Source organism: Triticum aestivum, chromosome 7A (assembly GCF_018294505.1).
Source record: "Triticum aestivum cultivar Chinese Spring chromosome 7A, IWGSC CS RefSeq v2.1, whole genome shotgun sequence".
Taxonomy (NCBI): Eukaryota; Viridiplantae; Streptophyta; class Magnoliopsida; order Poales; family Poaceae; genus Triticum; species Triticum aestivum.
Window position 1 is genome coordinate 200,203,788 of NC_057812.1, and position 72,089 is coordinate 200,275,876.

At 44.5% G+C, this 72,089-nt stretch overlaps 2 protein-coding genes and 1 long non-coding RNA gene across 3 annotated transcripts; 2 read left to right on the forward strand and 1 right to left on the reverse strand.

The window, feature by feature from the left end:
• Positions 1–26,509: 26,509 nt before the first annotated feature.
• Positions 26,510–28,505, forward strand: LOC123151347 (uncharacterized). Its single transcript, XR_006475623.1, has 4 exons — positions 26,510–26,936; positions 27,367–27,438; positions 27,714–28,226; positions 28,314–28,505. It is a non-coding gene; the product is annotated as an uncharacterized lncRNA (long non-coding RNA).
• An 857-nt stretch (positions 28,506–29,362) lies between these two features.
• Positions 29,363–31,983, forward strand: LOC123153259 (uncharacterized). Its single transcript, XM_044572463.1, has 3 exons — positions 29,363–29,674; positions 31,173–31,848; positions 31,937–31,983. Exons 1-3 carry the CDS (start codon positions 29,363–29,365, stop codon positions 31,981–31,983), a joined length of 1,035 nt encoding a protein of 344 aa, XP_044428398.1.
• A 5,930-nt stretch (positions 31,984–37,913) lies between these two features.
• LOC123151350 (uncharacterized) lies at positions 37,914–39,249 on the reverse strand. The gene is made up of 2 exons (XM_044571073.1): positions 38,933–39,249; positions 37,914–38,787 (listed from the first exon to the last, which is right to left on the reverse strand). Exons 1-2 carry the CDS (start codon positions 39,069–39,071, stop codon positions 38,129–38,131), a joined length of 798 nt encoding a protein of 265 aa, XP_044427008.1. The 5' UTR covers positions 39,072–39,249; the 3' UTR covers positions 37,914–38,128.
• Positions 39,250–72,089: the final 32,840 nt, after the last annotated feature.

The window sequence follows — 72,089 nt, forward strand, 5'->3', positions numbered from 1 at the left end:
AAGTGATGTTTATAAAATTTTCAAGGGGTAAACCGGAGGCCGCTTTAAGACAGAACAACTCCGTGTAACCACGCATGATGTGAAAAGAACAGAGACCCCGCTTTATGAAGCAGAAGCCCCCATGTGATCAATAATATGTCAGGCCAATAAGGCGGGATACACATGTTTGAACCGCGCATCATGGCAGCAGGTCCTCTTCGGCAATTTTTAACTTTTTGCAAGAGATAAATTCTTCTTGAACCGAGATTTTGAACCGGATATTGAGAGCTTCAAAGCTTTATGGGAGACAGCTTTCCCTTGAACCGGATTTTAAACCGGAATCTTCATTTTTAACCGGAAATTTTCTAACGGCCTTTAAACTCGAACTTGCGAGAAGTTAATTCCTTTTTGAACCGGAAATTCTTAAACCGGATTTGAGAGCTTCAGAGCTTTGTTGGAGAACAGATTTCCCTTGAACCGGATTGTAAACCGGAATCGTTTTCTGATGACCCGAAACTTCTTCATTGAGCCGGGATCTTGTAACTGTCATATACTTTCTAAGCCGGAAATCTTCTGACAGCACGACGTGAATCCGGGACCGGGTTATCTTTCCCTCCAACATATTGGGGTTCTTGACTTCACTGAAAAACCGGCAACATTTGCTAAGTCATATCACTGTAGCCCCCAAGTCTCAAGGTGACTCGAGGAGTTGGCTTGAGATTCTCCATATTTGACCGTGATATAAACCGGCATAACTTGTATATCATTGGTGTTGATAGCACGATGTGAATCCACAGAAGGTTGAGGTGATTGCGGCGGGTTATAAATGATCCTGTATGAGCCGTGTCAGCAACTCGGCCAATGGTTCCTTCCAACTGGCGATTTAAAGTTAACCAAACTGTAGTGGCGGCGACTTGTGTGCCTGCCCATTGAGCCATCCAATGCAGACGGCGGTTGATGATAATTTGCCTCCAATTTGAAAGAAAACCAGGCTACCCAAGCTGTGACTTGCTCATACTCAATAAACAGCTCATGCAGACAGGTGCAGCCCGATATGTTGATGTAGACCAGGCCTCGGGGGCGGCGATTTACGCACGTCCATTGACAATGAGCATACATGATCCCAGCAAGCCGATGCGGACCGGACCACCAGGGCAGCAGCTTGTGTGCGTCCATTCATCATGTGACATGATCCGGTTTATCACCACGCGGGATATTATCAACCCGTGCTCCAAATCCGTAGTATAAACCACATTTGTAATGAATAATGGTCCTGTATATAAGAAAGATACAAACCAACGTAATTGTTCTTTGACAAAAACAATATGTGTCCAAACTAGATTTAGATGGATTTCACCTGATATGTTAGGCCGAAAATTATCCGTCACGGACTTAATGATCACCGGATGAAGCTGAAATCAATCATGGGTTAACCGGCCGCAGTATGGTAAGCCAGTGCGGACGGGTGAACCGGTCGTGACGCTTGTAAGCCGGCGCGGACAACGAGTCAGCCGCATGCACGCACGGATGTAAACTGAACAGCGGGGCAGTGATTTGCACATGTATCCGTCGAGCAGCATGGCCCGAAGGAACACCAGTGCAAAATTATGCTGGCACGCGCTCTATGTCCGCGGTATAACAATACCCTTGTCAAAAATAATTATCCTGCATAAAAACATTGCAGACGACGGCAAAGATAAATTGCTCTTTGACAAAAAACAATATATGCTAAATAAACAAACTTAGATGGATGTCACCTGATTTGCTTGGACGACTGATGATCATACTGCACACATCGCCAGACTTGTCAGGTCATAATACCTTCTTGGTAGACCAACTTTGATGTAATAGTTGGCATAGGAATTTGTGCACTTGAACAGTTTGATTCCTCTCACGAATTAATGACACATCATCATGCTTTGGCTAATCTGGCTATCGTCGAAGCTTGTTGTGTATCTGGCCTCAGCCAATATTATGCTGATCTTGGACTGTCTTGCTTGATGGGAGTACAAGTACACACGGAACGACGACAGCACCTGGATATTTCGTCAGAGCACTTGTGGAGACTTAATGGACTGCGCGATCACAAGCAGCAGGTTTTTTTATCGCAGATCAAAGGAGACTGTAGTTACGCGGCAAAGGCAGCAGCAAGGCGCAGCAGAGGCGCACAGACGGCGCGACTTCTGACGACGATGGCTTGAAATGGCGGAAACCGGCCCGGCGCGACAGAGTGTGACTCGTAGCAGAAGACGAAGCGGCAGTGTTGGCACGGGCGCGGTCGCGGCGGCTCAACGGGGTCCATCAGAAACGGACACGGCGACTCACCCGGGGCGGCCCAAGGTGGACAGCTCGACGGCGGGTCAGAGGCGCAGTAGGAGCCGTGGCCGTGCGACAATTGGAGGCGCAGCGATTTGACCCGGCGGCGGCTGTGAATGTAGATGAGCCAGCTTGAGGCAGTTTGCCGTAGAAACGGAGGTGGCCTGCCACGACGGAATGGCAAGAGACGCGCGTACCTTTATTACAGCAGCAGCTAGGTACTGCGGCGGCGATGATAGGCCAGGTCAACTCGTGACGGCAGGTTGAAGCGCAGTGCAGGCGTGGGGCCGCAGAGCCCAACTGTGTCAGAGGCGGGTGGCGGCGACGGCATCTCCGGAGCAGCGTTCACACAGCGGGCTTGGCGCAAGGTGATGGCGGAGTCCGCGCCCTTCCCTGGGTCTCGGCCAGCTTGACGGCACCTTGCACGCCGCGGGCGACTCGGCAACGGAGCAGAATCCAGGTCGTGGTCTTGCTGTACAGAACACCCCTTCCAAAAACTGAGTTACGAACAGCAGCAGAGTAGTACTATAGCAGTATTGCCTTTATGAGAATAGTAGCATAATTATCCATTGGAAATAGTACTTCTCCGGACTCCTTGGGGCTTAACCCATGCCCACACGCACGTGTTGATGTAGATTGATCTGACGCGGTGTACGACAGCTGGAACACAATTCCTGTCGGCCTCGGCGATATGCGACTCTCGTGTGGTGTGGAACGGCAGTACTGGCGGCCGATCTCATCAGCCTGTGGCCCATAAAAAATTATGTCTCTGTCTCGGACTCGGCGGATTATCCGCCGCCTGCAGAACACATGGTCAATCTTGACAGATGAATTTATTGTTGATGTGAATTTTCCACGCCAGCTCTCGTCGAACCGGAAAATTGCAAACTTTTTGATCCCTGTGAAAAATCCCTTCAAGAACTCAACACCACCGTGCGCAGGCCCCATGGTGGGCGCCAACTGTCGTGGATTTGTCACGGCAGATGTCCTTAGTGTCAGGACTTAGTCGTCAGGCCAACGCATCTATGTGGTAGCTTGAAAGGGGTTGAGTGGGACAAGAGACGCAGGGCGGATCAACACACAAGACAAGGATTTAGACAGCTTCGGGCCCCGGGAAACATCATCCGGAATAGCCCTACATGCTGTTTGTGGCTAGGTCTCATTATCATCACGAGGGAGTCGCTGTAAACCGACTATCCTCTTTGTGTCTAGCCCTAAGATTGTTTCTCTTGCTTGTCGCTTGTCCCTCTTTGGGAGCCCTGCCCCTCCTTATATATGTTGAAGGGGTGGGTTACATGTGGAGTCCTATTAGGATTAGAACTAGTCTATCTCTAATACATACCGGATACAAGTCCTGGTCTTAACTCTTTGTAAGGTAAATATTCCTCATGCCTTTCCTCTTAAACTGGCCCACCATAGTATGAACCGGCCTTCTGGGCCATGGGCCTCGTCATCCATCTGACCCGCCTGCCGGGTTACTAATGAACCACCAAGACCGGGCGGGTAGCCGGTGAACCGCCAAGCTTCGGGCGGGTTACCAGTGAGTCATCCAGTCCGGCCCGTTTATACTTCCGGCCGGTTTACGCCACGCGGTATATCCCCGACAACTATGGTAATGAACGTGTCCTTTCCGGACTATCCCCTCTGGTTTATATAGACACTGGGGGGGTCTATGGTTTACATAGAGTCGGTTACATAAGAAGGAATCTTCATAGTCGGTCGCCAAGCTTGCCTTTCACGCCAAGAAGAGTCCAATCCGGACTCAGGTATAGTCTTCGGCCTTCATGTCTTCACAGCCCATCAGTCCGACCCATGGATAACAGGCCGGACGCCCGAGGACCCCTTAGTCCAGGACTCCCTCAACAATCTATAAACGTAGCTCCCTGAAATCTTCTGCTAACTCCTTTGGCAATCCTCCTGTTACTAAGGTATTGGCATAACTCTTTCGGCTCAAAGCGTCTGCTATGACATTGGCCTTTCCCGGATGATAGTGCAACTTCATATCATAATCCTTTATAAGCTCCAACTATCTCCTTTGCCTGAGGTTCAACTCCTTCTGTGTAAAGATGTACTACAAACTATTATGATCCGTGTACACATCACAATGGTTTTCAATAAGAAAGTGTCTCCAGGTCTTGAGTGCATGTACAACGGCTGCCAACTCTAAGTCATGTGTGGCATAATTCAACTCATGCAGTCGAAGTTGTTGTGAGGCATATGAAACAACTCTTCCATCTTGCATAAGTACTTCTCCAAGTCCTAGGCGAGAGGCGTCGCAATACACTTGGAAATCCTTGCGTATATCCGGCAGGATCAACACTGGGGCTGTAGTCAAACGTTTCTTAAACTCCTGGAAACTTGCTTCCAATGGAACTTGGTGTTCTTCTTCAACAATGTCGTCATAGGATTCGCAATCTTAGAGAAATTTTCAATGAATCTCCGATAGTATCCCACGAGTCCAAGGAAACTGCGGATCTCTCCAACTGAGGTGGGTGCCAACCACTCAGTGACTAACTGAAGTTTGGTGGGGTCTACTGCCATACCTTCCCCTGATATAACATGTCCAAGAAATCCAACTTCCTTCAACCAAAACTCACATTTGCTGAACTTGGCATACAACTGGTGCTCCCTAAGTTTCTCGAGAACTAAGCGCAAATGCTCCTTGTAGCTGGTCAAACATATCATTGATCATCAGCAGTGGATACTTGTTCTTGATTGTCACTTCATTCAACGCCCGATAATCAACAACCATCCTTAGAGATTTATCCTTCTTCTCAACCAATAGCACTGGGGCTCCCCATGGTGATGAACTCCGTCGGATGTAACCTTTCTCCAATAACTCCTTAATCTGTTTCTTGATCTCCTCCAGATCATTCGCGGGCATCCGGTATGGTCTCTTTGATATTAGCCCAGTGCCTGGCAACAGCTCTATCAAAAACTCTATGTCACGATCTGGTGGCATGCCTGGTAACTCCTTTGGAAATACATCTGGGTAATCCTTCACAACAGGCACTTCCTCCTGAACAACTCCCGTGAGAGAATGTACTTGGGTTCTCCTTGGCGCATGCCTGGATACATGCTTGATCCTTTTTCCCTCTGGGGTAGTAAGCAGAATTGACTTACTGGCGCAATCGATGTTTCCTCCATACATCAACAGCCAATCCATTCCTAGTATCACATCCAATCCTTGCGACTCCAGAATTATCAAGTCAGTGGGGAAAACATGACTACATATGGTTAATGGCAACTGAAAACATCCACTGCTTGCCATATACTCGAATCCGGGTGAGGTTACTAGCATATGTGTCTTAAGAACTCTAGTGGGCAACTTATACTTATCCACAAATCCCCTTGATATGTATGAATGCGATGCACCAGTATCAAAAAGAACGATTGCAGTAAATGACTTAACTAAAAACTTACTGATAACTGCACCCGGTTGCTCTTCAACCTCCTGCACGTTCACGTGGTTCACTTGTCCTTTGTTAAATGGATTGGGCTTCTTCCCAGAGCTCCCATTACCATTTCCGTTCTTCGTTTCAGGGCACTCCATGGCATAATGTCTAGTTTTCCCGCACTTGAAACAAGTAACGTGGCCTAGGTCCCTCTTGGCGGGTGTGGCTGGATTGGAACTGTTCTGATTGCTGCTTGCTCCATTCCCATTCCCATCCCTTGGGACAGTATGATTATGGGTACTTCCTCCATTGTGAGTGTGGCCTCCATGGTTATGGGTAAGCCCTCCCGAGTTCGGGGTAAAGCGAGGCTTCTGCTGAGCTCCTGAATTGTACTTCCCTTGTTCATATTTCCTCTTGCGGCTCTCTATCTGCTGATGCTTCCCTTCTATCATGAGAGCTTTATCTACCAACTCCTGGTAGTTGTTAAATGTTGCCACCATTAACTGCATACTCATCTCATCATTCAGCCCTTCCATAAACTTCTCCTGCTTCACGGCATCTGTGGCCACATCATCTGGAGCATAGAGGGATAACTTACTAAACTCCTCCATGTACTGGCCTACAGTACGGTTCCCTTGGCGTAAGTTGCGAAACTCACGCTTCTTCATGCTCATAGCTCCAGTGGATACGTGGGCTGTGCGGAATGCTTGCTGAAACTGCTCCCATGTGACATTGGCTATGTAATTCTCCCACTATGCGGCTGCTGGTCCATCCAATTGGTGTGCGATAAAATGCACCTTCTCAGCATCTATGCAACCTGCGGTGGTCAACTCCCTTCCAATCCTACGCCGCCAATCATCAACATCTATTGGCTCGATGCTACTAGAAAACACCAGCAGCTGTAGCCTCAGAAAACGAGCTAAGTTGTCAACTGGTGGTGGTGGCGGTGGGTTGTTGTTGTTGTTGTTGTTGTTGTTGTTGCCACAACTGCATCAAGGCATTCTGATGCTGGATCAACTGAGTGAGCTCCGGTGGGAAAGCAAAACCGGGGTCACGTCTCAGAGGCATCTGATGGGTTTAGAGGGAAGAGATTAGAATGGAATGAGGTCTAATGAGAAAGCACTACCCATATGCACATGAGACAAACACAATCATATCATATCACTCAATCAATCAAGCAAGGGCATACAATTGGTCTAACTATCGTTACAGTGCTCGGACTACTAATATTTACACGGGGTACTACTAATAGTATTGGTGGTCTACTAGAAATTTTGATCGGTGGAAGACTCCATGATATCCGCTCCAGCTTTGTCTTCATAGTCATCATCACTACTATCCGGGTCGGAGTCAGTGTCGTCTATGATGATGTAGTCTTCAGAACGAATCTCCTTAGGTGCGTTGTCTTCTCCTCCTGGCGCGAGGTCTCCCATAAAAACTCCTAGCTTCCTTGTCATGTCGTCATTATTCTCCACAAGTATCATCATTTCCTCCTTATATTCATCGCGTGTAGCCTTAAGCTCTTCTTCTAGCTCCATGGTCCTGATCATCGCCTTCTTCAAATCTATCATGCTTGCACACATTTGGTTCTCCTGGCGGCGAATGTGGTGGTTTAATTCCTGGATGAATGCTGCAATGGACCGGTCTTTCCTGGTGTTGATCATCTCCCATTGCTCATCCCGGCGCCCACATATCTGGTAGATAGTGTCCTACAGCTCCTGTTTGTAGACTTCTCCAATATGTCCTATAGCAATGTGGGCTGCCATACTCTTGCCTAGACTCCGGGTGGGTGCATCAAAGGAAAACTCTATGGGTTTAGTGACTGGCGTGAACGTCCTTCCTGGAACTTGAACTCGAATCATCCATCGCTCCTCTTCTGGTAAAGTGGCAGTATAGGTCCCGGTGAAGCTTGGTATTCCAATGTTCAGGTACTTAGTGACTTCCTTCAAGTGTCGTCCAAAAGGTGTGTCTTCATCCGGTTGTGCAAACTTGTTCCTCGTATCCGCCATCCTAAAGAGTAGAAAATGGAGAGGAGTCAGAAATAAGTGGAGAAGAGTGGCCTATGGCTTTTCTTAGTGGTCGTGTCCTACATTCAGCGTGTGCTCTAATACCATCTTGTAGCGACCCGACCTCAAACGGTCAAGTCTCTATGCTTCAGTGTCATCCCTAGGTCGGTAATGCTGACCCACACTGTACTCGAAGGATTTATAACAGAGTGGCAGTCACACACTTATTACATCAAATGTCTCAAGAGAGAACTTATTACGATAAATATGGCTTAAGGCCATCTAATACGATAACAACGGAAGGCTTGGAAGATAAAGTGAGTCCATCAATTCCTACGGCATAGCTGTGCGCATGACAAACGACCTATCGCACCTTATTCCTCGTCTGAAAAGTCTGCAACATGATACGTTGCAGCCCGAAAATGGGTCAGCATATAGAATATGCTGGCAATGTAACACAGGAGAGTAATGAACAGATAAATACTATCACTACATGCATATATGGTTGGTGGAGCCTGTATGGTTAATATGTTTTGCGAAAAGCCAATGTTTCCCTACAACAAAGGAATATATTTTATTTAACTATCATGGTAGTTGAACAATATTTAGAAGGTTCCTCCAACTCAATCCCAATTAAAAGTAATTATCAACCCAACAAATTAATTTTAGAATGATGAGATCCATATGATAATCCAAGAGCCAGATACTCAAGATGTCCATAACCGGGGACACGGCTAACCATGATTAGTTTATACACTCTACAGAGGTTTGCGCACTTTTCCCCACAAGACTCGATCTCCTCCGTTGTATTTCTCGCACTGCATTGTGTTTGAGAAATGGATGACCGCGACACAGTCTTTCAGAAGCATTTGCTCTCTACTCCGGGCGGAGCGGTACACCTACAATCCCCTACATATGCTAGTCCACCTCTTCAAGAGCTCACGCAATCTACTCAACTATGCCAGAGCCCATAATGGCTTGTGGTTGCACACGGAAGTTTCTAGCATGAATAGTCTTATGATCCCTTTGAGCGTGGGTGGCGGACCGTAGGATGATCACACAGGTACTCCAGAATATCCTAGGATAACACTGGATTCTCCAGGTGCCCACAAGCAGTACACACAGATGTGTATTAAAGTTGCCACCATAAGTTGAACCATTAATTAACAACTCACATATGTTGTGGATAAACTCAAACCCAATCCACGTCTACGGGCATAGCATGGAAATATAAGCATAACGTAGAAGTAACTCCCAAGGGTTTGATAATAAAACAGGTAATGGGTTCTACCTTATTATCTACTTCCCAGACCCACATGTTAAGAGATCTTACTCATGCAATGTGTGAAGGTTGAAACTAATGCATAAAAACTGGGTGATAAAAGGGTATGATCAAAGTGTTACTTGCCTTGCTGACGATCTGCAAATCCTAAAGACTCGTAGTAGCACGCTTCGCACTCCGGGTGTTCTGTCATAAACAAACAATAGCATACATAAGAAATCAATCAAAGATGCACGGGTAAATCTTGAATAAGAAGATCTAACCAGAAAGTTCAACTGAAGAACTCCGGTTTGCAAAAAGAATCAAACCAAACGGAGCAACGAAACTCAAACTGCGAAAGAAATAAGATCCGATTACAATTCTCGACTAAATTCAAATTTTACAGTACCAAAATCTTGTTCAAGTTGATTAAATAGAAAGAGGGATTCGAGACGAAGATCTAAGTGCTTGAATCGCATGATTCTGATAAACGATCGAAAAAATAAACAAATGAAAAATAGGGCACAAATCGCGATCGAAAATAATCGCGGGAAAACCCTGGAAAAAGAAAACTGACGAATAGGGTAACGAACAAACGTTCGCTATCCGCGGTTAACGGGTGAAAACCGTTCGTTAAAACTAACGTACGAACGGGCGTTCGCTAAATAACTAAACTGAAAAAAACACCGATCTAAAAAAATAACCGCGAGTTCTAAAAAAACAACCGTACAGTTTTTCGGCAAAAACCGGTTGCGGCGGCGGCTACCTCGGGACGGGACGGCGGCGGCGAGCAACTTCGGCGGGCGGCAAAATCGGTGGCGAGGCGGCGGCGACGGTGTTCGGCGGCAGGGCGGTGGGCGGCACGGACGGTGGCGAAGCCCGGCGGCGGCAGCGTCCGGCAGCACTGGCGGCGACGGCGGGTTAGGGTTAGGGTTTCGGCGGCAGGATGGGCTGGTGGGCTGCGGGGGGCGGGGGGGGGGGGGGGTCGGGGCGCTGTTTATAAAGGCCGGCCAGGCGAGTTCTAGTCGGGCACGGCCCGGCTAGGTCGGTTGACTTTTTTTAAAAAAAATAATTCCGCGCAGAAAAATGAAGAAAGAAATACTAAACGGACTCCAAAAATCCTGAAATAAATTTTCCCCATCCTCTAAAAATCTACCAAACAAGGTGAACATTTATTTAGGACTCTAGTGCAATCTTGAAAAATGCATATTTTTCCTAATTCAAATAAAATAGCGATAAAACCCCAAATAAAAATTCGAATTGATTTTAATATTTTTCCTCCAACATTTCATTTATTTTGGAGAAGTCATATTATCTCCTCTCATATATTTTGATGTGAAATATTTTCGAAGAGAAAAATAATTAAAAACCCAAAGTGATCCTTGTTTCAATATTTGATAAAACTCAAATATGAGAACGAGGGAAAATCCCCAACTCTCTCCGAGGGTCCTTGAGTTGCTTAGGATTTTGAGGATCACAAAACAAAATGCAATTAAAATATGATATGCATGAATGACCTATGTATAACATTCCAAATTGAAAATTTGGGATGTTACAATAGTTATTAGCTTGATGGCTTCTTCTCTCTCTTTGGATCTCAATACAAAGTTTTCCTTGATCTTCTTGGAGATCTATTCGATGTAATCTTCTTTTGCGGTGTGTTTATCGAGATCCGATGAATTGTGGGTTTATGATCAAGTTTATCTATGAACAATATTTGAATCTCCTTTGAATTCTTTTATGTATGATTGGTTTATCTTTACAAGTCTCTTCGAATTATCATTTTGGTTTGGCCTACTAGATTGATCTTTCTTGCAATGGGAGAAGTGCTTAGCTTTGGGTTCAATCTTGCGGTGCTCGATCCCAGTGACAGAAAGGGAAACGACACGTATTGTATTGTTGCCATCGAGGATAAAAAGATGGGGTTTATATCATATTGCATGAGTTTATCCCTCTACATCATGTCTTCTTACTTAAAGCATTAGTTTGTTCTTATGAACTTAATACTCTAGATGCATGCTGGATAGCGGTCGATGTGTGGAGTAATATTAGTAGATGCAGAATCATTTCGGTCAACTTGTCGCGGACGTAATGCCTATATACATGATCATACCTAGATATTCTCATAACTATGCTCAATTCTATCAATTGTTTGACAGTAATTCGTTTACCCACCGTAATACTTATGCTCTTGAGAGAAGCCACTAGTGAAACCTATGGCCCCTGGGTCTATCTTCCATCATATTAATCTTCCAACACTTAGTTATTTCTATTGATGTTTATTTTACTTTGCATCTTTATTTCTCTTTATCATAAAAATACCAAAAATATTATCTTATCATATCTATCAGATCTCACTCTCGTAAGTGACCGTGAAGGGATTGACAACCCCTTTATCGCTTTGGTTGCGAGATTATTATTTGTTTATGTAGGTGCGTGGGACTCAAGCGTGATCTCCTACTGGATTGATACCTTGGTTCTCAAAAACTGAGGGAAATACTTACGCTACTTTACTTCATCACCCTTTCCTTTTTAAGGGAAAACCAACGCAGTGCTCAAGAGGTAGCAGGGGGCGCCGCCCCTCCCCCTAGTCCAATTCGGACTAGGCCTTGGGCGGTGCACAGCCTCCCCTCTCTCTTTCCCCTAAAGCCCAATAAGGCCCATATACTCCCCGGCGAATTCCCGTAACTCTCTGGTACTTCGATAAATACCCGAACCACTCAGAACCTTTTCGATGTCCGAATATAGCCTTCCAATATATCGATCTTTACATCTCGAACATTTCGAGACTCCTCGCCATGTCCCTGATCTCATCCGGGACTCCGAACAACCTTCGGCACATCAAAACACATAAACTCATAATACCGATCGCCGCCGAACATTAAGCGTGCGTACCCTACGGGTTCGAGAACTATGTAGACATGACCGAGACTCATCTCCGGTCAATAACCAATAGCGGAACCTGGATGCTCATATTGGCTCCTACATATTCTATAAAGATCTTTATCGGTCAAACCGCATAACGGTATACGTTGTTCCCTTTGTCATCGGTATGTTACTTGCCCGAGATTCGATCGTTGGTATCTCAATACCTGGTTCAATCTCATTACCGGCAAGTCTCTTTACTCGTTCCGTAATGCATCATCCCGCAACTAACTCATTAGTCACATTGCTTGCAAGGCTTATAGTTACGTGCATTACCGAGAGGGCCCAGAGGTACCTCTTCGACAATCGGAGTGACAAAATCCTAATCTCGATCTATGCCAACTCAACAAGTACCATCAAAGACACCTGTAGAGCACCTTTATAATCACCCAGTTACGTTGTAACGTTTGGTAGCACACAAAGTGTTCCTCTGGTATTTGGGAGTTGCATAATCTCATAGTCAGAGGAACATGTATAAGTCATGAAGAAAGCAGTAGCAACAAAGTAAACGATCATCGTGCTAAGCTAATAGAATGGGTCAAGTCAATCACATCATTCTATGTGATCCCGTTAATCAAATGACAACTCATGTCTATGGCTTGGAAACTTAAACATCTTTGATTCAACGAGCTAGTCAAGTAGAGGCATACTAGTGACACTCTGTTTGTCTATGTATTCACACATGTACTAAGTTTCCGGTTAATACAATTCTAGCATGAATAATTGCTAGTGATTGACTAGAGGGGGGTGAATAGGAGATTTTTACAAAAGTCTTCAAAACTTGGAAGTTTCGAAGACAAACAATAGAGATAAACATATTACCATGCAGCGGAAGGTAGACTACACTAAGCAAGCCATAGTCAAGTATTCAGAGAAATGAAAGCACAAAGACTAATAGCAGCTAGGCAGTATATATCAGGATGGAAGATAGTATGAAGCTAATCAGAACAACAGTCACACAGTGAAGACAAATAGATAATTCAAACAAGCAATGACTTCACAAGGACCAATCTGCAAGTAAAGAGAAGGGAAGGATGGAACCAGTGGCTCGTTGAAGACAATGATTTGTTGGACCAGTTCCAGTTGCTGTGACAACTGTACGTTGGGTTAGGGAGGCTGAGATTCAACTCAGAAGACCGCGTCTTCACCTTATTCCCCTTGAGCTAAGGACACCCAGTCCTTGCCCAATCACTCTGGTAAGTCTTCAAGGTAGACTTCCAAACCTTCACAGACTTCGTTCACCGGCGATCCACAATGACTCTTGGATGCTCAGAACGCGATGCCTAACCGGCTGGAGGATACACAGTCCTCAAGTGTAATAAGTATTCAGATCACACAGACAGGAAGACTTCAGTGATGCCTAACTCTCTTTGGCTCTGGCTGTTTAGGGCTTTGTCCTCGCAAGGAATTCTTTCTCAAAGGCTTCAAGGTGGGTTGCTCTTAAACGATAAAAGCCGTACACTAACTCTGAGCAGCCAACCGTTTATGGTTGTAGGGGGTGGGCTATTTATAGCTACTAGACAACCTGACCTGATTTGTCCGAAATGACCCTGGGTCACTAAGGAACTGACACGTATTCCAACGGTCATATTTAAAACACACACGGCAACTTTATTTGAGCTACAACCAAAGCTGACTTGTCCAGCTCTGGATAAGATTTGCTCTCATTGTCTTCGCTCGAAGACATAGGATTTTGGTTAAGCATCACTTCAGTCATTCTGACTGGTTCACTTGGACCCATTTAACAGTACGGTGGTTCCTATGACTCAACAAAGTAGAAAAAGAACGACGAAACAACTAAGTCTTCGCGCTCCATAGTCTTCACGCGATGTCTTCTCTTGTCATAGTCTTCAATGTGAATGTATTCACATACCACCTTTGACTTCAATGTCTTCATTCATTTTTAGGGGTCATCTTTGGTAGGAAAACTGAATCAATGAGGGACTTCTACCTGTGTTATCCTGGAATTCTCACAAGCACATTAGTCCCTCAACCAGGTTTGTCGTCAATACTCCAAAACCAACTAGGGGTGGCACTAGATGCACTAAATAAACATTTATCATGATATAAGGAAATAAATAATAACTTTCTTATTGCCTCTAGGGAATATTTCCTTCAGGAGTCCACACGCAAGTCCCTCGTACCTACACAAACAAATAAGAACCTCGCAACCAACGCGATAAAGTGGTTGTCAAGCCCTTCACGGTCACTTACGAGAGTGAGATCTGATAGAGATAATAATAATAAGATAAATATTTTTGGTATTTTTATGATATAGATTGAAATTAAAGATTGCAAAATAAAATAGATTGGAAAGTTATATGATGGAAAATAGACCTGGGGGCCATAGGTTTCACTAGTGGCTTCTCTCAAGATAGCATAAGTATTACGGTGGGTGAACAAATTATTGTCAAGCAATTGATAGAAAAGTGAATAATTATGAGAATGTCTAGGCATGATCATATATATAGGCATCACGTCCGTGACAAGTAGACCGACTCCTGCCTGCGTCTACTACTATTACTCCACACATCAACCGCTATCCAGCATGCATCTAGAGTATTAAGTTCATAAGAACAGAGTAACTCATTAGGTAAGATGACATGATGTAGAGGGATAAACTCAAGCAATATGATATAAACCCCATCTTTTTATCCTCGATGACAACAATACAATATGTGTCATTTCCCTTTCTGTCACTGGGATCGAGCACCGCAAGATTGAACCCAAAGCTAAGCACTTCTCCCATTGCAAGAAAGATCAATCTAGTAGGCCAAACTAAACTGATGATTCGAAGAGGCTTGCAAAGATAACCAATCATGCATAAAAGATTTCAGAGAAGAATCAAATATTGTTCATAGATAGACTTGATCATAAACCCACAATTCATCAGATCTCGACAAACACACCGCAAAAAGAGTTACATCTAATAGATCTCCAAGAAGATCGAGGAGAACTTTCTATTGAGATTCAAAGATAGATAAGAAGCCATCTAGCTAATAACTATGGACCCGAAGGTCTGAAGTAAACTACTCACACATCATCGGAGGGGCCATGGAGTTGATGTAGAGGCCCTCCGTGATCGTTGCCCCCTCCGGTGGAGCTCCGGAAAAGGCCCCAAGATGGGATCTCTTGGGTACAGAAGGTTGCGGTGGTGGAAATAGGGTTTCGTGGTGCTCCTGGATGTTTCAGGGTATATGAGTATATATAGGAGGAAAAAGTAGGTCGGTTGACCACGTGGGGCCCATGAGGGGGAGGGCGCGCCCCCTGCCTCGTGGACTCCTCGTCCGTTTCTTGATGTCCACTCCAAGTCCTCTGGATCACGTTTGTTCCAAAAATCACGTTCCCGAAGGTTTCATTCCGTTTGGATTCTGTTTGATATTCCTTTTCTGCGAAACACTGAAATATGCAAAAAAACAGCAATTTGCACCGGGCATTGGGTTAATAGGTTAGTCCCAAAAATAATATAAAAGTATAAAATAAAGCCCATTAACATCCAAAACAGATAATATAATAGCATGGAACAATAAAAAATTATAGATACGTTGGAGACGTATCAGTATGGCACAAGATGATTCGTGCCCCTCAGAGTTTCAATAAAAGACAATTTTCTTTCTCGCGGTTCTTTTCTAGTGGACTTCAGTCATAGGGCAAATCGTACTATCAAGAGGGGGTCTACGTCGAAAAGGTTTGGGTGGAATCAACACATACACACTCATATAGCACCCATCAACCACTTCCGTTTCATTGGAGTTGTCCTCCGTTTGCATCAAAGGAGGGGAGAAGAGCCACAAGTGGTAGTACCACTGGCCGCAGCGGTAGTACCCCTGTGACCACCGCCCTTGGCTGCGCCCTCAATTTTTCGTGTCGGGATCTACAAAGGTTCCTTCGGGCTACCACCGTGCTTCTCATTTGTCCCCATAAAATGGGCGGATGTAGCAGCGGTAGTTTGGGCGGTAGTACCACCCCTACTACCACGACTACCACCGCCCGGCCCTCTGCTTTTCCCCTGTTCTTCGTTCTCCCGCACATCCTGTAATGTGTGGTAGTACCACTCGTAGAACGGTAGTACCGCTCCTGGAGCGGTAGTACCGCTCGTCTGCGGGCTGTGAGATGCAAATAGTTGGATTTGTCCCCCCACTATAAAAGGGGGTCTTCTTCCCCAAGAAGACTCACCTCTTCCCCCCCCCCAAACTCCATTGTTGCTCCAAAGCTCATTTGCGCCCGATCTCTCTCCCTAGCCAATCAAAACTTGTTGATTTTCTAGGGATTGGTTGAGAAGGCCTGGATCTACACCTCCACCAAAGAGAAATTTGATTCCTGATGTCGCTTGAAGTTATGTTGGTATTTCGCCAAAGAAGAAGGGATGATGCAGCATAGAGGCGGTAGGTATTTCCCTCAGATATGAAACCAAGGTTTGAACCAGTAGGATAACCAAGCAATACAACGTAAACAACACCTGCACACAAATAACAAATACTTGCAACCCGACATGTAAAAGGGGTTGTCAATCCCTTTCGGGTAATGGCGCCATAAATTGGCAAACGGATGTGAGAGAATTGTAAATATTGATAGATCAAACGCCAAATAAAATAAATTGCAGCAAGGTATTTTTGTATTTTTGGTTTAATAGATCTGAAAATAAAAGCAAAGGAAAAGTAGATCGCAAAGGCAAATAATGTGAGAAAAAGACCCGGGGGCCGTTGGTTTCACTAGTGGCTTCTCTCGAGAAAAATAGCAAATGGTGGGTAAACAAATTACTGTTGGGAAATTGATAGAACTTCAAATAATCATGATGATATCCAGACAATGATCATTATATAGGCATCACATCCAAGATTAGTAGACCGACTCCTGCCTACATCTACTACTATTACTCCACACATCGACCGCTATCCAGCATGCATTTAGTGTATTAAGTTCATGGGGAAACGGAGTAATGGAATAAGAACGATGATATGATGTAGACAAGATCTATCTATGTATAGATAGACCCCCATCATTTTATCCTTATGTAGGATCGAAAGTATGTCTAGATGTGGGGTGATTAGACTACTTGACCAAATAAAAATCTAGCATTTTCCCAATTTTAAGTCTTGGCAGATTTTAGCAAATTATCACAAGTCAAGCAATCAACCTACACATGCAATTCTGAGAGTATAGCAACGGAATGTAAATAATTGCATATGAAGGTAAAGGGGAGGAGTTTGGAGGGAGCAAATGCAATATAGACACGGAGATTTTTGGCGTGGTTCCGATAGGTGGTGCTATCGTACATCCACGTTGATGGAGACTTCAACCCACGAAGGGTAACGGCTGCGCGAGTCCACGGAGCGCTCCACCCATGAAGGTTCCACGAAGAAACAACCTTGTCTATCCCACCATGGCCATCGCCCACGAAGGACTTGCCTCACTTGGGTAGATCTTCATGAAGTAGGCGATTTCCTTTCCCTTACAAACTCCTTGGTTCAACTCCACAATCTTGACGGAGGCTCCCAAGTGACTCCTAACCAATCTAGGAGACACCACTCTCCAAAAGGTAATAGATGGTGTGTTGATGATAAACTCGTTTCTCTTGTGCTTCAAATGATAGTCTCCCCAACACTCAACTCTCTCACACAGATTTGGATATGGTGGAAAAATGATTTGAGTGGAAAGCAACTTGGGGGAAGGCTAGAGATCAAGATTCTTGTGGTTGGATTGGAATATCTTGGTCTCAACACATGAGTAGGTGGTTCTCTATCAGAAAATGAATGCTGGAAGTGTAGGCATGTTCTGATGGCTCTCTCCACAAATGGAGGATGGGTGGAGGGGTATATATAGCCTCCATACAAAATCTAACCATTACACACAATTTACCAAACTCGGTGGGACCGAATACTGAAACTCGATCAGACCAATTTAGTTCAAAATGTGAACGTTAGGCTTTTTGGTGGGACCGACATGTCAACTCGGTGGGACCAATTGTGTTAGGGTTACGGCATAACGTAATCTCGGTGAGACCGATCACATGAACTCGGTGAGACCGATTTTTGTAATAGGCAAACAGAGAGTTGGTCAGGCAAACTCGATGGGACCGATCGCTCATTTTCGGTGAGACCAAAACGTTACGAAAAGGAAACAGAGAGTTTGCATTGCAAACTCGGTGGGACCGATCGCCCATCTCGGTTAGACCTAAACGTTACGAAGGGAAACAGAGAGTTTGCAATCCCGTCTCGGTGAGACCAAACTGATTAGGGTTTTTGGCTATGGCTATGTCAAATGAACTCGGTGGCGCCGGATAGATCAAATCGGTGGGGCCGAGTTTGACTTTTGGATTGGGACATATATGGATATGAGAAAGTGGTTGAGGGATTTTGGATCATATCACTAAGCATTTTGAGCAAGCAAGTCATTAAGCAACACCTCATCCCCTTTTAATAGTATTGGCTTTTCCTATGGAATCAACGTGATCTTGGATCACTAAAATGAAAATTTAGAGTCTTGAGGTTGAGCCAATATGTGCGCTTAGTATTTTGAGGGGTCCACATCTCTAGTCCATGCCATGCCAGTCATTGAACTTTCTGAAATGATTATCTTTAAAAAAAATATTAGTTCATTGAGCTATATGTTGTTAAAAATTACCAAAACCACCCAGGGATTAGTTGCACTTTCAATCTCCCCTTTTTTGGTAATTGATGACAACATATAGATCAAAGCTTCGACAAGTGATAATAAGAATGAAATACATCGTCGCTTTGAGAAGTATGTGATAAGCAAGAGCTCTCCCAAAATTTGTGCATTATTTAAAAATTGTTTTTGAATTCAAATGCACAATCAATTAGAATCATGGGTTACTCTTCCATGCCACATACATCTTGGTGGAGCGCTCAAAATGATAGAATATGAAATATGCACTCATCCCAAGGTAAGATGTGAATGATCATACATGAGAGATAGATAATATCATCATCCAAGCACAAGCATTAACGTATGATATGATCAAACACATGAACATACAAGTATCTCACACACACATAGAGTATCATCCAAGCAAGCAAACAAATAAGTAGCAAACAAGTAGCAGCAAAAGAAGCAAAGCTCTCTCTCTCTCTCTCGAAGCCTATGATCTATTCACTTCCCCCCCTTTGGCAACAAGTTACCAAAAAGTCGAAAATGCATAGTGTTATGCGTCTCTCTAAGCTTGATCTTCGGGAGGTGGCGTGGAGAGGACTCCCGCGACAAATGCATCTGTTGGGGTTGTAGGAGCTGGTGGAGTTGCAACCGAAGGGGTAATTGAAGTTGTGGCTGCAGGTGATACGTCTCCAACGTATCTATAATTTTTGATTGTTTCATGCTATTATATTATCTGTTTTGGATGTTTAATGGGATTTAATAAACATTTTTGTATTATTTTTGGGACTAACCTACTAACCAAAGGCCCAGTGCAAATTGCTATTTTTTTGCCTATTTCAGTGTTTCGCAGAAAAGGAATATCAAACGGAATCCAAACGGAATGAAACCTTTGGGAGAGTTATTTTTGGAACAAACGAGATCCAGGAGACTTGGAGTGGAAGTCAAGAAAGAAGCGAGGAGGCCACGAGGCAGGAGGGCGTGCGCAGGGGGGCCAGGCGCCCCCCCCACCCTCGTGGGCCCCTCGCAGCTCCACCGACCTACTTCTTCCTCCTATATACCCATATACCCTGAAAACATCCAGGAGCACCATGAAACCCTATTTCCACCGCCGCAACCTTTTGTACCCATGAGATCCCATCTTGGGGCCTTTTCCGGCGCTCCCCGGAGGGGCAATCGATCATGGAGGGCTTCTACATCAACACCATAGCCTCTCTGATGATGTGTGAGTAGTTTACCACAGACCTTCGGGTCCATAGTTATTAGCTAGATGGCTTCTTCTCTCTCTTTGGATCTCAATACAAAGTTCTCCTCGATTCTCTTGGAGATCTATTTGATGTAATTCTTTTTGCGGTGTGTTTGTCGAGATCCGATGAATTGTGGGTTTATGATCCAGATTATCTATGAACAATATTTGATTCTTCTCTGAATTCTTTTATGCATGATCTAATATCTTTGTAAGTCTCTTCGAATTATCAGTTTGGTTTGGCCTACTAGATTGATCTTTCTTGAAATGGGAGAAGTGCTTAGCTTTGGGTTCAATCTTGCGGTGTCCTTTCCCAGTGACAACAGGGGCAACAAGGCACGTATTGCATTGTTGCCATCGAGGATAAAAAGATGGGGTTTATATCATATTGCTTGAGTTTATCCCTCTACATCATGTCATCTTGCCTAATGCGTTACTCTGTTCTTATGAACTTAATACTCTAGATGCATGCTGGATAGCGGTCGATGTGTGGAGTAATAGTAGTAGATGCAGAATCGTTTCGGTCTACTTCTCGCGGACGTGATGCCTATATACATGATCATGCCTAGATATTCTCATAACTATGCAATTTTCAATCAATTGCTCGACAGTAATTTGTTCACCCATCATAGAATTTGATATCTTGAGAGAAGCCACTAGTGAAACCTATGGCCCCCGGGTCTATTCTCCATTATATTATTCTCCCGTCAACAAGCTATTTCTGTCGCCGTTTATTTTGCAATCTTTATTTTCCAATCTATACAACAAAAATACCAAAAATATTTATCTTATTATCTCTATCAGATCTCACTTTCGTAAGTGACCATGAAGGGATTGACAACCCCTTTATCGCGTTGGTTGCGAGGTTCTTGTTTGTTTGTGTAGGTACGAGGGACTTGCGTGTAATCTCCTACTAGATTGATACCTTGGTTCTCAAAACTGAGGGAAATACTTATGCTACTTTGCTGCATCACCCTTTCCTCTTCAAGGGAAACCAATGCATGCTCAAGAGGTAGCAAGAAGGATTTCTGGCGCTGTTGCCGAGGAGATCTATGCACAAGTCAAGACATACCAAGTACCCATCACAAACTCTTATCCCTCGCATTACATTATTTGCCATTTGCCTCTCGTTTTCCTCTCCCCCACTTCACCCTCGCCGTTTTATTCGCCCTCTTTTCTGTTCGTCTCTTTTTGCTTGCTTCTTGTGTGCTTGTGTGTTGGATTGTTTGTCACGATGGCTCAAGACAATACTAAATTGTGTGACTTTTCCAATACCAACAATAATGATTTTATTAGCACTCCGATTGCTCCTCTTACTGATGCTGAATCTTGTGAAATTAATACTGGTTTGCTGAACCTTGTTATGAAATATCCATTTTCTAGCCTTCCTAGTGAAGATGCCGCTACCCATCTAAACAGTTTTGTTGATTTGTGTGATATGCAAAAGAAGAAAGATGTGGATAATGATATTGTTAAATTGAAGCTATTTTCGTTTTCACTTAGAGATTGTGCTAAAACTTGGTTTTCCTCTTTGCCTAAAAATAGTATTGATTCATGGAATAAGTGCAAAGATGCTTTTATCTCTAAGTATTTTCCTCCCGCTAAGATCATCTCTCTTAGAAACGATATTATGAATTTTAGGCAACTTGATCATGAGCATGTTGCACAATCTTGGGAGAGGATGAAAGTAATGGTACGTAATTGCCCTACTCATGGATTAAACTTATGGATGATCATACAATTTTTTTATCTTGGATTGAATTTTGCTTCTAGGAATCTTTTAGATTCGGCCGCGGGAGGCACTTTTATGGAAATCACTTTAGGAGAAGCTACTAAACTCCTAGATAATATTATGGTTAATTATTCTCAATGGCACACCGAAAGATCTACTAGTAAAAAGGTTCATGCAATAGAAGAGATTAATGTTTTGAGTGGAAAGATGGATGAACTTAGGAAATTGTTTGCTAATAAGAGTGTTTCTCTTGATCCTAATGATATGCCTTTGTCTACTTTGATTGAGAATAATAATGAATCTATGGATGTGAATTTTGTTGGTAGGAACAATGTTGGTAACAACACGTACAGAGGAAACTTTAATCCTAGGCCGTTTCCTAGTAATTCCTCTAATAATTATGGTAATTCCTACAACAACTCTTACGAGAATTTTAATAGGATGCCCTCTGATTTTGAGACTAGTGTTAAAGAATTTATGATTTCGCAAAAGAATTTCAATGCTTTGCTTGAAGAAAAATTGCCTAAGATTTATGAGTTGGCTAGGAACGTGGATGGAATTTCTCTTGATGTTGATTCTTTGAAACTTAGATCTATTCCACCTAAGCATGATATCAATGAGTCTCTCAAATCTATGAGGATTTCCATTAACGAGTGCAAAGAAAGAACAGCTAATAACATGCCCATCAACATTATCGACCACGAGATCTTTAACCATAGCAACATTAGGTTCAACTTTAATTTGTTCAGAGGGTCTAGGTGTTCTAATATTACTTTTGTTAACCACGGTTGAAACCTTAGCATGTTCCTTTATCCTAACAGGGAAAGGTGGTTTCTCAATTTAAGCAGTAGGAACAACTGAATCAAAATTGTAAATGATAGTTTCATCTTTAACTACAATGGGTTCCTCAATCTTTTCTTTAATAGGGGGGGTGATATTTAAACCACTTCTCCTTAGGGAGATCAACATGAGAAGCAAATGATTCACAAAAGGAAGTTACTATCTCAGAGTCAAGTGCATATTTAGTGCTAAACTTATGAAAAGCATCGGTATTCATAAAAGATTTAACACAATCAAACTTAAGCATTATACCTGACTCTTTACCTTTGTCGAGTTCCCAATCTTCAGAGTTGCATTTAATTCTTTCTAGAAGATTCCACTTTAATTCAATAGTTTTCTTCATAAAGGAACCAATTGAAGAAGAATCGAGCATGGTTCGATCATCATGAGAAAGCCGAGCATAAAAAGTTTGTAAGATGATTTATTTTGAGAGGTCATGATTGGGGCATGTGTACATCATGTGCTTAAGCCTCTCCAATTTTGAGCGATACTTTCTCCTTCACGAGGCCAAAAATTATATATATAATTTTGATCACGATGAACCAGATGCATAGGTTAAAACTTTTGATGAAATTCCAATCTCAATCGATTTCAATCCCAAGTTTGAATATCATCACATAGCCTATACCATGTAAATGCTTTTCCCCTCAAAGATAAAGGGAAAACCTTCTTCTTAACTTCATCTCCAGGTATACCTGCATCTTAAATAATCCACAAACTTCATCCACATAGATTATGTGCATATCAGGATGTGTTGTTCCATCTCCCACATAATGATTTGCTAGTAGTTTCTCTATCATACCCTAAGAAATCTCATAATAAATATTTTCAGTAGGTGCAGTAGGTTGAGGAGCAACTCTTTGTGCTTCCGGTCGAGGTGAAGATACCCCGAACAAACCCCTCAAAGTATTCTTTTCCATAGTAACAAGTGACAGTAAATTTTAGCATGCAATATAAATGTTTCCTTACCAAATTCCACTCACCGAAGGTGCTTCACTCCCCGGCAACAGCGCCAGAAAATATTCTTGATGACCCACAAGTATAGGGGACCAATCGTAGTCCTTCCTATAAGTAAGAGTGTCGAACCCAACGAAGAGCAGAAGGAAATGATAAGCGGTTTCAGCAAGGTATTTTCTGCAGGCACTGAAATTGTCGGTAATAGATAGTTTGATTACAAGGCAACTTGTAACAAGCAAATAATAGTAACAGTAACTAAGGTGCATCAAGGTAGACCAATCCTTTTTGTAGCAAAGGACATGCCGGAAAGGTCTCTTATACTAGTAAGAAAAGCGTTCTTGAGGACACACAAGAATTTCATCTAGTCATTTTCATCATGTTTGTTTGGTTCGCATTTGTTACTGTGATAATTTGGTATGTGGGTGGACCGGTGCTTGGGTAATGTTCTTACTTGAAAAAGCCTCTCACTTATGATTCCCCCTCCCGCAAGCATCTGCAACTACGAAAGAAGAATTAAGATAAATCTAACCATAGCATGAAACATATGGATCCAGATCAGTCCCTTAGAGAATAGCGCATGAACTAGGGTTTAAGCTTCTGTCACTCTAGCAACCCATCATCTAATAACTACTCCATAATACTTTCCCTTAGGCCCAAAGATGGTGAAGTTTCATGTAGTCGACGTTCACATAACACCACTAAGGGAAACGATGACATACATATCATCAAAATACCGAACGAATACCAAATTCACATGATTACTTATGACAAGACATCTCCCATGCCCTCAAGAATAAATGTAACTACTAACAAAACACATTCATGCTCAAGATCAGAGGGGTATTGAATAGCATAATGGATCTGAACATATGATCTTCCACCAAATAAACCAACAACATCAACTACAAGATGTAATCAACACTACTAGCAACCCACATGTACCATTATGAGGTTTTGAGACAAAGATTGAATACAAGAGATGAACTAGGGTTTGAGATGAGATGGTGCTGGTGAAGATGTTGATAAAGATTGGTCCTCCCACAATGAGAGGATCATTGGTGATGACGATGGCTTTGATTTCCCCCTCCCAGAGTGAAGTTTCCCCGGCAGAATCTCCTCATCGAGAGCAAAAGTGCTCCTGCCCAGGTTCCGCCTCGAGGGGGATCTCTCCGCCGGCGCAACCTATTAATGCTGGATCTAGTTTTAAATATCTCAAGGGGAGATAACCAATCGTGAAAATGGTCCGGGATTTGGGCTCATGGTTTAAGAGATAAAACGTTTCAAATAGATGAATCTACGAAAAAAAGAAAACTCGCAGGTTCCGCCAAGTGGCCCACATGTAGTGCGCCACATGTCGCGAATAGGGAAGGTTGAAGTGATCTTTGGAAAGGGTACTCCTTAACTACTAATTTTGAATGTCTCGCTTGTTGTGAGACGTACGACAGCCTCGCCTCTGCACAAGTGACATTGGGCCGGCCCAGTGCACAACAGGCCACATGCCACATGCAACCGCTTCGTTCTTTCTGTTTCTTTTGAGTTTTTTTTGTTTTTGATTTGTTTTTTACCTTTGTTTATATTTACAGATATTCCAACTATATATAATATATTACAAAAAAGTTATATAAAACATTTGAAAAATATTAAATGTGTATAGAAAAGTATTTCTCGTGTATAGAAAAAATGTATACGAAAAATATACAATGTTTAAGGAAAAAATTGTTCATGTATTTAAAAAATGTTAATCAAACTTTTGAAAAAAAATTAGTGAAGCTTATGAAAAATGTTAATCAAGCATTTGGGAATTGCTAAATGTGTGTAAAAATGTTTTGATGTATACGAAAAATGTACAAATGTGTATGAAATTATAGGCATCAAAACATATATAATAAAAAATGTTAATCATACATTTATAAACATGTATAAAAAGTGTTCTTAATGTATAAAAAATCTACAAAGTTTATGAAAAAATAGACATCAAAACATGTGTATGAATTTTTAATCATGTATTTAAAAATGGTTAAACTTGTGTAGGAAAATGTTCCTTTGTATTAAAAAGGTAAAATGTATGTATAAAAAATGTATAATATGTATAAAAATGTAGAAATTAAGAAGTGTATTTGAAAAAATGTTAATACTATACTTACAAAATGTTAAAGTGTATAAATAAATGATTATGATGTATATAAAAAATTGTACAATCTGTATGAAAAAAAGTAGACATCAAAAAATATATCTAAAAAATATTAATTATATATTTGAAAAAATGTTAAAGATGTATAAAAAAATCTTTATTGAGTATAGGAAAAATGTACTATCTGTATGAAAAAAGTGGACATAAAATGGATACTGAAACATATATTGTTAAGTATTTCTAAAATGTTAAATGAGCAGAGAAAATGTTTCTACTGTATCAAAAATGTATAATCTATATGAAAAAGTAGACTTTAAAAAATATATATTTCGAATAAAAAATTATCATGTATTTTGAAAATGATAAGCATGTATTAAAAAATGTTTCAAGTTGTATACGAAATTTTTCAATTTGCAAGAAAAAGGTTAAATAACCAACAAAACCAGTAAGAAATAAAGAAGATAATAAAAGGAAAACAGACAAAACTGATCCAAACAGTGCACCATAGTGAAAAATGAAAAACCTGAAGAAAACCAAGAAAGAAGCAAATAAAACCAAAGGAAAAAAGATAAAGAAAAATAAAAACCAGAGAACCAATGCAAAACAGTGAAAAATGTGAAAACAGATTAAAACAAAAGAAAACCAATGGAAAAAATAAAGGAAAAGAAAAACAGGAGAACCCCCCCCCCCCCCCCCCCCCCCAAAAAAAGAAGCAAAACAGTGAACACAGTGAAAGAATGGTGTACAGCACTGAGCGGGCTCAGCACTGTAGCGGCCAGAAAGTGCTTCAAGCGAGAGAAGCATATATGTCGCTAAAAGCGAGATATAGGTCTCAGGCATGCTGTAGTTCCCTGTTGATAGTTCTAGTTTGGTGCTCTGTTTCCCTCGAAAAATAAATATGCTTGATGCTCTGTTGATAACCATTCATGTGCTGGTTGATCCGGTTTAGTTGGCACTTTGGCCAGGGGATTGTGCCCTTTTGGTTGTTATACGTTCCTTTCTTTCAGTTTGTTTTTTGGACTTTTTTCAGCGAAGAAATAGTTAGGCCCCGCTTGGTTCTTCGTTTTAGGGCCCAATACACCTGTAAAATATACCCCTGTAAAATAAAAACGGATGGACCTGTCGTTGGTGCTTGGCATGTCGTTTTTGGGCTGTAAGTTTTACACTGGTTTTCTCGTTTACACCCGTATCAGGCCGGTATCCGATACAGACCAGAGGCCGTCGTTTTTCCCCACCTCGCCTCTCGCTCGAGACCTAGATCGAGTTGCGCCGCCGGGAGGCGCCGGCGCTGGTGTCCACGAGGTGGTCAAGCAACGGCATTCGCGACGGCGACGTGGTGAGGCGCAGAAGACGGTGGCCACGACGGGGGTTAGGCGCGCCGACGACGGCGACTCGTTCCTGGCCGCGACGGTGACGGCGACTCGCTCCTGGCCGCAACATTGACGGCGACTCGCTCCTGGCCGCGACGGCGACATTGGCCGGCAGCCGTGACCTGACCGTGACGGCGAATCGCTCATCCTCCTCTGCTCCACCAAGGTATCCTCCCTCCTCCTCCTCCTCCTCCTCCTCTGCCATCCCTCCCCGCCCCTTCCCCGTTCAACCGGCGGCGGAGTACTCCTTGGCGACGTGGCCGTCCTGCTTGGTCATGATTAGCCCGAACCCTCCTGCCAGTTAACAGTTGCTGCCAAAGTTTCACAAGAATTCAGTTCGTTAGCTGCTGTCGAAGTTCAAATTGATGTAAACCTAGAAATACTGATAAACAAACAGATGAACAATGGTCCAATGATTTGTTTATGAACAGGGTCCAATAAACTTCCATGGGTTTATGAATAGTTCATCTGTTTTCTTTGTCCAGTTGTGCAAATAGAATGCTAACTAAGCTGGGCCTATTTGATAAGTTATATAACTGCAACACCTATTATTGCTACTGATATCATTGGCTCATTGCTGCCTTTGTGCAATGCAGAACTGTTAAGAGTGATTTGGAGGATTCAAGATTCTGTGAAGCTCTTTTGACATTTAAAGCTCAGAACTGAAGGTACTTAATAAACTCAAAAGCATCCAGTCCAGCTTGTGTGTGTGCCACTGATTTATTCTTCATTGTTTTGCGCATGTGCTTGTCTATATACATCTATACTCAACTGTTACATCAATCAATAAAAGCATGGTAATATCTTTCCATGTTACACTAATCTCGTTATCTTGATGTGCTAGTGCTCCTTTTATTCCAATGTCATAACATAGATTATATATACTACTGTGTTTACTTTGAAGGAGAGTTGCGGTATTTATTTTGTAATCTCTTCTCGCTAGATAATGGATACGAGTAACCATGATGATGGATATGAGTCATGTACTGATTCTGAGGAGGAGGAGGAGGAGGAGATGATGTTTCTTGTCTTCCCGACAATATATTGTATATCTTCTAGGAGGGAAAAGATTCCAGTGAACACATCCATTCTTACGGTAGCTAAGTATATCCGAGAAATATTGGATGGCCACCCTCAACGGTGCCTTGATATTCTTAGGATGGAATCCCATATCTTCCAACTTCTATGTGACCATCTTAGATCCAAAAATCTTCTAAAAAAATCAAAAGGAGTCAGTGTTGAAGAGCAACTAGGGATGTTTATGTACATGCTATCCAAGAATGCGAGTTATCGTACGTTGACTGATAGGTTTCAGCACAGTCCTGAAACGGTGCATAGGCATATCAATGGATGCTTCAACGCTATGAGATCATTGGCATTTGACCTTATCAAGCATAGTTCGCTAGATACTCATTGGAAAATATCAACAAATCCCCAGTTTTGGCCTTTCTTTGAGGTACACGCCATCCCTTGCTATGTACTTTAGGAATTTATATCCTCCCTTAGTAGAACACATATAGTAACCATAGCTTGTTTAATGCAGAACTGCCTAGGGGCAATAGATGGGACTCATGTTCCCATGACCATTACATCCAACGAGGCTGCTCCATACAGGAATAGAAAGGGGACCCTCTCCCAAAATGTGATGGTCGCCTGCGACTTCGATCTCAACTTTGTTTATGTGTCAGCTGGTTGGGAGGGGTCTGCCTCAGATGCCGGAGTATTGAAATCTGCTATTCAATCGGGCTTCCATGTACCTCCGGGCAAGTATTATTTGGTTGACGGAGGCTATGCAAACACACCACAGTTTCTAGCTCCGTACCGTGGAGTTCGTCACCATCTAAAAGATTTCGGTAGAGGTGGCCCTCGTCCAAAGAACCCCAAAGAACTATTCAATCTAAGGCATGTCCGTCTACGGAACCATATAGAGCGTACAATTGGTGTATGGAAAATGCGATTTCGTATTTTAAAAGTTGGCACACATTACCCAATTGACACTCAAGTCAAAATTCCTATGGCGGCAGCTGTATTTCACAATATAATCCGGAGTCACAGAGGTGATGAACAATGGCTAGATACGCAACAAATGCAAATTGACCCTCTTCTATTTGTCACTCTTCCTGATGGAGATGACAGACCTCGACATGTTCCTACATCCTCAAGCAATCAAAGGGACCTTGGTAATTCTATGAGAGATGAAATTGCCAACAGGATGTGGGCGGACTATCAAAGAATTCAAAGTGAAAGATCTTCACAGAGATCTACTAGCTAATAATTTAAGTTTTTATTCTGTCAAAGTAATTTATTGTAATGATGTGGAATTTGAGATATAAAGATGACATTTGAGTTATGTTACTGTTTCATATGAGTTATGTAAGGATGACATTTGAGTTATGTTATTAGGATCGATCCTATATATTAGCAACATTTGAGTTATGTTAATGTTTCATTTCATATTACTTGATGTGATTTTGCATTTTCAGATTCTTATATTTCTTAATGTGATGTTGGATTTTCATATTCTTATGTTGCTTAACGTGATAAGATTCTTGTATTGATTTATTGCTAAGGTTACATTGTCATAGGTTCAATATGACGCAAAATAGGGCTGAGTGGACAACAAGGTATGAGAAAGGTCTCGTGGAGGTACTTACAGAGTACAATCTAAATCATTACCGTGGCCAAAATGGGTGGACTACCGAAGGATGGAATCAAGTTGTCAAGGAACTGAACAATTTATATCCAGAGGCAAGGTTTACCAAGGATCAGGTTCAAGATAAGGAAGCTCAGTTGAAAAAGCACTATAAAAATATCAAGTTGATAGTCAACCGCTCTGGAATATCATGGAATGATATTGCATGTGTGATCAACACCACGCCTGAAAAATGGGAAGAGATCATTGCAGTAAGTTTTTATTCCTTCTAACTTTTGATTTCCTGACAGTACACTGACACACACAACTCTCTCCCCCCCCCCCCGCGTCGCCCTCCCCACGGGCGACTCGGGAGGCGACGCAGCCCTCAAGCGCTCCCTCCCCTCCTCCTCCCCCTCCCCCTGCCGCCGCCGGTGCTCCCCGCCGGGCAAAGCCCTGGTGGATCCGGCGGCGGCGGGACTTTGCTCCCAGGCGGCCTCCCCCCTCGAGCGTGGGGCTTGACGAGGCTGACGGAGCTGCGCTTCTCCGAACCTAGGGTTTCGCAACGGCGGCCCCAGATCCAGAGGGTCGGGCCTCTGGACTGGCGTGGCGAGCACGCGGGCGGCGCGGCGCGACCCTTTGGGGGCGCGGCTGCGGCTGCTTGGCTGTGCCCCGGCGGATCCGGGTGGCGGAGGCTGCGGGCCGGCGCGGCAGCGGCCATGGTCGGCGGCGGCAAGGTGCAGGTGGCTGGTCTCCGCGACGGCGCCACTAGCCCTGCTCGACGCGTCCCGTGCGATGGCTGGCCTTGTCTGGCAGCCATCCAGCAGCTGCTGCACTGCGCTGGCCGGTGCTTCCCTACATCGAAGTGACAATACGTGGTTTCCCTCTCGGTGCTGGTGGTCCTCTCTGGCGATCTGCTTCCCCATCTCCTGTTTGCTCTGCTTCGGCGGTTTTAGGGTTCTGGTCTTGGGCCGGGCGAAATCCCTGCGCGGTGTTGGCCTGCGCTGACAACGGCGACACCTGAGGGTGCCGTTACCTCCATGGAGGCGCTGTCATGGCCCAGACTGGACCCTCTCCTCGGGCACCGGGGGAAACCCTTGGTCCAGTTCCCTGGACAAGGCAGCGACGGCGTCTCAGCGCCGTTCCTTTCTTGAAAGCGCTGCTTGGGTCGCACTTGGAGTCCCCTATGCGTCAGCTGGAGATGGTGGCCTCCCCGGTCTTTCCGGCGAGGTTTGCTGGTAATGCGATGCTGTGATGAGGGCTGCAGCATGGAGCGTGGGCGTCCGGGGCGCAATGTACGCCGGCGCCGGCACGTCCAAGACGATGGCTTCGCTAGTTCTGGCTGGGTCCTGCCATCCACCTGCCGTCTCCTAGGCACATATGGGTGGAAGGTACGTTGGCCCGGTCAGCCCTGGAGATGCAGTCTTCTTCGGAGGCGCCTGGCAACGGCTGTGACGCGGCCTTGAGGCTCTGTGTCTAGCTACCTTGCCATTCATGGTTGGAGACTGGACAAGGCTAGACCTTTCGTTGTTGCGGTCTGTAGTTGGTAGCACCTCCTCACCTGCTTGTCTGGTGAGGACGATGGTGTGTGTGCGTGTGTCCCTCCTCCCGGGAGGTTGTACCTGTACTGCTGTTCTCTTCCTGTTCAATGAAATGAAACGCAAACTCTTTTGCGTTTTCTTGAAAAAAAAAACTTTTGATTTCCTTATATGTGCATGAACTTTTTATGCCTATGCATGATCTGCTCACACCTTTCTATTAATTATGTAGGAGGACCCAAAGCTCAAAATGTATGAAGGAAAGAGCTTTCCATTGTATGAGGCATTGGGTGTGCTCTATGAAGGACACATTGCGCAAGGAAGACACTGCCTCACATCAAGGAAGCCTCCGATTGGCACAAAAACAGGTAGCAACTTTGGAGCGAAGGATAAGATGGTTGCAAGCACTAGCAAGAAAAATACAAGACATGGAAGAGATGACAACGTAAGGACTTCTTCAATAATTGACATCAATGATACTCCTACATTAGATGATGTGGATGAAAGAGAGAACACTGTCAATGACGAGGAAGAATTAGCCAGTGAAGATGCTGATGGCGATCAACCACAAATAAGTGAATCAAGTGCAAAAGGGAAAAAAACTAAGAAACAAAAAGATGCCACATCTATACAGCGGCTTGAAGATTCCATGATGGCTTATGTGAATTTCAAGAAAGATCAAGCTTCCAAGAAGGAAAAAGTGTCACAGCAAGAAAAACAACCCTCAATTACAGAATGCTTGCAGGTCTTGAATGACATGGATGATGTTCCCGACGAGGTCAAAATCTTTGCCTCTGATGTTTTCAAGGATGCAGCAAATCGTGAGATTTTCCTAGGTTACAACTCAAGATTGCGGGGTATGTGGCTAAAGAAGGAAGTCGACAAGATTAGTCCTCAGCCTCCTCCTTGTAAGTACCATTATCTTGGTTTTCTGCATTTCTTCTCCCCACTAAAGATAAGTTTGTAAGGCTTAGTTGAGCGAGTATTCCTTTGCAGCTCGGCTTTCATCTGGTGCTATTCCTTCAATCAATCTGGTGCTCTGATCAAAGGTATTGTCCATGCTCCTTTTATTTTCGCTAGGTTAATCAATAGAATGTATCCCAATCTTCATTTTTGCTTGCCCTGTTTATTGCATGATTGCTTGCCCTGTTTATTGGGCTTCTACAAATGGTCTCAGCTTCAGAGTTATATTGTTGGTGCTGATGTTCCAATCCTCCTTTGCAACATAATATTCTAGACATGTGTAGACTTGTTGCTGCCTAGAACATTTTTCTTATTCAAGATTTTGTTTATATTGCTGCCATGTTGTTTCTTCATCGGTGTTTCTTGAAAAATAATGCAGTTACTTTAAACTTGAGTGACATGCTATGGCTACCTTGCACCATCTGGCTCCCCTTGGTAATTCAGGATTTTGTGCTAATCTTTTTGACATGCATGGTTGTTCTCGACATCCGTGGTTGGTATCATTCTTAGAGCACAAAGTGATCATTATATAGCTAATGTTTTTTTTTTCAGGTCGCCCTTTCGCATGATTCTGTGGTCACCCGAGTCCATGAAGCAGTCATAATCTTTCAGAAATATTTTATGTCTAGACGCACACCGATTCAACAATTGCCGAGTCCTAACTTTGGTTATGTACCATGCCAATGAGACAAGACAAGTATGCCTCAATAGAATTGTAATTTAAATTGCTGACTTTGAGCACTATGAGTTATCGGAACTATTTTCAAATGGAAGATTGCAAAAATATGATTTTTTTACTGATGTTGTGCTATTGTAATATAAATGAAAATTTTAGCTCATTTTATACTTGTCCAATTTGTGTCGAAGTGCAGTTGTATTGGAAATTGCTTGTGTAGTCTGTGCTGTTGAATATGCGTGTACTCACGCATATTTTACAAGTGGATTGAAACCTGGAGAGCCAAGCACATATTACAACCGGATAGAAAATACCACCCTTCGGAATGTATTTGGTTGGAGGCTGGTATAATACAGGTGTAAAAGATTACAGGGGTGGCAGAAAAACTACATTCCAAGCGGGGCCTTAGTTGTTTTCTAAAACTGGTGTTCTATTATGACAAGTAATGGAATCCGGTCTCCCTTTGGGAAACAAATGAAAACAAGGTTGGAGTGGGGAGCCCACCGGTTCAGACATGATTTTTTTTAAGTTTTATTCCAAGTTAGCCAGTGGTCAGAGAATAATTTGTAGTTTTCTGAATATTTTTTCATAGTAATTATGCGAATATGATACTTGTAGTAGTGTGTAGAACAGTAGGGGAGGCTAATGACACTAGTGTGTTTTAGTTTTGTGATGAACACCATAAAGTTTAGTGGTGCTCTCTGGCTGGTGAAATGGATTTGTTCTATGTTTCGGCTTATATTCTCCCTGTCCCGTGGGTTGTATTTTTCAGAGAAGTCGGCGAAGTAATTACTCCCTCCGTCCCATGATACAATAACGTGTAGTGTCAAAAACGCTCTTATATTATGATATAAAAACATATAGTGTCTAAAAAAAAAGACAAACTAAAAATTTACATTTAACCACTTCAAAAAGAAGACGTAATTTTACTATCTAAATTCACAATACGGAAAATCAAGTTGACACTAATGCTCAACGGACCAGTAGCCTCCCATTGGTAGTGGTGAGGGTCATCACTTACGGGTCACCACCGACCTATTGGTGTTGATGTTTAACACCACGGGTAAAAAAGCGACCGATCATGTTTTACACTAAATTTCTCATATGATATTTAGTCAGTGATTACAAAATCACAATCCTGAAGTGCTTTTGAGTACAAACTAGATCCGGTCTAAGATTTCAGGGGGGCGGGGCGAAAAGAGAACATGGGGCCCTTTAAAATAATTCTAATATTCTTAGTCAAGAACAATGTATCAAAAAGGAGAATTGGAGATATGTCTTCTTTGACATTGTGCCATCAGGATTCTTCTCTCGACCACTCCCCTCTCAACATGGCCTCGTGGGGCTGATGATGTGACATCTTCAGTCAAATCGTACTGGAGACCAAGCTTTGGTGGTAGGCAGGAGGCAGCCATGCATGGGCCGATTGCACGAGACATTCAATTTTCCTTTACCATCATCTGAGCCAAAATGTTTCTTAATTTTTCTTTTCATATGGATAGCACCATGATGAAATATTGAAATATATGTGATTAAAATTACAATCAGCCAGATAACCACTACGAACAGCCTAGACGAACATACAGAGACCAAAGTATGATATAAAAAAGTACAAAAATAAAGTTTTTTTTTTAAGGGAAGTACAAAAATAAAGTTGATAGAACAATCAGCTAACTTGGAATAAAACCTTTTTAAAAAATCATGTTTGAACCCGTGGGCTCCCCACTCCAACCTTGTTTTCATATGTTTCTTAAAGGGAAACGGGATTCCATTAGTTGTCGTAACAGAACACCAGTTTCAGAAAACAACCAACTTTTTCTTCCCTAAAAAAAGTTCAGAAAACAAACTGAAAGAAAGGAACAGATCACAACCAAAAGGGCACAATCCCCTGGCCAAAGTGCCAACTAAACCCGATCAACCAGCACATGAATGGTCATCAACAAAGCATCAAGTTGTTTTTTTGAGCGAAACAGAGCACCAAGCTAGAATTATCAACAAGGAACTACAGCATGCCTGAGAGCTATAGCGACATATATGCTTCTCTCGCTTGAAGCACTTTCTGGCAGCTACAGTGCTGGCCCCGCTTAGTGTTGTAGCACCATTCTTTCGCTGCGTTCACTGTACCGCTTCGTTCTTTGTTTTTTTCTGTTTTTATTTATCTTTCTTTTTTCCGGTTTTCTTCAGTTTTTTTTGTTTTTATTAGTTTTCACATTGTTTCACTGTTTTACATTGGTTTGTTTGTTTTTTATTTTTCTTTATCTTTTCACTTCAGATTTCTTCGGTTTTATTTGCTTCTTTTTGTTTTTCCACGGTTTTATTCATTTTTCACAATGTTGCACTGTTTGGATCAGTTTTCCTATTTTCCTTTTATTCTCTTCTTCTTCATTCTTCGGGTTTCTTTGTTTCTTACTGGTTTTCTTGGCTTTTTAACATTTTTCTTACACATCGTATATAACATGAAACATTTTTATACATGTTTATCTCAAAATACATTATTAACATTTTTCTAAATATATAATGTTTGAGGTCTACTTTTGTCATACAGATTATAGTTTTTGATACACTAGAAATATTTTTTCTAATCATTTAACATTTTATAAATACATATAATACAATTGCGGGTATAATTTTTCTTGTCTACTTTTTTCATACATATTACACATTTTTCCTATAATTAATAAACATTTTTTATACATCTTAAACATTTTTCAAATATATAATTAATAGTTTTTTCAGATATACGTTTTGATGTCTGCTTTTTTTCATACAGATTGTACAATTTTTTTATAAAAAATAATAATCATTTATTTATGCACCTTTAAAATTTTGTAAGTATAGTATTATGATTTTCCTAAAATATACAATTTTATTTATACATTTTTAAGCATATTTTACATTTTTTATACATCAGGGACATTTTCCTATACAAGTTTGACATTTTTTAAATCCATTATTAACATTTTTTTCGTATATATGCTTTGATGTCTATTTTTTCATATACATTGTACATTTTTACATACATTAAGAACACTTTTCTAATATATATGTTTTGATGCCTATTATTTCATACACATTTGTACATTATTTGTATTTATGAAAACATTTTTAGACTCATTTAGCAATTTCCAAATGCTTGACTAACATTTTTAAAAAACTTTACTAACATTTTCTTTCAAATGTTCGATTAATTTTTTTTAAATACATGAACAATTTTTTACATGCACGTAGTAGAATTTTTCTATACATGAGAAACATTTTTTCTATACACATTTAACATTTTTCAAATGTTTAATGAAACTTTTTTAATATATATAGTTGGAATATTTGTAAATGTAGAAAAAGGTAAAATGGAAATAAAAAATCAAATACAAAACCTCAAAAGAAACAGAAAGAACGAGGCGGTTGCACGTGTCCTGTTGTGCACTGGGCCGGCCCGGTCTCACATGTGTGTAGGCGAGGCTTCCCTACGTTCGCAACAAGCGAGACATAGCGAAGTCACTAGTTAAGGGGTACCCCTTGCAAAGATCATTTTCACCTTCCCTGTTTGCGACAGGTGCACTGCGTGTGTACCGCTTGGTGTAACCTACGAGTTCTCTTTTTTCCGTAGATTCGTTTATTCAAAATGTTTTATCTCTTAAACTATGCCATTTTCACCGTTAGATTTCTCGCATCAAGACCTTCGAAACTAGGTCAATGTTAGTAGGTTTCTACAAACTTTTTTCATGAAAAAACCCAAAAGCCCGGAAGAAAAAATGAGCCAGAAGCACGGTTTTATTTCTTCACCTTTTTCCCTTTTCTGGGAGGCACTGTTGAGTATATGTGTTGTGCATATTTGTGTATTGTTATACGTTCCTTTCTTTCAGTTTGTTTTCTGAACTTTTTTCAGCGAAGAAATAGTTAGTTGTTTTCTAAAACTGGTGTTCTATTATGACAAGTAATGGATTCATGTCTCCCTTTGGGAAACAAATGAAAACAAGGTTGGAGTGGGGAGCCCACCGGTTCAAACATGATTTTTTTTGTTTTTAGTTTTATTCCAAGTTAGCTGATTGTTCTATCAACTTTATTTTGCACATTTTTCGTATCATACTTTGGTCTTGGTATGTTCATGTAGGCTGGTTGTAGTGGTTATGTGGTTGATTGTAATTTTAGTCACATATATTTCATCCTCCTCTAGGGCATGTGATAGCAATTTGGCTCACATGATGGTAAAGGAAAATTGAATGTCTCGTGCGATCGGCCCATGCCTGGCTGCCTACGACCAACGCTTGGTCTCCAGTGCGATTTGACTGGAGATGTCACATCACCGGCCCCACGAGGCCATGTTGAGAGGCGAGTGATGAAGAGAAGAATCTTGATGGCACAGTGTCGAAGAAGACATATCTCCAATTCTCCTTTCTGATATATTGTTCGTGATTTAGTATTATCTAAGAATATTAGAGTTATTTTAAAGGGCCCCATGGTCTCTGTTCGCCCCCCCCCCCCCCCTGAAATCTTAGGACTGGTCCTAGTTTGTACTCAAAAGCACTTCACGATTATGATTTTGTAACCATTGACTAAATATGGTATGAGAAATTTAGTGTGAAAACAAGATCGGGCGTTATTTTACCAATTGTGTTAAACATCAACAATGATAGGTAGGTGGTGGCCCGTCAGTGATGACCCTCACCACTACTGATAGATGTCTATTGATTTGTTCAGCATTTAGGCTCGGACACTAAGAGCATCTCCCCCTCCCCCCCTCCCCCCCTCCAGGACGCTCTCAGGACACTTTTTTAGGCTCGGACGATGCTTTTGCAAAAAACGGCCCAACCACGCCCCCAGTGCCTCCCAGGACGTCAAATTAGCGCCGGCAAACCCAGGCGAAACCCAGTGCGTTGGGGGGCTCTTGGGGGCGCCTTCGAAAGTTTCGGCGAATCGTGTCTCCCCACATGTCCTTTTTCTTGCCCCATTTAATCATTTCTCTCACAAACTTTTGGTTGGGTTGGGGTGTGGCTAAGAAGGTGCCCTTCTCATGCACTTCTATTTTGCTTGGATGAAGCATTTGGCCCCTCAAGACACCATTTTTTTTGTTCGGTGGTGTTCTTGGAGGCTCCAACGGCTGGAGATGCTCTTAGTGTCAACTTAATTTCCCATATTGTGAATTTAGATAGTAAAACTATGTTTTCTTTTTGGAGTGGCTAATGTAAATTTTTAGCTAGTCTTCTTTTTGAGACGGTACGTGTTTTTATATTATAATATAAAAATATTTTTGACACTACACGCTTTTATATTATGAGACAAAGGGGTAGTTACTTCTGCCGACTTCTCTGAAAAATGCAACGCACGGGACAGGGAGAATATAAGCCGAACCATAGAACAAATCCATTCCACCAGCCAGAGAGCACCACTAAACTTTACGGTGTTCATCACAAAACTAAAACACACTACTGCCATTAGCCTCCCCTACTGTTCTACACACTACTGCAAGCATCATATTCGCATAATTACTACTGTACGAAAAAATATTCAGAAAACACAAATTATTCCCTGAGCACTGACCGCCCAGTGGTTCAGACTATGGTGCAAGCGTTGGGATTCTCCTCGCTGAAGATGGCCGTGAGCCGGTTGGCGTCAGTGGCCATGCTGTAGATGCCCTCGCGCACCGGGGTGGGGTAGTACCACCGGTACTCGCCTGAGAAGTACTCGTGCCGCCTCGGCGTGCCCCCGGCGCCCAGCATCTCCCACCGCGTCAGCGGCGACGGCGCGTACCTGCCGTATCCGTATCCGTACCCGTGCCCGTGCCCCTGCGGCGGCGCTGGGGCGTACGCGTGGGAGGCCGCCGCGTGGTGCTGGTGCTGGTCGCCGTACGCCGCGTCACCGCTCGTCCCTGCCGCCGGCGGTGCATGCTGATGCTGGTACGCGTCGGCAGCGCTCGGCGGCGGCCCCGGCCCCGGCCCCGGCCCCGGCGTGTTGAACCGGACGTGCTTGGACTTGGACTTGGACTTCTTGCGCTTGCGTGGCTTGCCGTCTGCTCGAGGCGGCGCGCCGGCGGCAGGGCCGTACGGGCCGTGGACTGGCGGTTGCTGCGCCGGCATCGCGTGGGAGCTGGGAGGGTTGCTGGTGGTGGTGTAGGTGACCGTGCGTGCGTCTGGCCGCACGTAGTGTGTTTGAGCGTGAGGGTGCGCCATGGCGTAGTCCAGATGCTCGTGCCTCGTCCGTCCTCTCCGCCCTGTGAGACGTTGCACCGAAATTGAGATAGTCGTACATGATTCAGAAGTGAGACTACAGAAAAAGCTCACAAGGAGAGACGGGTAGAAACTTGTATATCATGCATGATTTGGACTTTCAGTATGAGTAGTATATATATAACGTACCGTTGCATTTCTTGATGACTTTAGATATCATCCTGCCCAAGGGAAAGCAACCCATTTGCCTATCAGGAGCTGCGTAAGCGTAATCCATCTCTCTCGCTCTCCCATCTGCGTATATATGTGTCCGCACATGTGAACTCATCGACTTTCAGCTCCCACACTTCTTAACGAACGTCTCTCTCTCTCTCTCTCTCTCTCTCTCTCTGTGTGTGTGTGTGTGTGTCTCTCTCTCTCTCTCTCTCTCTCTATCTATCTATCTATCTATCTTTCTCTCTCTCTCTCGTCCAGTCTCCAGAGTATGTAACACATGGATTAGAAGGAATGATCTTTTGATCAAGAATAGTCCTCTTTTGGCTCGGTTGGTGAAGGAAATTGTACTAAAGGGAGCTAGGTAGCTACGGAGAATCGAATGACAAAATGGGCTCACCAACCTAATGCACGGTGCCATGGATTGCACTGCATGTTGCTTGTAAGTCTAACGGAAGGAGTTCAGCATCTGGGCCAGAAAATGTAGGTAAAAGCGCACAAATTAATGGTCCCTTGTTTTGTCGTGTGGATAATATACACAGAGCAGACGACGAAGCGGAGTCAGTGGTGTCAGAATATATGCTTCGGGAGAAATATCAATTCATCCGAGAAAAGCGACTTTGCTCGGATGCTTGTTCCTAGCTGGTCCAAATCAGGGAGATATGAAGCGGCTTATTTTATTTTAAGCACAAACCGTAGAACAACAATTGTTCTACGCAGTGGCGAATCTTTAATGAAAATGAATGGCATGCTCAACTTCAGTACAAGAGGCTGGAACGGGGAAACAACAGGCTAGACACTTAGATAGTGGGTTGAGATAGGCTGGGAACTAGTAGTAAATTTTTGTTTTTCAATTTTGAAGGGCAGGCTTGAGCATGTTGAAGCATGCCCAGCAGAATCGCCATTGGTTCTACGGTATTTTCATTAATTTAATTATTAAAGAAGTAATATGTACAGAGAAAACAAACAAAAAGAATAAGAAAATAAGAAGGCTATCCAGTTCCAAGTTGGTATCATCATGAGTGGAAAATTCTGGTGGAAAGCTATCCTCAACCAGGAAGACATCCCATGGGTCAACATTATATGGGAGACTTATTATCAACATGCATTACCTAGCAACAGAGAGATTCGATCATTATGGTGGAAAGCTATCCTCAAACTACTACCTTGTTATAAACATCAGGCCACATGCATAGCAGGCACAAGGAACACCATTTCTTTCTTAGAGGATGTTGGCATGAACAACCATTGAAACTTGCTTGGCCAGAACTATACTCATTCACCAACAACCGGGATATCTCTTTGGAGAAGGCTCAGATGACAGAGGATCTTGCTCAGTTATTTCATAGACCCTTCTCACAGCAAGCATTCCAGCAGTTTACTCAACTCAATTTGTTACTTGCTGATGAGAACCACTATTCATCTATGAAAATGTATAAGTACCTGATGGGACAGAGCACTGCTCATTTCATCTTCAAACTTATTTGGAGAAGCCCAGTCAGGCTCAAACATAAAATCTTCTTCTGGTTGCTTCCGTATGACAGAATCAACACAAGAAATCTTCTCCACAAGAAAACCATGTACTTGGAAAGTTACAATTGTGCTATGTGTTCATACCACACCAAAGAAACACTCTTCCATCTACTCTGGGATTGTCCATTTGCACTTCCATCCTGGGATCTTATTTTGCCACAGAAGCTAAGAGGAATTTCTAGCTTTGATGAGCTCAGTATATCTTTAAACTTGTTACCAGGAGAGATTGGTATGACTATTCTCGTTGAGGGTTGTTGGGGCATTTGGCATGTTCGTAATAACAAGATTTTTAGAAGTGTTTTCCCTCATTTACACGGCTGGACTTACCACCTCAAAGACTTAAAGCTACTATGATTAGAGCCAAGCTAGCACTGCTGAGAAGATCAAGAACTGGATTGAGCTTTATCTCTAATTTGTTATAATGTTGTTGTTTCCTAGAACAGGTGTTGGATGAGGACTCTATCCTCCATTTAATTTACCTTTCGTACATATTTAATTAATGAAATACCATAGAACAATTTTTCTACGGTCATGAGATTCAAAAAATGAGTGGAAAAATTTAGCAATATGGTATCATCCTCCTAGATGAGAACTAATCCAATCCTTGAGTGTTGTCACACGCTTTTGCTTGGTCATGTGTACTAGAAGGGAAAGGTCCTTCTTGAGCATGTATTTCCATGAGTTTCTGCATGTCACTTCTCTCCTAAACACTTACCTTTCTTTGATTCCAAATACTCCAACATCCAAGGACGAGGATGTCCATCGCAATAGCTTTAGCCAAATTTTAATGAGCTATAGCAGAACATCATCATAGATAGAAGTTCCTCCATGTCTAGAGGGGATGATGGGGGCCTAGCAATCCTGAGCAAATGTGCAATACTGAAAGAGATGTGGTGAAGTCTCTTTGCCTCCATCATTGTAGAAAACACAGTCATATCAATCTAAGTGCATAGATTTCGTCTTGATAAGATTCCTTGTGATGAATCTATCATGAAGCAACAACGAGAAACATATTTTGTGTCTAATTCTGCTAGCACTTCTTCATAACCATTTGAAAACTATATGGCATACATTGAGATTGAGGAGTATTTGTTGCCTACACCTTGAAAAATCCACTTATCTTGACCTTGCTTGTTTGTTTGTTGATCAATCAAGAGTTGGAAATCAGTCAGTTGAGCAAATGCTCGAGCTGAGATGGGGTATGGAAAAATTTAGAGATGTCCAAAGAATTAACCATATAATTCAGGAATTGATTTTCATTCTTAGCAAAGGAGTGTAACTCAAGGAATTTTGGCCGTAGAGGCTTGTCCACCCAAGTATCATGTGAGAGCTTAATTATGAAACTAGAGGCAACCTTCCAAGATATATTTCTTTTAAAAGCTAGATGGAGATTAATATGAGCCCTCCACCAACAGATCCCGCCATTCTTTCACCAAGGATCTTAGTGGTTTAATATTTTTCACAAATCATATGCACCCAAGGAAGATTTTCTTTGTTTAAGAAATTCTAAAGGTTTTTCATGAGCAATGCTTTGTTATGAACATCAACATTTAAAATCCTAGTACTACCTTGATCTTTTGGATTGCAAACTTTGTCCCATCCAATTAGGGTTGAACATGTGCTTTCCTGGCCATATTTTCCCCAAAAAATGCATGAGATATTTATTCACTTGCCTAAGATACTAGCGAGAAAAGAAAGTTCACACACATGAAAAAAATAGGTAGAGGTCATAGGATATCAAAGTGGAGCATCCGGTGAATCTTACTTCAATTATCTGACATATGGGAGTGAAATCTTCATTCCTTATTCTGTTGGCACTAAGAGGAAGCCCAAGATAAGTGAATGGAAATTTTCTAAGTTGAATTCTAATAACCCAAGAATTCTATTAAGTTTGTCATCGGGTACATTCACGGTACCAAAACTGACTTGTTGTAATTAATAATCAAACCAGTTTATGTAGAAAAGTGAGCCAACAGATTATTGATTTGATGAAGTTGAGCTTCTACTGCAGGATCGAAATTTTCATCTACATAATGTATAACTAGAAGTACTCATTGGCTTGAGATAAAATTGGTGCCTGAAAAAGCTGAACCTTCATGGCCCAATTCCAAATGGACTGCAAGAGATCAACAACTAGGATAGATATGAGAGGGAGGAGAGAATCACCTTGCCTCACCCCTCTATTACATTGAAATTTCTTGCCTGGCACACCATTCAACAACAATGAAGAGAAACCAAAGCTACAAATCATGGAAATCCAATTGATTCATCTACTGCCAGAACCATTAGCTTTCAGAATTTGGAAGATTGTTTGTTCAATCATATCAAGGCTTTCTCAAAGTCAAGTTTCAGTAACACAATTTTCTGTTTTCGTTGTTTGCGCTGATGAATTTACTCAAAAGCCCATGCCAAACAATTTTGAATAAATCTAATTTGTAAGAATCCATATTGATTTGTGTGTAACAACTAGAGAATGACTTTCTGTCGTCTGTTGGCCAATAAGTTGGTGGTGATCTTCATTGTGCAGTTGAGCAAGGATAGTCTAAAATCATTAGGAGTTGAGGGTTGTCTTTTTTAGGGATCAACGTAATAAAAGAACTATTTGAAGGAAATATGCCCTATAGGAAATAATAAAGTTATTATTTATTTCCTTATATCATGATAAATGTTTATTATTCATGCTAGAATTGTATTAATCGGAAACTTAGTACATGTGTGAATACATAGACAAACAGAGTGTCCCTAGTATGCCTCTACTTGACTAGCTCGTTAATCAAAGATGGTTAAGTTTCCTAGCCATGGACATGTGTTGTCATTTGATGAACGGGATCACATCATTAATGATGTGATGGACTAGACCCATCTGTTAGCTTAGCACTATGATCATTTAGTTTATTGCTATTGCTTTCTTCATGACTTATACATGTTCCTATGACTATGAGATTATGCAACTCCCGGATACCGGAGGAACACTTAGTGTGCTATCAAACGTCACAACATAACTGGGTGATTATAAATATGCTCTACAGGTGTCTCTGATGGTGTTTGTTGAGTTGGCATAGATCGAGATTAGGATTTGTCATTCCGATTGTCAGAGAGGTGTCTCTGGGCCCTCTCGGTAATGCACATCACTATAAGCCTTGCAAGCAATGTGACTAATGAGTTAGTTGCGGGATAATGCATTCCGGAACGAGTAAAGAGACTTTCCGGTAACGAGATTGAACTAGGTATGAGGATACCGACGATCGAATCTCGGGCAAGTAACATACCGATGACAAAGGGAACAACGTATGTTGTTATGCAATTTGACCGATAAAGATCTTCGTAGAATATGTAGGAGACAATATGAGCATCCAGGTTCCGCTATTGGTTATTGACCGGAGATGTTTCTCGGTCATGTCTACATAGTTCTCGAACCCGTAGGGTCCGCACGCTTAATGTTCGATGACGATTTGTAATATGAGTTATGTGAGTTGATGTACCGAAGGTTGTTCGTAGTCCCGGATGAGATCACGGACATGACGAGGAGTCTCGAAATGGTCGGGACGTAAAAATCGATATATTGGAAGGCTATATTCGGACATCGGAAAGGTTCCGAGTGATTCGGGTATTTTTCGGAGTACTGGAGAGTTACGGGAATTCGCCGGAGGAAGTAGTGGGCCTTAATGGGCCATACGGGAAAGGAGAGAAGGGCCTCAAGGGTTGGCCGCGTGCCCCCCCCATGGGCTGGTCCGAGTTGGACTAGGGAGGGGGCGGCGCCCCCCTCTTTCCTTCTCCCTCTCCACTGCTTCCTTCTTCTCCTACATGGACTAGGAAAGGGGGAAACCTACTCCTACTGGGAGTAGGAATCCCCCCTTTGGGCGCGCCCCTTGAGGCCGGCCCTTCTCCACCTCCCCTTCTTTATATACGGGGGAGGGGGCACCCCATAGACACACAAGTTGATCTCTTAGCCGTGTGCGGTGCTCCACAGATTTCCACCTCGGTCATATTGTCGTAGTGCTTAGGCAAAGCCCTGCGCTGGTAACTTCATCATCACCATCACCATATGCTGTCATGCTGACGCCCTCGGCCTCAGCTGGATCTAGAGTTCGATGGACGTCACCGAGCTGAACGTGTGCAGATCGCGGAGGTGCCGTGCGTTCGATACTTGATCGGTTGGACCGCGCAGACGTTCGACTACATCAACCGCGTTACTTAATGCTTCCGCTTTCGGTCTACGAGGGTACGTGGACACACTCTCTTCGCTCGTTGCTATGCATATCCTAGATAGATCTTGCGTGATCGTAGGAAATTTTTCGAAATACCGCGTTCCCAACAGTGGCATCCGAGCCAGGTCTATGCGTAGATGTTATATGCATGAGTAGAACACAAAGGAGTTGTGGGTGTGGGTATATACATATTGCTTGCCGTCACTAGTTGTTTCTTGATTTGGCGGTATTGTTGGATGAAGCGGCCCGGACCGACATTACATGACCGCGTTCATGAGACTGGTTCTACCGACGTGCTTTGCACACAGGTGGCTGGCGGGTGTCAGTTTCTCCAACTTTAGTTGAATCGGATTCAATGAACAGGGTTCTTTCTGAAGATAAAAAAGCAGTCACTATACCGCGTTGTGGTTTTTGATGCGTAGGTAAGAATGGTTCTTGCTAGAAGCCCGTAGTAGCCACGTAAAAATTGCAACAACAAAGTAGAGGACGTCTAACTTGTTTTTGCAGGGCATGTTGTGATGTGATATGGTCAAGATGTGATTATATAAATTGTTGTATGAGATGATCATGTTTTGTAACGAGGTTATCGGCAATTGGCAGGAGCCATATGGTTGTCGCTTTACTATATGAAATCCAATCACCATGTAATTGCTTTACTTTGTCACTAAGCGGTAGCGATAGTCGTAGAAGCAATAGTTGGCGAGACGAAAATGATGCTACGATGGAGATCAAGGTGTCAAACCGGTGACGATGGTGATCATGACAGTGCTTTGGAGATGGAGATCAAAGGCACAAGATGATGATGGCCATATCATATCACTTATATTGATTGCATGTGATGTTTATCCTTTATGCATCTTATTTTGCTTAGTACGGCGATAACATTATAAGATGATCTCTCACTAAATTTCAAGGTACAAGTGTTCTCCCTGAGTATGCACCGTTGCGACAGTTCGTCATGCCGAGACACCACATGATGATCGGGTGTGATAAGCTCTACGTTCACATACAACGGGTGCAAGCCAGTTTTGCACACGCAGAATACTTGGGTTAAACTTGACGAGCCTAGCATATGCAGATATGGCCTCGGAACACTGAGATCGAAAGGTCGAGCGTGAATCATATAGTAGATATGATCAACATAGTGATGTTCACCATTGAAAACTACTCCATCTCACGTGATGATCGGACATGGTTTAGTTGATATGGATCACATGATCACTTAGATGATTAGAGGGATGTCTATCTAAGTGAGAGTTCTTAAGTAATATGATTAATTGAACTTCAATTTATCATGAACTTAGTCATGATAGTATTTTCATATCTATATTGTAGATCAATTGCTCGCATATAGCGTCCCCGTTTTATTTATGACATGTTCCTAGATAAAACTATGTTGAAATATGTTAGTAGCAATGATGCGGACTAGCTCCGTGATATGAGGATTATCCTCATTGCTGCACAAAAGAATTATGTCCTTGACGCACCGCTAGGGGATAGACCTATTGCTGGAGCAGATGCAGACGTTATGAATGTTTGGCAAGCTCGGTATGATGACTACTTGATAGTTTAGTGCGCCATGCTTTACGGCTTAGAACTGGGACTTTAAAGACCTTTTGAATGCCACAGAACATATAAGATGTTCCAAGAGCTTAAATTGGTATTTCAGACTCATGCCCGAGTCGAGAGGTATGAGACCTCTGACAAGTACTTTGCCTACAAGATGGAGGAGAATAGCTCAGCTAGTGAGCATGCGCTCAGAATGTCTGAGTACTACAATCACTTGAATCAAGTGGGAGTTAATCTTCCAGATAGGATAGTGATTGACAGGGTTCTCTAGTCACTATCACCAAGTTACTAGAACTTCGTGATGAACTATAATGTGCAAGGGATAACGGAAATGATTCCCAAGCTCTCCGCGATGCTGAAATTGGTGAATGAAGAAATCAAGAAAAAGCATCAAGTGTTGATGGTTGACAAGACCACTAGTTTCAAGTAAAAGGGCAAGGGAAAGAAAGGGAACTTCAAGAAGAATGGCAAGCAAGTTGCCACTCCCGTGAAGAAGCCCAAAGCTAGACCTACCCTGAAATCGAGTGCTTCTACTGCAAAGGGAATGGTAACTGGAAGCAGAACTACCCCAAATACTTGGCGGATAAGAAGGATGGCAAAGTGAACAAAAGTATATTTGATATACATGTTATTGATGTGTACTTTACTAGTGTTCATAGTAACCCCAGGGTATTTGATACCGGTTCAGTTACTAAGATTAGTAACTCGAAACAGGAGTTGCAAAATGAACAGAGACTAGTTAAGGGCAAGGTGAGGATGTGTGTTGGAAATGATTCCAAGGTTCATAAGATCACCATCACACACTCATTTTACCTTCGGGATTAGTGTTGAACCTAAAATAAATGTTATTTGGTGTTTGCGTTGAGCATGAATATGATTGGATCATGTTTATTGCAATACGATTATTCATTTAAGTCAAAGAATAATTGTTGTTCTGTTTACATGAATAAAACCTTTTATGGTCATACACTTAATATAAATGGTTTATTGAATCTCGATCGTAGTGATACACATATTCATAATATTGATGCCAAAAGATGCAAAGTTGATAATGATAGTGCAACATACTTGTGGCACTGCCGTTTAGGTCATATTGGTGTAAAACGCATGAAGAAACTCCATGCGGATGGACTTTTGAAATCACTTGATTAGGAATCATTTGATACTTGCGAACCATGCCTCATGGGCAAGATGACTAAGACTTTGTTCTCCAGAACAATGGAGTGAGCCACTAACTTATTGGAAATAATACATACCGATGTATGCGGTCCGATGAGTGTTGAGGCTCGCGGCGGTATCGTTATTTTCTGACCTTCATAGATGATTTGAGCAGATATGAGTATATCTACTTAATGAAACACAAGTCTGAAACATTTGAAAAGTTCAAAGAATTTCAGAGTGAAGTGGAGAATCATCGTAACAAGAAAATAAAGTTTCTACGATCTGATTGCGGAGACGAAATATTTGAATTACGAGTTTGGCCTTCAATTGAAACAATGTCGAATAGTTTCACAACTCACGCCGCCTGGAACACCACAGCGTAATGGTGTGTCCGAACGTCATAATCGTACTTTATTAGATATGGTGTGATTTATGATGTTTCTTACCGATTTACCACTATCGTTTTGGGGTTATGCCTTAGAGACAGCTGCATTCACGTTAAATAGGGCACCATATAAAAACTCCGTTGATATGACACCGTATGAACTATGGTTTAGCAAGAAACCTAAGCTGTCGTTTCTTAAAGTTTGGGGTTGCGATGCTTATGTGAAAAAAAGTTTCAACCTGATAAGCTCAAACCCACATCGGAGAAGTGCGTCTTCATAGGATACCCAAAAGAAACTGTTGGGTACACATTCTATCATAGATCCGAAGGCAAGCTATTTTTTTGCTTAAAATGGATCCTTTCTAGAGAAGGAGTTTCTCTCGAAAGAAGTGAGTGGGAGGAAAGTAGAACTTGATGAGGTAATTTTACCTTCTCCCAAATTGGAAAGTAGTTCATCAAAGAAATCAATTCCAGTGATGCCTACACCAATTAGTGAGGAAGTTAATGATGATGATCATGAAACTTCGGATCAAGTTACTACCGAACCTCGTAGGTCAACTAGAGTACATTCCACACCAGATTGGTATGGTAATCCTGTTCTGGAGGTCATGTTACTTGACCATGATGAACCTACGAACTATGAGGAAGCGATGATGAGCCCAGATTCCGCAAAATGGCTTGAGGCCATGAAATCTAAGATGGGATCCATGTATAAAGAACAAAGTATGGACTTTGATTGACTTGTCCGATGATCGGCGAGCCATTGAGAATAAATGGATCTTCAAGAGGAAGACGGACACTGATAGTAGTGTTACTATCTACAAAGCTCGAATTGTCGCAAAAGGTTTTTGACAAGTTCAAGGTGTTGACTATGATGAGATTTTTCTCATTCGTATCGATGCTTAAAAGTCTGTCCGAATCATGTTAGCAGTTGCCGCATTTTATGAAATCTGGCAAATGGCTATAAAAACTGCATTCCTTAATGGATTTATTAAAAAAGGAGTTGTATATGATGCAACCAGAAGGTTTTGTCAATCCTAAAGATGCTAACAAAGTGTGCAAGCTCCAGCGATCCATCTATCGACTGGTGCAAGCATCTCGGAGTTGGAATATGCACTTTGATGAGTTGATCAAAGCATATAGTTTTATACAGACTTTTGGAGAAGCCCGTATTTACAAGAAAGTGAGTGGGAGCTCTGTAGCATTTCTGATATTATATGTGGATGACATATTGTTGATCAGAAATGATACTAAATTTCTGGATAGCATAAAAGGATACTTTAATAAGATTTTTTCAATGAAAGACCTCGGTAAAGCTGCTTACATATTGGGCATCAAGATCTATAGAGATAGATCAAGACGCTTGATAAATTTTTCAATGAGTACACACCTTGGCAAGTTTTTGATGTAGTTCAAAATGGAATAGTCAAAGAAGGAGTTATTGACTGTGTTGCAAGGTGTGAAGTTGAGTAAAGACTCAAAACCCGACCACGGCAGAAAATAGAAAGAGAATGAAAAAGGCATTCCCTATGCCTCAGTCATAGGTTCTATAAAATATGATATGCTGTGTACCAGACCTATTGTATAACTTAGCATGATTTTGGCAAGAGAGTACAATAGCGATCTAGGAGTAGATCACTGGACAACGGTCAAAATTATCCTTAGAGGACTAAGGAAATATTTCTCGATTATGGAGGTGATAAAAGAGTTCGTCATAAAGAGTTACGTCGATGCAAGCTTTTGACACCAATCTAGATGACTCTAAGTCTCGATCTAGATACATATTCAAAGTGGGAGCAATTAGCTAGAGTAGCTCCGTGCAGAGTATTATGGACATAGAAATTTGCAAAATACATATGGATCAGAATGTTGCAGACCCGTAGACTAAACTTCTCTCACAAGAAAAACATGATCACTCTTTGGGTGTTAATCACATAGCGATGTGAACTAGATTATTGACTCTAGTAAACCCTTTGGGTATTAGTCACATGGAGATGTGAACTAATCACATAAAGATGTGAACTATTGGTGTTAAATCACATGACGATGTGAACTAGATTATTGACTCTAGTGCAAGTGGGAGACTGAAGGAAATATGCCCTAGAGGAAATAATAAAGTTATTATCTATTTCCTTATATCATGATAAATGTTTATTATTCATGCTAGAATTGTATTAACCTGAAACTTAGTACATGTGTGAATACATAGACAAACAGAGTGTCCCTAGTATGACTCTACTTGACTAGCTCGTTAATCAAAGATGGTTAAGTTTCCTGGCCATGGACATGTGTTGTCATTTGATGAACGGGATCACATCATTAGAGAATGATGTGATGGACTAGACCCATCTGTTAGCTTAGCACTATGATCACTTAGTTTATTGCTATTGCTTTCTTCATGATTTATACACGTTCCTATGACTATGATATTATGCAACTCCCGGATACCAGAGGAACACTTAGTGTGCTATCAAACGTCACAACATAACTGAGTGATTATAAAGATGCTCTACAGGTGTCTCCGATGGTGTTTGTTGAGTTGGCATAGATCGAGATTAGGATTTGTCACTCCGATTGTCGGAGAGGTATCTCTGGGCCCTCTCGGTAATGCACATCACTATAAGCCTTGCAAGCAATGTGACTAATGAGTTAGTTGTGGGATAATGCATTACGGAATGAGTAAAGAGACTTGCCGGTAATGAGATTGAACTAGGTATAAGGATAGCGACGATCGAATCTCGGGCAAGTAACATACCGATGACAAAGGGAACAACATATGTTGTTATGCGGTTTGACCGATAAAGATCTTCGTAGAATATGTAGAATACAATATGAGCATCCAGGTTCCGCTATTGGTTATTGACCGGAGATGTGTCTCGGTCATGTCTACATAGTTCTCGAACCAGTAGGGTCTGCACACTTAATGTTCGTTGACGATTTGTATTATGAGCTATGTGATTAGATGTACCGAAGGTTGTTCGGAGTCCCGGACGAGATCACGGACATGACGAGGAGTCTCGAAATGGTCGAGACGGAAAGGTCGATATATTGGAAGGCTATATTCGGACATCGGAGAGGTTCTGAGTGATTCGGGTATTTTACAGAGTACCGGAGAGTTACGGGAATTCGCTGGAGGAAGTAGTGGGCCTTAATGGGCCATACAGGAAAGGAGAGAAGGGCCTCAAGGGTTGGCCGTGCACCCCCCATGGGCTGGTCCGAATTGGACTAGGGAGGGGGCGGCGCCCCCCTCTTTCCTTCTCCCTCTCCACTCCTTCCTTCTTCTCCTACATGGACTAGGAAAGGGGGAAACCTACTCATACTAGGAGTAGGAATCCCCCCTTTGGGCGCGCCCCATGAGGCCGGCCCTCCTCCTCCTCCCCTCCTTTATATACGAGGGAGGGGGCACCCCATAGACACGCAAGTTGATCTCTTAGCCGTGTGCGGTGCCCCCATTCACAGATTTCCACCTCGGTCATATTGTCGTAGTGCTTAGGCGAAGCCCTGCGTCGGTAACTTTATCATCACCATCACCATGACGTCGTGCTGAAAAAACTCTCCCTCGGCCTCAGCTGGATCTAGAGTTCGAGGAACGTCACCGAGCCGAACGTGTGCAGATCGCGGAGGTGCCGTGCGTTCGGTACTTGATCGGTTGGATCGCGAAGACGTTCGACTACATCAACCGCGTTACTTAACGTTTCCGCTTTCGGTCTACGAGGGTACGTGGACACACTCTCCCCGCTCGTTGCTATGCATCTCCTAGATAGATCTTGCGTGATCGTAGGAAATTTTTTGAAATACTGCGTTCCCCAACACTATTGATTGATTTCAGATCAATGCTTCCATGGTAAAAATCTTCCATAAGCTCATAGAAGTCCTTAGAGATAATGTCCCAACAAGCTTTATAGGTCAGTAAAAGGCCAAGGGTCTTCACACCGCGCAGTAAAAGTCACCAGTTCCCAACATATCGTGCAATATATGCGCGCGAGGATTACGAGATTGTGTTGATGATATCGCTTGAAATCCAGAGCACGACCTCTTTATTGACAAGACATGCCAATAGAAACAGCCTTGGGCAGCGACGTAGCCAGTAATAACTGTTGACAAGATGACTCAGCTGCCCAATAAGTGGTGAAGGTTCGGTTCTTAGCTATAAAGTTGTCAGGGCTCAACCCACTCACCTATTGCACCCACATGGCAAGCCTTCATGGCTAAGTTAAAGGAGTCTTCGGACCAAGTAAAAATGAAAACTACCTCGAGGAGTGCTTTGTAAAAAAAATCTCCCCTTTATTTGATGGAGTAAATCATGGAGCACATCTATGCCTGGTCATGTTCAAAGGGAATACTAATTATCAAGAACATAAAGGAGAGACTTCGGATCAATGGGTCCTCAGATCTGGAAGCCGACATGGAAGATAGAACTTGCCTACGAAGCTGAAGACCACAACATTGAAGCTATTGTGAACATAGAAGCCCAAGTCCTCGGCTTGAAGACCATTTTAGGGGCTACTGACGGTGTCCTAGATTAGAGGGTGTGCACCATGTCGGCCCGTCGATCATGGGCCGGGCCGAGGGCCCGATCACAACTGAAGAATGGGCCCCATATGCCCTGGCCCTCGACGTACTCAAGATTGAATCCTCTGAAGACTTGGCTTACACTTCAAGATGTGTTTAAATGTTCAACATGTTTATCCCTAGATTGTAATCGACCATATGTAAACCCTAAATACCCTCGGTGCCTATACAAGTCGAGGGGTTTGTCAGATTTCGGGTTCCGGCAGACCCTTGAGGTTCGAACACTGGGGTGCACACGGAGATCTCTCCCCTACCGATCTACGTCCAATCTCCTCGCGTGATCTAAGTTAGAAACAACGAACAACACAAGGGACACGAGGTTTATACTGGTTCGGGCCACCGTAGTGGTGTAATACCCTACTCCAGTGTGTGGTGTGGTGGATTGCCTCAAGGGATGATGATGAACAGTACAAGGGAAAAACAGCCTCGCGAGAGGTGTTCTTGAGCCGGTGCGATGAACTGTTTGGGTGAGTTCAGTCGCCCCTCTCTCTCTCTGCTAGGGCTCTACCAGATCTCTAGATGTCCTCCCCCTCTGCTAGGGCTTTACCAGATTTCTAGATGTCCTCTCTACTTTGTGGTGGCTAGCTCTATTTATAGAGGCCCTGGGCCTCTCCCCAAATAATGAGCAGGAAGGGCGCCAACAATTGGCCATTTTGAAGGGGAACATCTAGTACAAGTTATCCTGACCAAAGGTGGTCTTCGGCTACCAAAAGCACTGGTGGTGACGCCATCTTGGGCTCCACAGTGACCTCCGTCCTGCCGTTCTACTGGTCTTGGTCTCGTTGCACCGGAATGGTAACCTTTGCCCGATGCCTTGGCCTGTGCTTGCCCCCTTTGCACCAAAGGGGAAACAAGGACACTGCACAGGCCAGCGCCCGCCTGGTCTCGATCATCATGGATTGCGTCACGGGCTCCTCGCGAGGTACCTCTGCCTTGATCTCTCCGCCTCCTCGTGAGCCTGCCTGATGAGGCTGCCTTTGAGGAATCTTTCGGTCGTCCGCCCCGCGAGGCTTGGCCCCTCGCAAAGGTCTTTGAGCTTGAGCTGATGAAGATGGGTCGCGCTGGGCCCCCACTTGAGCCACGCCGCAGGCCGCAGGCAGGCAAGTCTGGGGAGCCCCGATCCCAGAACGCCGACATGGTTTAATCTGTAGAGGCACACATTCAAGGCTTAGAGGTTAGAACTCATTCATATGATCTCGAGGTAGATCATCTGTATTTTGTACCCCATCCACAATCAATGTAATACAAGCATGACGTAGGGTTTTGCCTATTCGAGAGGGCCCAAACCGGGGTAAAACGGTGTCCCCTTTACTTCCTGCACACCATCGTACCAAGATCACCAGCTCGGGACCCCCTACCAGAGATCCACCAGTTTTAGCATTGACAGCAGGCCAACACCCAGACGGGCACGCAGCAGGCCAACGCCAAGACGGGCACACAACAGCCGGTTTGGGCCGCCAGACAATAGCGGGAGGAGGAGGAGGAAGATGAGGGCGAGGACAATGATGTTGGGGAACATTGCATGGGAAACAAAAAATTCTACGCTCACCAAGATCCAATCTAGGAGATGACCATCTACGAGAGGAGAGATTGGATCTACATACCCTTGTAGATCTACGAAGGGAGTTGGTGGATGTTTCTCTATGGATGATCGAGGTGTTGTTTTCTTTGAGAATCGCTTGGTGGTTCCCAAGAATCAACATCTGCGACAACTAATTCTTAAGGAGGCCCATGAATCTCCTTTCACAATTCATCCCGGTAGTACTAAGATGTATCAGGACCTGCGCCAGAGATTCTGGTGGACTAGGATGAAGAGAGAAATTGCTCAGTTTATTGCTAACTGCGACGTTTGTTGTCGCGTTAAGGCAGAGCATCAAAGACCTGCTGGCACTCTTCAGCCTTTAGCTATTCCTGAATGGAAATGGGATAAAGTTGGTATGGACTTCATCACCGGCTTTCCCAGGACCAAGAGAGGGAATAATGCTATCTTCGTAGTCATTGATCGTCTTTCCAAAGTGGCTCACTTCCTACCTGTTCGAGAGAGTATCACTGCTAGTCAGCTCGCTGACTTATATATTTCTCGAATAGTGTCACTTCATGGTGTTCCACTAGAGATCAATTCAGACCGTGGTAGTCTTTTCACTTCTCATTTCAGGGAGAGTTTCCAAACTGCCATGGGCACCCATCTTTCCTTCAGTACCGCTTTCCACCCTCAATCAAGTGGTCAGGTGGAAAGGGTCAACCAAATCCTCGGAGACATGCTTAGAGCTTGCGTTATCTCATTCGGTATGGATTGGGAGAAGTGCCTTCCTTGCGCCGAGTTTGCTTATAACAATAGCTACCAATCCAGTCTCAAGAAAGCTCCTTTTGAGATTTTGTATGGACGAAGATGTCGAACACCTTTGAACTGGTCAGAAACTGGTGAAAGACAATTATTTGGACCGGATATGATCCAGGAGGCAGAAGAGCAAGTTCGCATCATTCGTGAGAATTTGAAAACATCCCAATCTCGTCAAAAGAGCCAGTATGACCGTCTTCATAAGGAAGTGGCTTATGAAGTTGGCGACAAGGCTTACCTTCGGGTTACCCCTTTGAAGGGTACCCATCGTTTCGGTATCAAGGGCAAGTTGGCTCCTCGTTACATTGGTCCTTTTCTCATTCTCGCTAAACGAGGAGAGGTTGCTTACTAGTTGGAACTACCCCCACATCTTTCCCGAGTTCATGATGTCTTCCACGTCTCTCAACTCAGGCGTTGCTTCTCGGATCCCATCCGCGGAGTGGACCACGAAACGCTTGATCTCCAAGATAACCTCACATATCGAGAGTACCCCATCCGCATTCTGGATCAAGTAGAGCGTGTCACTCGACGTCATAACATCAAGTTTCTCAAGGTTCAGCGGTCTCATCATTCCGAGAGAGAAGCTACTTGGGAGTGTGAAGATCGTCTTCGACTTGAGTACCCCACTTTCTTTCCACCAACTCCTGAATCTCGGGACGAGATTTTTTCGAGTGGGGGCGAGTTGTCACATCCCTAGTTCTGGTATGACCTAGACCATCTAGTCAATTGTGCATCATGTTCAAATTCCATTTAAATTTGAAATGGGGATTTGTGAAACCCTCAGAATCATTTCTGGAAATAACCCAGATAAAAATTGCTCCAAAAAGGTCCAAGAAAATGTTCATGTAGCTCTCTAAAAATATTGGTTAGAGGTATGAAACAAATATTTTCAGGAGCTCATAAGTATTTATTTTGACCATTTGGAATTAATGCAATAATTATTTGCATTGGATATATATATGCTATATTTATTTATATATGTCCAACAATTTTGATTTTTATGTGAGGGGCTCTAGAATACTTAAACTAGCTCCTACAACAAATTTCAGAAGAAAATAAATTGATTTAGTATTTTTATTAAATCAAAACAAATGTTAGACAATAGAAAAGAAAAGAAATGGAAAAACCTACCTGGACCTTACCTGCGGTCAGCTCCTGTGCTGGCCCAGCACTGTGCGGCCTGGCCCGGCCCAACTGGCCAAGCCAGTCATCCTCCTCCTTGCCAAGAGGAGGCGAAGGAGGGCACGGCGAGCGCGCGCATGCACGCCACGCTCCTGCCTGCCTGCCCCCCTTCCCCTCGGCGATGTCCACCCCAGAGAGCTCCACCGAGCCCCTGGCCTCTCCTCACTCTCTGTCGAGCTCTCTCCTCTCCTCTGCTCGTCTTCTCTCCCGCGCACGAACGCCATCGCAGCACGTCGCCATGAGCCACCGTGACCATCACCACCGCCCCATCCCTTGTTGCTGTCTAGGAGCACCGCCGCCCTCGACTACGCCTCCTCGTCAAGCTGGACGACGCCAGGAGCACTGCAGCGTCGTCACCGCCATCATCCCCTTTGTCGGAGCCGCGGATCGCCGCCGCTAAATTCGTCGCCGACTGGTCCTCCCTGAGCTCACTGACTGTCGTGGATTTGTCACGGCAGATGTCCTAGTGAAAGGACTTAGTCGTGAGGCCATCGCCACGGGTTTACTTGAAGGGGTTAAAGCGGACGCAAAGACACGAGGGTTTTATACTAGTTCGGCCCCTTCGGTGAAGGTAAAGCCTACGTCTAGTTGTGATGGAATTGATATGGTCTCGATGGCTAGGGAGCAAACAAGCTTCGCCCAGGCTCGAGTTGTCGTTCTCTCTCCTGAACTGCCGCCGGGTCGTCCCCTTATATACACGGGTGACGCCCGTCGGTCCATAGAGTCCCAACCGGTTCATACTCGTATCCCGGTTGGTATCTCTCTATTCCTAACTTACAATACAAGTTATACATCAGGTCGGTTTACGGCTACAGATTCTAAACCGACTATAGGCCTTGGGCCTTCATCTGCTTATACCACTAATGAAGTTAACCCGGCCCAAGTAGGCCGGTTTACGCCTAGTGGTAATATCCCCAACATTAGGCCCCAGATTGATTTGAACTAGTTCATGTCAATCCTTCACAAAATCTTGTATCTTGGACATCTTCTGGTAATTGGTAAACCGCCATGTTGTCATCATTTCTGGTTGTTGTAAACCGGCATGACGTCATCATGAAATTTGTCATTTATAACGCCCTCTTTTAACGGCAGCTCCTGGATCCGCGCGCTTGACCTAACTCTGTTGCCTTATAAATAAGACCGAATGGTCATCTCCTTTCTTTTCCCCTCATCTCTTCTTCTTCGTCTTCCTCGCGTCGCCAGCCTTGGAGCTCCGCCGCCACCGTCGACCTCTGCTTCGTCTTGGGCCGCTGCATCAACCTGAGCGCACCAGAGCACTGCGGTATCGTTCCGCATCTTCTCCGTTCCCAGTAAGCTTTCTCCTCTTCTTGACCTAGATCTGTTCTTAGGGTTCCATGTTCGTGCTGTGTTCGTCACTTGCTCATACTTGTATTCCGACTCTTGGATGAATCTGTAAACTCCCGCTGTGTTCAGTAGTAATCTTTAAGCATCCGCCTGTTATTTCTTATCTAAGCCCATAGATCTCACGCACATACCCGCTCAATGGTTCACTTCCGTTCCGCCTTACTCTTCGGAATATTTTCTGTTTTTGTGAGCTCGCTGTAGATCCGTGGCTGTAATAAGATCTTGTGAAACCTGTTTCTGTATACCTAGTTGTCCATAGCTTCAATTTCTTCCGATGCTTAGGTCAGGCGGTTTAACTTATCATAGAAAAAAGTTACTAAACCGGTGTATACCATTAGTCCCCTGGTTGAACCGCCAGAATCCACATGATGCCGCATTGTGGAAGACCGGTTTATCGTAGTTTAGATCAACACCTTCTTTTACCCAGCGTGTTCTTGAACCGGATCATCTATTTCTTGTAGATCTCGCCATGGCCAAACAAGTGTATGAGTGCAATTGGGTTCCTTCTCGCGTCACGGAATCACAGTTGGACGATCTAGTCTTGATCGGCGCTTTAGACAGTAAAGATACGATCCACTGGAGGGTTCCTGGAAATGAATGTCCACCTACCCCCCAGGAAGGAGAGGTTGTGGTCTTCGCAGATCACTTGGCCCGGGGCTTCAAACCGCCCGGCTCTAAATTTTACCGGGATGTGTTAGCCAATTTTCAGCTCCGTCCACAGGATATTGGCCCCAACTCTGTTACCAATCTATGCCACTTTCAAGTGCTCTCTGAGGTATACTTTCAAGAGGAGCCTTCAGTCGAATTGTTTAGAGACCTCTTTCATTTAAACCGTCGCACTGAATTCACCGATGGCCCCAACACTGAATTGGGCGGTATGGCCATTCAGAAGAGGAAGGAAATCACTTATCCCCACGTCAAACTCCATACTCACCCCAAGGAGTGGAATGCAACTTGGTTTTATTGCAAGGATACCTCCCCTGACAATGAAAATCCCTTGCCTGGTTTCCGTCCGGAACGGCTCAGCAATACGCACCCTTTTCCACAAAGACTAAGCGCCAAGGAAAGAATTAAATACGCTCCGCAACTGTCCAAGCTCCGAGCTTTTATGGCCAACGGCTTAACGGGAATAGATCTTGCACGCTGTTGGATATCATGGAGCATACTGCCTCTGAGCCGGCGCTCCAATTTGATGTGCAAGTATACTGATAGTGTCGATGACCCACTCCGACACACTAAAATCCAACTCCCCGATGACGAAGTCACAGAATCTGTGAAAAAGATGCTGAATGAACCGGAGCACCTCTGTGCTCAAACCGGTCTGCCTCCTTACTGCACCACCAACAAACCGCCAGCGGTAATATTTTAATGGCTCTATTGTTGAACCGGTTACTGCTTTATATGTTTGACATTTAATTACTGCTGATCCAGGGCGATAATCCGTTTTGGAGCAAGAAACTTCCTCAAGACAAAACGGAGAAAGCAGGGCGGCCAATCCGTCCCAAGACCAAGGTTATTAAGAAGCCAGCTCATAAGAGAAAAACCACCGCTTCATCTGATCCAGCTATTGATGATGATGTGGGTAACCCGGACCTTGAGGTAGAACTTGACTCGCTTGGCTTATTTTTTACACGCCTTATTGATGATGATGCTTGTCAGGATGACGCTGAAGCCAGCAATGCGGAATTCGTTGAGGTAACTATTCTCTCTTCCGATTCAGAAATCTTGCCTTTGCCAAAACTTCGACAGGCAAACCGGAAAGTTAAATTTTCTCATCCTCTTGCTTATTTGGATCCTAAATTTCATATGAAGATTCAGCAACATGAAGTTCGCCGCACAACCCGGCACAGTGGCCAGGTAGTTACCTCCACCGGTTTACCAAACAGTCCGGTTCGAAAACGCCGCTCCGAGGTCTCTGACCTTTTTGTTGATTTACATCCTAAAGCGGGTTTCTTCCGTCAACCTCTTAACCCATCCGACTCCAATTATCAGGTTACTTCTCATTCATCTTCTGGTGAATCGTCGGCCACTCAGCTGCCACCGTTAAAAACGGTTCTTGGGTAAGCTAAGCTGAACATATGCTTCCAGTACACTGTGTAATGGCTTATGCTTTTCCTTGACTCTTTGGTTTTCTTTCAGGGCCAAACCTAAACCGAGCAAGAAAGCCCGCCTGGATAAAGCGGCCGAAGAGGATGTAGCCCAAGAACATGACAAAACGCCAGATCTTGAGGCATTTGCTCCTGAGGATATTCCCAATGATCCTCCTTTACAAGACGATGCTATTCCCGAAGAGAGGCCTATTAATACTTCAGTCTCTGCTGACCCGCCTGTCAGCTCCGTCCGGATTGAGAAATCCCACAGTCCTGTTGACAAACCGATCACACTAACACAAACCGGCGAGTCCAAAGATGATGATGTTGTGATTACCGGTGTAGGCCGCTTTGAACCCGGGAATCCTGTCACCTTAACCAAGCATACCATAAAAGAGGATTTTTCCGCTCTGAATAAAGAAAAATGGGATGTTGAACTGGAGACATATGCTGCTCTGAGCGCCCAAGATCTTCATTCCGGCTATCTAAACCGGCTTTATACTAGCCGTGACTGTGAAGCTGGTCTGGTAAAAATGATGAGGGATAAATTTGAGGTAACTTACTTCTTTACTGCCTGCCTTTGCACCAATCCTCCTAGCCCCCAAGGGTCGGTTTGTAGCCTTCGTCAAACCGGGACTTGAATATGATCCTCAACACTTTTGAAATCCATTAATATAGCCCCCAAGGGCCGGTTTAACTTAGCAGAATTAGACCGGGGCTCGGACAGAAAAACTATCCTTAGAACATAATTTGATCAAATAGCCATTAGCCCCCAAGTGCCAAGTTGAATACCTGTATTGAGCTTGGGACTTCGCAATCTAATAACTTGATGAAAATTGAAGGTGCATTAGCCCCCAAGTGCCAAGTTGAATACCTGTATTGAGCTTGGGACTTCGCAATCTAATAACTTGATGAAAATTGAAGGTGCATTAGCCCCCAAGTATCAGGCGTATAACTTTGTTTATGTGGTTGATACTTCAATTTCTTTGGACCGTTTGTTGAAAGCTAAATGCTGTCTGTATGCAGGCTGAGGTGAGAATCAAGGAGGACCGGATTGCCGATTTGCAGGAGGCCTTGAAAACCCAACAGGCTGAAACAGACAAGGCAAAGGAAGAACTAACCAGCGCCTTGAGCACCGCTGAACAGCTGAAGAAGGGCTTCAAGAAAGAGCGGGCTGATTGGGCCACTGAGAAGGCCGCTTTAACCAAAAGAGCGGAAAATGCTGAAGCTGCCCTTAAACCGGTGGTGGATGAACTTACGGCCGTAAAGCAGCAAATACACTCCATGACCGCTGCAATCTTTGGTAAGCTCCTTTTAACTTCTGTGATAATTTGAACCTGCTGTAATGTAAATCCGGTGTGAGACCGTCCCTGTATTGTTGTAGGCACACGCATTGGGCACTTAGGAAATGATGTGCGGAAGAAACTGAAGGCTGCCTACACCTTAGTGGAACAATTATATACCGGAGCCCAGCGGATCATCACCACAGCCTCTCATAACAACCCGGCACCTTCTTTAATCCAGGACACTCTTAACAGGTTGTCGATGCTTCCGGCCCGGATGGAGGAGCTGAAGAAATCTGCTGCTCGAACCGGAGCTATTAACGCTTTGATCCGGGCAAAGGCATGGGTGCCAGATTTCGACCCTGTGGAAGCATCTCAAGGCTATCCCAGCCTGAAGGAAGATGGCTCTGAATTTAACGAAGAGGATTTAAGGGCAATAAACCGTGCAGTGCGCCCTCTGGCTTGTCAGCTAGCTGAAGAGGCAGACTTGACGCATTATCAAGCACAATACAATGACCAGAACAAGCGAGTGCCTGCCCCAACTCTTGAAGCGGAGAATCTGATCCCTCCAATCCGTAAGCACACTTACGCTCCTGATATTGAACCGTCTTCCCTAATCCATGAAGAGGCTGTTTTCCAAGCTTTAATGGGAATCGACTGGACCACTGTTGATTTCCAGCCAATGGGTAGAGACGAGGAAGCTGAAGTGGCGGATGATGAGGAGCAGGCTTGAACCGGAAGCCGGTTTGGATAGCTGTCTTTGGCATCTTTCCAAAAGAACAACGATCTTATTTGGGCACCGTGCTGCCTTGTAATAGAATAGTTAATACTTCTGCCTTGAATATGCCTTCGCGCATAAGTACTGAAGCTTTTGTTCGAAAAACTTCAATTCATATTTCCTGCCATGTCTGGGCATGAAGCTGGCTTAGCCAAGCTTGAAGCGGAGGTTTTATAAACCATTACCGTCAATAAGGGGGGAGAAAACAGCTCCCGTAAAAGAAAAGGTAAACCGGGCATACTTCTCCGGATTAAAGGGGAATCAAATCCATCGGCTGAACCGGAAAAAGGGTGTTTGCTGACATAAAAGAAATCCAACAAAAACAAAGAACAAACAAACCATGAAAATAACATGGAAGCAAAGGCAATGATAAAAACCATTTGCAAAAAATATGCTATACTGAGCTGATCAGATGGTGTTACCATGGTCGGACAGGACCAAGCCCCCAATAGGAGTGACAATGATTCAAGTCAGCCAGGTCCCCAAATGATTCGTGGCATATATGCCAGATCAAGAGGCGTGGCAATGGTTCGGGTTCGACCAAGCCCCCAAGTGATTTTGTGGCCTTAGGCCGATCAAGAGGCGTGACTGGTTCAGACGTGACCATGTCCCCAAGTGATCTGGTGGCTGTCGCCTATCAAAAGGTGTCGCGTTGGTTCGGACACGACCAAGGCCCCAAGTGATATATAAAAAGCAAATGTCAAGGGGAAAACCGGAGGCCGCTTTAAAAACAGAACCACTCCAGGTAACCACGCATGATAAGAAAGACAGAGACCCCGCTTTAGCTGAGGCTCCGGTTTTATTATATCAAAGATAATATATACACTGTCATGATATGTACATAGATAGAGCCGATGGCTCAAGTGTAGTAAGGCCGAAGATGAGCTATATTCCACGGCCTGTTGGTCTCCTCCTCTGATGTACGTGAGTCTTTATGCTCTCGAATATCAATCAGATAGTACGACCCGTTGTGCAAATTCTTGCTGACCACGAAAGGTCCCTCCCAAGGTGGGGATAACTTGTGCATATCCGTCTGATCTTGGATGAGTCGAAGCACCAAATCTCCTTCTTGAAAAGTTCTGGTTCTAACCCGGCGACTGTGATAGCGACGAAGATCTTGCTGGTAAATCGCCGAACGGGCAGCCGCTATATCACGCTCCTCGTCCAATAGGTCCAAAGCGTCTTGCCGTGCTGTCTCATTGTCCGCTTCAACATAAGCTGCCACACGAGGCGAATCGTGCCGGATATCACTAGGGAGAACTGCCTCTGCTCCATAGACCATGAAAAATGGTGTGTATCCTGTGGACCGGTTTGGCGTAGTATTGATACTCCATAACACAGATGGTAGCTCTTCAACCCAACATCCTGGTGTTCTTTGCAATGGGACCATAAGCCGGGGTTTGATGCCTCGCAAGATTTCCTGATTAGCTCGTTCTGCCTGTCCATTGGACTGGGGGTGTGCCACTGACGACACGTCAAGTCGGATGTGCTCACGTTCACAGAACTCCTTCATAGCGCCCTTGGATAAATTGGTACCATTGTCAGTAATGATACTGTGTGGAAAACCAAACCGGAAAATCACCTTTTTGATGAACTGCACCGCTGTTGCTGCATCACACTTGCTGACAGGCTCCGCTTCAACCCACTTGGTAAATTTGTCAACTGCCACCAAAAGGTGGGTTTTCTTATCCTTGGATCTTTTAAAAGGTCCGACCATATCCAGCCCCCAAGTTGCAAACGGCCACGTTATTGGGATCATCCTCAATTCTTGAGCCGGCACATGAGCACGCCTTGAAAATTTCTGACATCCATCACACCGTTTAACCAAGTCCTCCGCGTCAGCATGCGCTGTCAACCAGTAGAACCCGTGACGAAACGCCTTTGCTACCAGAGACTTTGAACCGGCGTGATGTCCACAATCCCCTTCATGGATTTCTCTTAATATTTCACAGCCTTCCTCAGGAGAAACACAACGTTGAAACGCCCCTGATACACTGCAATGATGCAATTCACCATTAACAATCGTCATAGACTTGGATCGCCGGACTATCTGCCTGGCTAGAATCTCATCCTCTGGTAACTCCCCCCGGTTCATGTACGTAAGATAAGGAACCGTCCAATCCGGAATAGCATGCAGTGCTGCCACCAATTGAGCCTCTGGATCAGGAATAGCCAAATCCGCTTCACCTGGGAGCTGGACTGACGGGTTGTGCAACACGTCCAGAAAGACATTAGGCGGGACCGGTTTGCGCTGAGAACCCAACCGGCTTAAAGCGTCCGCCGCTTCATTCTTCCGACGGTCCACATGATCCACTTGATAACCCTTGAAACAACCCGCAATATTATCCACCTCCCGACGATATGCAGCCATGAGCGGGTCCTTAGAATCCCAAGTGCCAGACACCTGTTGAGCCACGAGGTCCGAGTCACCGAAGCACTTAACCCGGCTTAAGTTCATCTCTTTAGCCATCCGGAGACCATGGAGCAAGGCTTCGTACTCAGCTGCATTATTAGTACAAGGGAACATTAAGCGGAGAACATAACAAAACTTATCACCTCGTGGGGAAGTTAATACGACTCCAGCCCCCGAGCCTTCCAGTTGCCTGGATCCATCAAAATGAATAGTCCAATATGTGTGATCCGGCTTCTCCTCTGGTGCTTGTAACTCCGTCCAATCATTGATGAAATCAACAAGTGCTTGAGACTTCACCGCCGTCCGAGGTACATACTTCAGTCCGTGTGGCCCAAGCTCTATAGCCCACTTGGCAATCCGGCCAGTCGCCTCCCGGTTCTGTATGATGTCACCCAAGGGAGCTGAACTGACCACTGTGATGGGGTGCCCTTGAAAATACTGCTTCAACTTCCGACTGGCCATGAAAACACCATAGACCAGCTTCTGCCAATGCGGATACCTTTGCTTGGATTCAATAAGCACTTCGCTGATATAATAAACCGGCCGCTGAACCGGATACTCCTTGCCTGCCTCCTTGCGTTCCACCACAATAGCCACGCTAACTGCCCGAGCATTGGCTGCTACGTATAATAATAGTGGCTCCTTGTCGACCGGAGCTGCAAGGACAGGCGGATTGGCTAACTGCCGCTTCAAGTCCTCAAATGCTTCATCAGCAGTCGGACTCCAAATGAAATGGTCTGTCTTCCTCAGCATTTGGTACAAAGGAATGGCCTTTTCTCCGAGGCGGCTGATAAACCGGCTTAGTGCGGCGATTCGGCCCGCCAAGCGCTGAACATCATTGATGCACTTCGGTTTAGCCAGGGAGGTGATAGCTGTAATCTTCTCCGGATTAGCCTCAATTCCTCTATTAGACACCAGGAAACCTAGTAACTTGCCTGCCGGAACACCAAAGACACACTTGGCCGGATTAAGCATCATCTTGTAAACCCGCAAGTTGTCAAAGGTTTCCTTCAAGTCATCCACCAGCGTCTCCTTCTGCCTTGATTTTACTACAATATCATCCACATAGGCGTGCACATTGCGGCCGATCTGTTTATGCAGGCAATTCTGTACACACCGTTGATAGGTGGCTTGGGCACTCTTGAGTCCGAAGGGCATAGATACATAGCAGAAGGCTCCAAAGGGAGTAATAAACGCTGTTTTCTCCTGGTCCTTAACCGCCATTTTGATCTGATGATATCCAGAGTATGCATCCAAAAAACTCAAACGCTCACAACCCGCCGTGGCATCAATGATCTGGTCAATGCGGGGGAGGGCAAAAGGATCCGCTGGACAGGCCCTGTTAAGATCTGTGTAATCCACACACATACGCCAAGTGCCATTTTTCTTAAGAACCAGCACCGGATTAGCAAGCCACTCTGGATGGAACACCTCAATGATAAAGCCAGCTGCCAAAAGCCTGGCCACTTCCTCTCCAATGGCCTTTCGCCTTTCTTCGTTAAACCGGCGGAGGAATTGCTTCACCGGTTTATACCTAGGATCCACATTAAGAGTGTGCTCAGCGAGTTCCCTCGGTACACCTGGCATGTCGGATGGTTTCCATGCGAAGATGTCCCGATTCTCACGGATGAACTCGATGAGCGCGCTTTCCTATTTGGGATCCAAATTGGCACTGACAGTGAACTGCTTGGACGAATCGCCGGGCACGAAGTCAACAAGCTTGGTCTCAGCTGCCGATTTGAACTTCAGATCCGAATCATGCTCTGTAGTTGGCTTCTTCAAAGGAGTCATATCCGCTGGATCAACATTGTCCTTATAGTACTTCAACTCCTCCGTGGCACAGACCGACTCTGCATAAGCCGCATCACCTTCCTCACATTCCAAAGCGACCCTACGGCTCCCATGAACCGTTATTGTCCCCTTGTAACCCGGCATCTTGAGCTGCAAGTAGATATAACAAGGCCGCGCCATGAACTTGGCGTAAGCCGGCCGGCCAAACAAGGCATGATATGGGCTCTGGATCTTCACCACCTCAAATGTTAGTTTTTCCGACCGGGAGTCGTGCTCGTCCCCAAAAGCCACGTCCAGGGCTATCTTACCAACAGGATATGCAGATTTGCCAGGCACCACACCATGGAACACCGTATTAGACGGTCTGAGATCTTTGTCTGTTAAACCCATGCGACGGAATGTCTCATAGTATAGTATGTTAATACTGCTTCCTCCATCCATGAGTACCTTGGTGAATTTATAACCCCCCACCTGAGGGTCTACCACTAATGCTAGCTGGCCCGGATTATCAACCCGGGGCGGGTGATCCTCTCTGCTCCACACGATAGGCTGTTCCGACCAGCGCAAGTAACGTGGTAAGGCCGGTTCAGCAGAATTCACTGCTCGCTTGTGGAGTTTTCGGTCGCGTTTATCCAAGCTAGTTGTGAAAACATGATATTGCCCATTGTTCAACTGTTTTGGCTGGCTCTGATAACCCGACTGCTGCTGCTGCTGCTGCTGGCCGTTCTGATTATTCTGGTGATTGTGACCGCCCTGATTGCGACCTGAACCGGAAGCTCCATCGTGATCCGGCCCACGAAAACCGGATCCTGAACCGCCACCTGACCCGTGATCATACCGGAAGGCATTAGAGTTTTTAAACTCCTGCATGATATAACAATCCTTCCAAAGATGGTTAGCCGGCGCCTCCTTCGTCCCGTGCTTCGGGCAAGGCTGATTCATCAAATAACTCAAGCGGCTTGCGTTAGGATTGGGAGCCCCATTACGATTTGCCGCTTTACCTCTGCGCCGCTGCCCCCTGTCCTGTGCATTAGTGTTGGCCACAAAGTCCATGCTGCCATCCGCCTTGCGCTTGCCTCCGTTTCCATGACCCGCCGGTTTATACTGCTGCTGTTTGGAGTTGCTATTCTTCCTTCCCTTCCCTGCTTCATCATCATCAGTCTCGGGATCCTTGGTACTGTCCGAATCAGCATACTTCACTAGAGCGGCCATGAGGGTTCCCATGTCATTACAGAACCGCTTCATGCGTCCCAATTTCAATTTTAAAGGCTCAAACCGGCAGTTGCCTTCCAGGGTTAAGATCGCAGAGTCAGCATTAATCCTGTCGGACGAGTGCAAAATTTCCGAAACGCGGCGCACCCAATGGGTCGTTGATTCTCCTTCCCCCTGGACACAAGCCGCCAGGTCTACTATGGATTTGGGCTGCTTACACGTATCCTTGAAATTCTGGATAAACCGGGCCCGCAACTGGGCCCATGAGCCGACAGAATTGGGCGGTAGGCTCTTCAACCAGGTACGCGCCGTGCCTTCAAGCATCATGGTGAAGTATTTTGCACATGCGGTCTCATCCACGTCTAACATCTCCATGGCCATCTCATAACTCTCTATCCACGCTTCAGGGGATAAATCAGCGGTGTAATTCGGCACCTTGCGTGGACCCTTGAAATCTTTGGGCAGGCGCACATTGCGTAAAGCGGGGATTAAACAAGGCACTCCCAAAGCGGATGCGACTCCTGGTCCGGCGAAGGTGGTAGGGCGAACCGGTGTAAGTTGATCCGCATCATCCTGCGCTGCTAACTCGGCTTCCCTCCGTGCCCGGGCCCGGTCCACCACATCCTGAGCATCGCGAACACCGCCTGCCGGGCTATTGCCATGGGCTGCTTCACGGCCTCGCGCATTGCTCGATATGGCCGGTTCATCCATGCGCCTGCTATAGCTCCGGCTTGGACGGGGCGTAGAGTGAATCCGATCACGGCTGTACGAGTATGCTTCCTGCTGAATCAGCGCGGTCCGGAGAAGCTCCTTAACCCGGCGCGTCTCTATCGCTTGCGGAGAGTCCCCTTCGACTGGGATAGCCTCTAATCGCGCGGCGGCCGCAACAAGGTTGTCCATAGGATTAGAATAATGACCTGGGGGCGTCTGGACCGGCGGAAGAATCACAATGTTCTGCTGAGGAGGTTCCATCAGGCGAGGTTGGACCGTCCCCCCTGGTCCTGGTGCCTCAATCCGGTTTGTCTCCAGGTGCCGCGGCGGATTACTGGGTCCAGCTCCTGGAGTGTGAAAGAGATTCCGGGGATCAAACCCTAACGGCAGGCGTGACCTGTGCTTCCGCTTTAAGACCTCCTGTGATGCGTTCTGGTCAAGCATGAGCTTATAAGCCTGGGCGTCCAAAGCGGCCCGCTCTGCGGCCATCCTGTCTTTTTCTGCGGCCAGATCCGCTTTGGCTTGCACGATCTGCTCTCTCACCTTTGCAATTTCTGTATTATGGGCCTCCTGATCCGCCGGATTGTCCTCTGCCATGAGCGCGGCTAGTGTATCAAATAGATCAGATAGAACTTGAACCGGCGGGCGCACAAGGCCTCCTGCCCCTGCTGATCCGGAGAGCATTGCTGCGGCGGTCGAAGAGTGATTCGCCGCCTGTGTGCCGGCCATGAATATTCCAACCCGGTTGACCTGGCCTGGGGGGTCCGGAATACTGTCGCCATCGGAACAGCCCCTAACCTGGTCGTCTTGTAACTGGTATAGTGATTCGGTCTCTCCGGTCGAGGACTCGTCGCCGGAATAGACGACGGCCTCGCTACCGTGTTCTGACTCGTCCTCACGCCCTCCTCCGTGGATGACTCCAACGAAGGCACGCTTCACGGCCGGTTTAGCCTGGGTAGATCTCGCACGCTGAGCCGTCTCGACGAGGTCGATGCAGATGTCCGGCTCAGGCCCCGGCTCACCGATCTTGCCGATGAAAACGTGTATGCCACCAAAGGGGACCCGGTACCCGTACTCAATCGAATCGGCCTCGGGACCCCATCCTGCGTCGTCGATGTAGATCTTGCCACGACGACTCTTGGTCATCTGGCCCACAGCATAGCCTTCGAGTCCTTTGAGCTTGCCCTCCAAGATCGTCAAACCATCGTGCGATAGCCCCACGGTGGGCGCCAACTGTCGTGGATTTGTCACGGCAGATGTCCTAGTGAAAGGACTTAGTCGTGGAGCCATCGCCACGGGTTTACTTGAAGGGGTTAAAGCGGACACAAAGACACGAGGGTTTTATACTAGTTCGGCCCCTTCGATGAAGGTAAAGCCTACGTCTAGTTGTGATGGAATTGATATGGTCTCGATGGCTAGGGAGCAAACAAGCTTCGCCCAGGCTCGAGTTGTCGTTGTCTGTCCTGAACCGCCGCCGGGTCGTCCCCTTATATACACGGGTGACGCCCGTCGGTCCATAGAGTCCCAACCGGTTCATACTCGTATCCCGGTTGGTATCTCTCTATTCCTAACTTACAATACAAGTTATACATCAGGTCGGTTTACGGCTACATATTCTAAACCGACTATAGGCCTTGGGCCTTCATCTGCTTATACCACTAATGAAGTTAACCCGGCCCAAGTAGGCCGGTTTACGCCTAGTGGTAATATCCCCAACACCGACGACGCCTTCGAGTTCGCTGTGAGCTCCCCTTCCTCCTCCCCTAGCCCCGTAGCTCGAGCGCCCCCCTAGCCCTGTCAGCCACCTTGGCCGAGAGCTCGGCTCCGCCGTTCATGTCGCCACCGTGGCCACAACCGCCACAGCTCGCAACCGAGCTCACCGCCATTCTCAGTGCCCTCCCGCGCATCGTTTGCACCCAACCGTAGCCCCCCTAGTGTCCCGCAGCACCTAACCCGCATGCACCCGACTCCGGCCGCCGCCGCGAGCTCTGCTCCAGCGAGCTCCGCCGTTCCCGCGGCATCCCCTAAGCGCGGCTGGATGCGCCCGTGCACGAGCTACCCGCCGGTGGCCTCCGTGTGCCAAACCATGGCCTCCAGCTCGTTCCGGCGAACTTCCGCCGTGGCTCGTGGTCGTCGCTGGCGAAACTCTGGCGGCTGACGTGGTGCGTGATTAGCTGCTAACCCTGCCACTTAATCCACCCCCTAAGCCACTGACTATGGGCCCCAGGGCTCGGTCAAACCCTGGTCAGCTGGGTTTGACTCGGGTTTAGCCGCGGTGTCACTGACGTGTGGCACCCACACGTCAGGTTTGACCTGGTCAGCCCTGCTGACGCCTCTGTGACGTCATGCTGACACAATAATTATTTTTTCTGGATTTTAAATAATTCAGAGAATTCCAGAAATTGATATAAACTTCAAAAATTCATATAAATTCAACCGTAGCTCAGATTGAAATAATTTATATATGAAAAATTACCAGAAAAATTCAATCTATCCATCTGTACCTATTTCATGCATGTATAACCAACTTATACTTGCTGTATAGTTGAAAACATATAAATGGCATTTATAAAGATTTAATTTAGAGTTGCATGACCTCTTCCAAATAGAATGCTAAGTGCATTAGCTCAAAGCACATCACATACTCATGCCATGATCATGCATCATACTGTTGCATATGCTTGTGTTTGATTATCGACACCGTTCCTTCTTGATAGGTCCTGCTCCGGAGACCCTTCCAGAGTACCTGTCTGAGGAGCAGTGCCTTCCTTGTTGATCTACCAGGCAAGCAAACCCCCTTGTTCATTCCGATACAATCCTACTCTCTCGCTCCTGCTCTCATTTATTGCATTAGGACAACAACTATTCAACTGCTACTTTATGTTGCGGTAGTTGAACCCATTCCTCTGCATGACCTGTCATTGCCACAGTAAATAGTTAAAACCCACTAGCATGTGTAGGAGTTGATTGAGCCATGTTGTGTTCTTGCCATGCCATGCCTGCTATTGCTTAGAGTTGTGTCAGGTCTAATTCATCGGGAATGAATTGGAGTGGTACGATATGTTCTGGTGCTGAGAGTTAAGCGTGTGAACACGATTTGGTAAAGGTAGCGATGAGAGGCCATGTAGGAGTACATGGTGGGTTGTCTCATTGGAACCGTCCTTAAGCACTGAGTTCCGTGTATGTTGTCCAATGACTAGCTACTACCACACATTGGAATGCTTAAGTGCCCCTCTCGACTTATTAGCCAACTTGATCTCTGTCCAGGAGTCGCAAATAGTTTCTGGTGTTTGTAGGTAGTGTTAGTAGTCTACCAAGTGGCACCCGGCCAGGTGGTCTTGGGACAGACTAGGCACAAGTGGCACGGTGTACCAAGCGTAGATCCATCCGGCGAGGTGGGTTGAGAACCCTACACATATCGTTTGGGGCTGTGAGCGACACCCCGGCCAGATCTCCTTGCGGATGGACCCGAATAGGCGATAAACCTGGACTAGAGTCTTGTGTGGTTAGTCAGGTCGTGGCCGACACCATCGCCAGGCTTCCGCTTGAAGGTTGCCGAGATACATGACGTGTACATGGTGATAAGTGGTGAGAGCATGTGTGAAGAAGTACACCCCTGCAGGGTTATCATGATCTATTCTAATAGCCGTGTCCTCGGTTATGGACTTCTTGGATGCTTACGTGGTACATAGACAACTTAAAGCGGATACCCTAAAATGCTCAAGACAAGTGTGAGTGCTATGGATGGCCTTCTTGTAAGGAGACGAGGATGAATCCATAGTAGTGTATTTGATGTGGTGTTTAGTGGACTCGTGTGCGCTGCCTCACCTCAAAGAAGTTTCTCGTTGTCGTAGAACAGGATAGCCACTGAGTCAAAGCTGGCTTGCTGCAACTAAACCCCACATTACCTTCTTGATACAAATGCATGTATGATAGGATCTGATGTAAGTCTTGCTGAGTACCTTTGTACTCACGTTTGCTTTATTTATGTTTTGCAGGTGAGACATCTGTCTCACTAGTAGTACCGCTTGGACTTCGACGAGTAGCGTATTACCTCAGCTACGATCTTGTACCCTTGGGAGGGACTTGTAGATAGTCAGGCTTCTTAGCCTTTTCCTTTTGTAGTTGTCTGTACTCAGACATGTAATGCTTCCGTTGCTTGTATGCTCTGAATGATGGGTCATGTGACCCCTGTTTGTATTAATGCTATGTGGCTCTTCTGGGCCTTAGCTATATGAGTTGCGTTATGTTGTGATGCCATGTTGTACAACACATACTTGCATGTTATGCGTACGTGTGACGTGTATTGCTATGTGTGGGATCCGACAATCTAGTTGTTTATCCTTGGGAGCCTCTCTTATGGGGAAATGTAGTCTAGTGCTTCTTTGAGCCATAGTAGTCCGCTACAGCCCGGTTCACCGGAGTCTTGCTAGCCCAGCACTACTGCTCAGGACACTTGACTAGCCGACATGTGTTTCATTTTGTTCCTGTGTCTGTCCCTTCGGGGAAATGTCACGCGGTGACCTCCGGAGTCCTTTTAGC

What these genes read in the sequence shown, in the direction of transcription:
- LOC123153259 (XM_044572463.1), top strand. Translation starts at nt 29,363, where the DNA reads ATGACGCAAAATAGGGCTGAGTGGACAACAAGGTATGAGAAAGGTCTC. An exon ending in AATGGGAAGAGATCATTGCA is followed by an intron (nt 29,675 to 31,172) that starts GTAAGTTTTTAT and finishes TTAATTATGTAG; the next exon opens with GAGGACCCAAAGCTCAAAAT. An exon ending in TAGTCCTCAGCCTCCTCCTT is followed by an intron (nt 31,849 to 31,936) that starts GTAAGTACCATT and finishes ATTCCTTTGCAG; the next exon opens with CTCGGCTTTCATCTGGTGCT.
- LOC123151350 (XM_044571073.1), bottom strand. Translation starts at nt 39,071, where the DNA reads ATGAGTTCACATGTGCGGACACATATATACGCAGATGGGAGAGCGAGA. An exon ending in AGTCATCAAGAAATGCAACG is followed by an intron (nt 38,788 to 38,932) that starts GTACGTTATATA and finishes AACGTCTCACAG; the next exon opens with GGCGGAGAGGACGGACGAGG.